Here is a 72,089-nt window from a genome sequence, read left to right as displayed (position 1 = left end):
AAGTCAAGCAGAGAAAGACAACTATCATATGATCTCCCTGATATGAGGAAGTGGTGATGCAACATGGGGGCTTAAGTGGGTAGGAGAAGAATTATGAAACAAGATGGGATTGGGAGGGAGACAAACCATAAGTGACTCTTAATCTCACAAAACAAACTGAGGGTTGCTGGGGGGAGGGAGATTGGGAGAAGGGGGGTGGAGTTATGGACATTGGGGAGGGTATGTGCTTTGGTGAGTGCTGTGAAGTGTGTAAACCTGGCAATTCACAGACCTGTACCCCTGGGGATAAAAATATATCATATGTTCATTAAATAAATAAATAAATAAAATGTTGTTCCATTAAAAAAAATATTTTTGAATGAATGGATGAATGGTATATTAAATTTGCTCTCACTTTCTCAAATTCTATGAAAGATTTTGATATCTGTATCAATTCTTAAAGAGAAGGCACACTTATATTAATTTAAAAATACATTTATCTTTTAAATAGGAAAAATAATTCAGACCACTATTACACAATTATTATGAGAAAATAAATGGTGTTATAATTATAAAATAAATATAGTGCTTATGAGAAAGGAAGGGCATCCTGATGGTTGGTAAATATCACTGGAGGTGATCATTCCTAGTAAGGTTGCCACTGGGTTTGGAAGACGCAGAAATCAACCATTTAGCTGCCATGCCCTATAACTAAGGTTTAGTCTACCCACTTGGCCTTTGCTCTTGGGACTGGTGGTGGGGTCACAGTTTCATAGTTTCATTTATAATGTTTGGTTACATTGTGTCAGGTTACCCCTTTGCTGCCCCTTTGACTAGACTGGGCCACTTTTGTCTTCACCCATAGACATTTTCAGGTGCTCCTTGCTTCAGCTTGAAGTCAATGATATAGAAACCAGTAACCCAGGAAATGCACTATCCAGTCAGTCGTTGGATGCTAAGGTTCTTGGCCAGTGAAATCCCTAGCCAGTAAATCATTTGCCTTCTACTTTCAGAGATTTTCTTCTGTTTTTTGTTTGTTTGTTTGTTTGTTTTTTAGTGTTTATTTTACACATAATGTCCATAGCTTTTAGTTTTACTTAGGGGGTGGAATGGACAAAAACATTTTTACTTTATACTTCTGGATACTGAGCTAATACATTTTTAATGATTTTCTCCTCAAAAAAGCCTTTATTTTCCATTTTTTAAAATGATATTGCAAATTTATCTAGAAAAGTTCCACAATTGAACCCTCTATTTTTTTTGTTTTTATACTGCCATGGAAAAGCAAAACATTTCCTTTCCAAAATCTGCAAATATAGTTTTGGCATGATATAAATTCTCTTTATTTTATTGAAAGCAGAATGCAAATAATAGATAAGAATGAACAAACCAAGCTATGGTATTTCTTTCTATCAGCACACTTAAAAATATTCAAATAAATGTTCCTGTATATTAAGTTTAAATTATGTTAAAAAAATGTACTAAATTAAATGAATAAAGTATCAGCTAAATTTTTTCTTAATGTGTTTCTAAGTTGTATTTCTTTATCTTAGCTCTTCTTGCTATTTAAAGCGGTAGTAGTTATCGTGACAGTTTTATTCCTAGTAAGGAAGTTTAAAGCCTTTAAAATGTTATTTTTGCATAACAAGCAAAATGGACATTTTAAAAATTTGATTATTTCATGTATGCCCACATATTTTCCTTTCTTAGAACTAATATAATTGGTGAATACTACTGTACATTTAAGTTGAGGTTCTTGAACCTCATAGCCGTTTTGAGGTTGAGGTTATCTCTTTTATCAGGTGAGAGTTCATTTTTTACCAGATAAGACTATAACTGCTATTGAATGTTATAGATGGAATAAAAATGTAAATGAGGATGTGAGGCCATGATTAAGTCATCCACACTGGCTGAGGATTAATGCCTATTTGATTACCATTACTTTATTTTATAAAGTTAATGGAGAAAATAAAGTTTGTGCTGAAAAGAAAATTTAGGGAAAGTTAGCATAATTGAATTATAATCCAAATGGCTGTATGCAACACTAGTGATGAGAATTCAGGTATACCATAAATGTTTAATAAGACAATGTGCAGGGATGCCTGGGTGGCTCAGTTGGTTAAGCAGCTGCCTTCGGCTCAGGTCATGATCCCAGCGTCCTGGGATCGAGTCCCACATCAGGCTCCTTGCCCTCCACAGGGAGCCTGCTTCTCCCTCTGACTCTGCCTTCCACTCTGTCTGCCTATGCTCGCTCTCACTCACTCTCTCTCTGACAAATAAATAAATAAAATCTTAAAAAAAAAAAAAAAACGACTTTCTAAAAAAAAAAAAAATAAGACAATGTGCATATTAGCATACACACCACTATGTATCTATGTATACATGTTTACATAAATGTGCATTTTTATGCTTTTAAACTACTCTCATGTTAATTTATAAAGCTTGTGTGTTGTGTCCTGAATTTTACTAATAAAATTCAGTAGTCTTAACAACTAAACCATTTTAATTTTCATTTCTTAAAAAGTTATATTTATTTTATTTTAGAAAGGAAGAGAGCTCGTGCACAGAGAGGGGAATGCAGAGGGAGAGAAAGTCTTAAGCAGAATATCTCAAAAGGCATGTCAAATTAAATGGGAAATACTTAATTTGTATTCTAATTGTTTTAGTTTTTAAATTTAAGTTATTTAATATTAAAGCAAACTAAAATTTTAATTCTTGTTTTTTTATTTTTTTTCAGTGTTCCAAAATTCATTGTTTAGGCACCACACCCAGAGCTCCATGCAAAACGTACCCTCCTTAATTCCCACCACCAGGCTCCCCAACCCCCCAAAGCCTTCACCCCTCCCTCTGAAACCTTCACCAGTGCTCCATGCAAAATGTACCCTCCTTAATACCCACCACCAGGCTCACCCAACCCCCCAACCCCCTAACCCCGACTCTGAAACCTTCAATTTGTTTCTCAGAGTCCACAATCTCTCATGGTTTGTCTCCCTCTCTGATTTCCCCCATCTCTCAATCCCCCTTCTCCTCTCCATCTCCCAGTGTCCTCTGTATTATTCCTTATGCCACAAATAAGCAAAACCATATGATAATTGACTCTGCTTGATTTATTTCACTCAACATAATCTCTTCCAGTCCCATTCATGTTGATACAAAAGTTGGGTATCCATCCTTTCTGATGGAGGCATAATACTCCATTATATATATGGACCATATCTTCTTTATCCATTCATCTGTTGAAAGATATCTTGGCTCTTTCTACAGTTTGGTGGCTGTGTCCACTGCTGTTATGAACGTTGGGGTACAGATGGTCCTTCTTTTCACTATATCTGTATCTTTGAGATAAGAAGAAAGAACGCAAGAGTGCCATAGAACAGAAATGTACAGAGACAAACTACAGAAACAAGGACTTCACAGGCAAAATGATGTCAATAAAAACGTATCTTTCAATAATTACTCTCAATGTGAAAGGCCTAAACACTCCCATAAAACAGCACAGGGTTGCAGATTGGATAAAATGAAAGTGCCCATCCATATGTTATCTAAAAGAGATCCATTTGGTACCTAAAGATACAGTCAGACTGAATGTGAAGAGATGGAGAAGAATCTTTCATGCCAATGGGCATCAAAAGAAAGCTGGGATAGTGATTCTCATGTCAGATAAATTAGATTTTAAACTAAAGACTGTAGACAGAGATAAAGAAGGACACTACATTATCCTTAAAGGGTCTATCCACGAAGAAGGTCTAACTATTGTAAATATTTATGCCGCCAATATGGGAGCAGCCAACTACATAACACAACTGTTAATCAAGATAAAGAGTCATATTGATATGAATATATTAATAGAGGGTATCTTAACATGCCACTCTCAGTAATAGATCATCCAAACAGAAAATCAATCAAGAAACAAGAGCATTGAATGACACATTGGACCAGATGGACCTCATAGATATAACAGAACATTCCACCCTAAAACAACAGAATACTCATTCTTCTTGAGTGCACATGGAACTTTCTCCAGAATAGACAACATACTGGGCCACAAATCAGTGCTGAACTGATACCAAAAGATTGATATTATTCCCTGCATATTCTCAGACCATAGTGCTTTGAAACTGGAACTCAACCACAAGAAAAAGTTCAGAAGGAATTCAAACACTTGGAAGCTAAAGACAACCCTGCTTAAGAATGTTTGGATCAACCAGGAAATCAAAGAAGAACTTAAACAATTCATGGAAACCAATGAGAATGAAGACACTTTTGTCTAAAACCTATGGTATATGGCAAAGGCAGTCCTAAGGGGGAAATATATAGCTATCCAAGTCTCCCTCAAAAAAACTGAAAACCCCAGAATATACCAACTTTCCTTACACCTTAAAGAACTGGACAATCAACAATAAATTAAGCCAACCCCACACACAAGAAAGGAAATAATCAAGATTAGAGCAGAAATCAATGAGATAGAAACTAGAGATACAGTAGAACATATCAATGAAATGAGAAGCTGGTTTTTTGAAAGAATCAATAAGATTGGTAAGCCATTGGCCAAACTAATTCAAAAGAAGAAAGGGGACCCAAATTAATAATTCCTTAGTTTTACTAACAACAGTTCAAGTGCTCAGTAGCTGCATGTGGTTCGCCTCTGCCATATTGGATGGCGTGGCTCTGGAATATTTCTCAACAAGCTTCCTATAGTACTTCTGATCAGACAGTCCATAAGATAACTGTTTTTTGTTTGTTTGTTTGTTTTAATTATGACCCAAAGTGAAGCCCTACACAGGTTGAATCTCCACACCCTGAGATCACAACCTGAACCAAAACCAAGAGTTGGATATTTAATTGACTGTGCCACCCAGCCACCCCTTCAATTATATGGGGTGGCTGGGTGGCACAGTCAGTTAAATATCCAACTCTTGGTTTTGGTTTTTCTAACCATATTTCACATGTTTGAAATATCTGTTTCAGAAAAATCTGTCTGTATGAGGCTTCTGTCAGTTTGACTACTTATCATTTATAAATAGCTGGAGAGATTTTAAATAATTTTTGAAGGCATAATTCGATAAATTAAAATATAGTTAATATGGGATATGTATAAACTTGCACAAAAACCAGTTATTTTATGGACTGCCTGAGCTGAAGTGCTATAGGAAGCTTGTTGAGAAATATTCCAGAGCCACACCATCCAGTATGGCAGATGCCAACCACATGCAGCTACTGAGCACTTAAAATGTTGTTAGTAAAACTGAGGAATTAAAATTTTAGTTTGCTTTAATAGTAAATAAATTAAATTTTAAAACTAAAACAATATAGAATACAAATCAATTTCTTCCTATGAAACTTTAGCATTCTATTTGAGATATTTTTTAACTATGGAATATACCCTGCAGTTCAAAATATTAGTATTATACAAAAGAATGTAAAAATATTTTGATAATAATTATTTTATTGACTACATGTTTAGATGGCAGTTTTGATGGATTAAGTATAATATATTACTAAAACAAATTTTATTACTTTTAACTTTTTTAGATATGGCTTTAAAAGTCTGCCTCTGATTCTTTGATCCCCTATCTGACTCATTCTTCTCTCCATTTCCAAGAGGAGGTAGCACTTGTTCATTTGTTTCACCCTCACCAGCATACTTTCCTTCACCTTTTCCAAATGTCCAACAATAAAAGAAACAATCAGTGACTCAAATAGAAGATTCTGCTCCAAAGTAAATAAAAAGAGTGCTAAGTACTTAGTATGTTGCTATTGATCTTGAGAATGCTCTTTTCTCTGTATTTACTGAAAGACTCTGAAAGGAAGTTTGTCTTTTCTTGGCCAGGACAGAATCAAATCTTCAGTGTCTTAAGTCAGAGCTGTATGAACTCTTCAGCTCTCTATCTCAAATCATTCAGGCTTATCTACTATTTTGACAAAAATCATTCTGATTGGACCTGCTCAGTTGGAGTTACCATATAGAATAGATCCTTAGAAAATAAATGTATGCCAGACACTCAGAAATATATCACATGACTATGAGGGGACATTCAAAGACTGTATGGCTTCAGTGCTATAATGCATGTCAATATATTGTCTTCAAGATGAACACCATATTTACATATCCACAGAAAAGACGCATACCTGCTGCATCTCTGAATTTCAGCAGCAAACCTACAATTTGTTTGGACTTACTACCCTGACACATTTCCCCAAAAAATTATAAGTTTGGAATAGGTCAAAGTTTCTATGGTAGCTATTCTGCCTTCAGTATTTGACTCAATGGGTCCAAGGATTCTTGAAGTGTCTATAGCAAGTCTATTTTGTACCTTGAAGCAAATCCATGTTGTGGTCTGCAGATATCTCCCTACCTTGTGATTAATAGCTAAAGGTTGGTGCTGGACCCTTGCAAAAACTGAATATTCATCCTTAACTCTCAAGACACCATGACATTTAGAGAAGCCCATCATGAATTGGATGCTATCAAACACAGCAAGCCACGGATGTGCATCAAATTAAAGCTTTGCATGAGATGGGCTGGAACAGAGGCAACTGTGGCCAGATGTGACATTCACAGAGAATTCTCACTGAGTTTTTGTTTTCTACTTATTTGGCAGCAGTATCTTGAATTGGTTGGCGTGAAGTTTTTCAGAGATTTTGGAGAATTGCAGCAGTTTCTGGGTGTGATTTTGAGAAACCATTGCTTTTGTACAGTGAGGGATTCAGTATCTGCTGCTTTGTCTTTTCAGCAGCTGCCCCCAGATGTTGGCAACACTCTTATTTTTTTGTGCTGAGCATGCCAAGATTCTGTAAACTGCAATTCCTTTAGTAAACTATTATTTGTATGGTTCTTTTCCCCCTTGGAATTATTGAATTGGCTTTAGTTCTATGATTGCACCCAAACTACTGAAAACAGACTGCTGTGTCACCTGATGGAGTTATTGGAGATGATACACGGCAGGTGTCTTTCTAGTATACAGCACACAGTAAAGCTGAGTAAGTTTTTGTTGGGTCTCCTTCATTACTTATTTATATTACACTTATTGTATGGTAGTCTACAGAAAATCGTAGTTGGGATCTTGAAATTAATGGACATAAAGCCATATCTTGAAACTTACTAGAGTCAGCTTTCTGAATTTTATTTTGTTGATAGATAACAATACTTTGAACATTTTTTACCTCTCAAATATAACATATATTAGTAAAAAATTAAAAATTTCAGGATAATGTCACATTCTTTATGACTTTATCAACTCTTTATAGCTGATATTAGCTGTGATTTCTTTCAAGATTAGAGTATACTCCAATTTCCCATAGCAAGTTTTTTATCATTTGCCTTTTTTTGATAGGCACTTTAAGTCTTAACTGAGGTTTAGGATATTTCAATACAATTCCAGAAAACATCTAATGTTGGTGATATGTTACCTAAAAGTACATCTCTTGTGTCAAGAAGTAAAACATAGGTGTGTTTTATTCATTTATAGACAAAAAGAGGCAATACTGTCCCTTTAACATGTTTATCATAATGTATGCATCTGAAGACATTACAAGATCTATTTCATGCTTTATTTGAAAGATACTGCCAATGCTAATGTTATGATAAGCATTAACTCTAAATTTTACCAGCAGTCTGGATGTCCTAATTGTGGCAACACTCCTAAGGAATCAAGATCTCTCTGTATCTGGGATAACAATAAGTGTATGTGAACTATGCATATTGAGACTTCCCTTTAATGTATCAATTTGATGCATCAGAGTTTAACGAACGACTAACATGTGACCAGTTGTGTGCTAAATGATCACAATGCTAAAATGAAAATGCAGAAGTGTGGGTGTTTCTCTGCAAGTGTGTTAGGAGCACATGTGTGCAGTAGGAGGATGCTGGACAAGTTCTTCTTATTCTTGAAGTAAGAACTATGCAGTGGATATAGAGTCATGCTTGTTGTTAGAACAAGAAAACGGAGGTAAGTCTCATCTCATAATTGTGTCAAGGAGGTGATAATGGGCACATTGGTCACATAACTTTATAATACTAGTTAATGTCAAACAGTCTAATGAAAGAAGCATCTTTGTATAAATAGCTGTTTAGTCAAGTTTTTTATTTTTCTTCTTCATCTTTTAATGTTGGTTTTCTGGGTGACTCCATTTTATAAATGCTTCCTTCCTTTGAGTACTGACATTTCTAATGTACTAAATTCTTCTTGTCAATATACATTCTTATCCCTTTAATATTTTGTAAGAATGGTGCTTCTGAATCCCAAATGCTTTAGTACAGGGCTCTTTAACCCTGGGATTTGGGGTTTATGAACACAAAGACAATTGGATTAAGATTATAAACACTCTACTCAGAATATTGCATATATTCAAAGCAAATTTTGCATAAGATTTTGGATATTTTTCAAACTTTACAAACATTTTCCATGAAGTATGAATCATTTTAAGTACACTATATAATTAAATCCCATAATATACTTACTTATCTAAAGAAACTAAGTTTCAGCTTTGATATCTCTGTGATAGATGACTGAACACAATGACTGTTGATAATTCTATTTCCTTCTGACCCTACGTAAAATGTTTCTATGTCTATTCTACATATTCAGTATGTAATATCTGGAAGTTAAATAGTTAATCTCTAGTTGCTGGTAATATTCCAGTCTTTTCTTCTGAGTTGGGCACTGTGTACCTTATCAGTAAAATCCTTATTGCTATTGATCAACTCAAACTGAATGGTTATTGATACATCTTTTAAAAATATAACTCTAAAATGAAACAGACTCCACCTTGAATTTACCTTAAGGCCAACTATATTTAAGCTAATATTAAACTGAGCAAGGCTTTAGAAAGGACCAAAACATGTTTGTGTTTCTGTGTGTACATGTAAGTAGAATTTTACCATAACTGCAGATGTAAGGAGTATTAACACTGAGCAGAAGTCTCTGAACAAATACAAAAACCACTTCAAATGTTTCTTGCAAGTCACACTAGAAGGCTCTACAGGGATTCTAGGAAATTTATGCATGTCATAGAGGAATGAATTTTATAATCACATTCACAGAGGGGGGCTGTTAGTATCTTTACTTATAAGAATGAATAACTGTTGCTCCTTTCTGTTTGTAGCTGTGACAGAGAAGGGATCTTGGTGATCCATCTCTCACTCTCTCACCACTTCATCATGAGAATATGGTTGAAAATGTGGTTTCTCCAGAGCTTCTATCACAGTGACATCAGCAACAAAAGGGTAAAAATCCCTTTTTCTTAAATCATTCCAACTTGTGCAGGTACAAAAGCTATTTTATTGATTTATCCTTACAACACAGGGAAGATGAAAGATGCACTCAAATCTAGAAATCTTTCAGCTCATGTGGGTTAAAAAGCCTAATTCCACTTACTCAAAGTAAGCTGTGTAGAAGAATGCGTATAGAGTGTTTAAGGCATTTTTTAGTAATGATATTAATATCATAGAAACACAATGACTGATAAACTATGTCCTTCTATATTCTAATAGAGAAATAAAGTTACTTTCCATAGACACTTCATCAAATTAAAAGTAACTTTGACCAATTCTTCTTAGGATACAAATTCATTACATTAATGTAGCCTAGAAAAAACACAAATTATTTGAGGGTTTTACAATTCATAGAATATATTACATAATGCATCCTTCCACTGATTGTTGTATTTTTTTTTAATTTTTTATTTTTTATAAACATATATTTTTATCCCCAGGGGTACAGGTCTGTGAATCACCAGGTTTACACACTTCACAGCACTCACCAAAGCACATACCCTCCCCAATGTCCATAATCCCACCCCCTTCTTCCAAACCCCCTCACCCCAGCAACCCTCTGTTTTGTGAGATTAAGAGTCACTTATGGTTTGTCTCCCTCCCAATCCCATCTTGTTTCATTTATTCTTCTCCTACCCACTTAAGCCTCCATGTTGCATCACCACTTCCTCATATCAGGGAGATCATATGACACTTGTCTTTCTCTGCTTGACTTATTTCGCTAAGCATGATACGCTCTAGTTCCATCCATGTTGTCGCAAATGGCAAGATTTCGTTTCTTTTGAAGGCTGCATAGTATTCCATTGTGTATATATACCACATCTTCTTGATCCATTCATCTGTTGATGGACATCTAGGTTCTTTCCATAGTTTGGCTATTGTGGACATTGCTGCTATAAACATTCGGGTGCATGTGCCCCTTTGGATCACTACATTTGTATCTTTAGGGTAAATACCCAATAGTGCAATTGCTGGGTCATAGGGCAGTTCTATTTTCAACATTCTGAGGAACCTCCATGCTGTTTTCCAGAGTGGCTGCACCAGCTTGCATTCCCACCAACAGTGTAGGAGGGTTCCCCTTTCTCTGCATCCTCGCCAGCATCTGTCATTTCCTGACTTGTTGATTTTAGCCATTCTGACTGGTGTGAGGTGATATCTCATTGTGGTTTTGATTTGTATTTCCCTGATGCCGAGTGATATGGAGCACTTTTTCATGTGTCTATTCGCCATCTGGATGTCTTCTTTGCAGAAATGTCTGTTCATGTCCTCTGCCCATTTCTTGATTGGATTATTTGTTCTTTGGATGTTGAGTTTGCTAAGTTCTTTATAGATTCTGGACACTAGTCCTTTATCTGATATGTCGTTTGCAAATATCTTCTCCCATTCTGGCAGTTGTCTTTTGATTTTGTTAACTGTTTCCTTTGCTGTGCAAAAGCTTTTGATCTTGATGAAATCCCAATAGTTCATTTTTGCCCTTGCTTCCCTTGCCTTTTGCGTTGTTCCTAGGAAGATGTTGCTGCGGCAGAGGTCGAAGAGGTTGCTACCCGTGTTCTCCTCAAGGATTTTTATGGATTCCTTTCGCACATTGAGGTCCTTCATCCATTTTGAGTCTATTTTTGTGTGTGGTGTAAGGAAATGGTCCAATTTCATTTTTCTGCATGTGGCTGTCCAATTTTCCCAGCACCATTTATTGAAGAGGCTGTCTTTTTTCCATTGGACATTCTTTCCTGCTTTGTCGAAGATTAGTTGACCATAGAGTTGAGGGTCTATTTCTGGGCTCTCTATTCTGTTCCATTGATCTATGTGTCTGTTTTTGTGCCAGTACCATGCTGTCTTGATGATGACAGCTTTGTAATAGAGCTTGAAGTCCGGAATTGTGATGCCACCAACGTTGGCTTTCTTTTTCAATATCCCTTTGGCTATTCGAGGTCTTTTCTGGTTCCATATAAATTTTAGCATTATTTGTTCCATTTCTTTGAAAAAGATGGATGGTACTTTGATAGGAATTGCATTAAATGTGTAGATTGCTTTAGGTAGCGTAGACATTTTCACAATATTTATTCTTCCAATCCAGGAGCATGGAACATTTTTCCATTTCTTTGTGTCTTCCTCAATTTCTTTCATGAGTACTTTATAGTTTTCTGAGTATAGATTCTGTGTCTCTTTGGTTAGGTTTATTCCTAGGTATCTTATGGTTTTGGATGCAATTGTAAATGGGATTGACTCCTTAATATCTCTTTCTTCTGTCTTGCTGTTGGTGTAGAGAAATGCAACTGATTTCTGTGCATTGATTTTATATCCTGACACTTTACTGAATTCCTGTATAAGTTCTAGCAGTTTTGGAGTGGAGTCTTTTGGGTTTTCCACATATAGTATCATATCATCTGCGAAGAGTGATAATTTGACTTCTTCTTTGCCGATTTGGATGCCTTTAATTTCCTTTTGTTGTCTGATTGCTGAGGCTAGGACCTCTAGTACTATGTTGAATAGCAGTGGTGATAATGGACATCCCTGCCGTGTTCCTGACCTTAGCGGAAAAGCTTTCAGTTTTTCTCCATTGAGAATGATATTTGCGGTGGGTTTTTCATAGATGGCTTTGATGATATTGAGGTATGTGCCCTCTATCCCTACACTTTGAAGAGTCTTGATCAGGAAGGGATGCTGTACTTTGTCAAATGCTTTTTCAGCATCTATTGAGAGTATCATATGGTTCTTGTTCTTTCTTTTATTGATGTGTTGTATCACATTGACTGATTTGCGGATGTTGAACCAACCTTGCAGCCCTGGAATAAATCCCACTTGGTCGTGGTGAATAATCTTTTTAATGTACTGTTGAATCCTATTGGCTAGTATTTTGTTGAGTATTTTCGCATCTGTGTTCATCAAGGATATTGGTCTATAGCTCTCTTTTTTGGTGGGATCCTTGTCTGGTTTTGGGATCAAGGTGATGCTGGCCTCATAAAATGAGTTTGGAAGTTTTCCTTCCATTTCTATTTTTTGGAACAGTTTCAGGAGAATAGGAATTAGTTCTTCTTTAAATGTTTGGTAAAATTCCCCCGGGAAGCCGTCTGGCCCTGGGCTTTTGTTTGTTTGGAGATTTTTAATGACTGTTTCGATCTCCTTACTGGTTATGGGTCTGTTCAGGCTTTCTATATCTTCCTGGTTCAGTTGTGGTAGTTTATATGTTTCTAGGAATGCATCCATTTCTTCCATATTGTCAAATTTATTGCCATAGAGTTGCTCATAGTATGTTCTTATAATAGTTTGTATTTCTTTGGTGTTAGTTGTGATCTCTCCTCTTTCATTCATGATTTTATTTATTTGGGTCCTTTCTCTTTTCTTTTTGATAAGTCGGGCCAGGGGTTTATCAATTTTATTAATTCTTTCAAAGAACCAGCTCCTAGTTTTGTTGATTTGTTCTATTGTTTTTTTGGTTTCTATTTCATTGATTTCTGCTCTGATCTTTATGATTTCTCTTCTCCTGCTGGGCTTAGGGTTTCTTTCTTGTTCTTTCTCCAGCTCCTTTAGTGTAGGGTTAGGTTGTGTACCTGAGACCTTTCTTGTTTCTTGAGAAAGGCTTGTACTGCTATATATTTTCCTCTCAGGACTGCCTTTGTTGTGTCCCAGAGATTTTGCCCCCAACGTGGGAGCAGCCAACTATATAAACCAATTAATAACAAAATCAAAGAAACACATCAACAATAATACAATAATAGTAGGGGACTTTAACACTCCCCTCACTGAAATGGACAGGTCATCCAAGCAAAAGATCAGTAAGGAAATAAAGGCCTTAAACGACACACTGGACCAGATGGACATCACAGATATATTCAGAATATTTCATCCCAAAGCAACAGAATACACATTCTTCTCTAGTGCACATGGAACATTCTCCAGAATAGATCACATCCTCGGTCCTAAATCAGGACTCAACCGGTATCAAAAGATTGGGATCATTCCCTGCATATTTTCAGACCACAATGCTCTAAAGCTAGAACTCAACCACAAAAAAAAGTTTGGAAAGAACCCAAATACATGGAGACTAAACAGCATCCTTCTAAGGAATGAATGGGTCAACTGGGAAATTAAAGAAGAATTGAAAAAAATCATGGAAACAAATGATAATGAAAATACAACGGTTCAAAATCTCTGATTGTTGTATTTTTCATTCATTCTTCCACTCATAATTATTTTCATTTTTCATTGCTCCCACATCTACTTCACTAGTGCTTCTTTTTATACCGCATTTTCTCCATCTTCCCCTTCTTAATTTTGTGGCCTTGGTTGAATATAACAAATATTTAATAATACTTACTTTGCTGGTTCTAAGCTAGGAAGATTGGCATTCAGAGATACATTACCTCTGCCTTTCCACTTTCTAATCCACTTCTCCACTTTACCCTTTTTTCTTCTTTAGTCTGTTGCTGTTGTTGCTATTGCATAGTTCACAAATGTGATAACAAAGAAGGGCAACACAACTAAGAATTTAAAATTAAACAAGTTTACCCCAAAGATACAGATGTAGTGAAAAGAAGGAGTACGTGCACCCCAATGTTCATAGCAGCAATGTCCACAATAGCCAGAATACAGAAGGAGCCAAGATGTCCTTCACTGGATGAATGGATAAAGTAGAGCTGTTCGTATTATAATGGACTATTACTCAGCCATCAGAAAGAATGAATACCTACTATTTGCATTGGAACTGGAGGGTATTATTTTAAGTGAAATAAGTCAATCAGAAAAACACAATTATCATATGTTTTTACTCATATGTGCAACATAAGGAATAATGCAGAGGGTAATAGGGAAAGGGAGGGAAAACTGACCGGGAAGAACTCAGAGAGGGAGAAAAACCATATGAGACTCTTGACTCTGGGAAATAAACTGAAGGTTGTGGAAAGGGAGTCTGGTATGGGGACATGAGGGCATGTGATGGGAGGAGCACTGGGTGTTATACTGAACTGATAGATCATTGACATTGTATCAAAAACCAATGACATACTATACTTGGCTAATTAAATTTAAATAAAATTAATAATTAAAAAATTTAACAAGTTTATACTGGATGTCATTTTTTTCACCATACCAGAGTTATGTATGTATGTATGTATTCAATACGAGGTAGAATAAACGGTATTATCCACTTGGTGATAAGCCTAATATTATGTTTTCCTAAGCGGATTACAAATTATTTCAACTGGAAAATAAGTGGTATTGTACTTTATGATATAGGTTCACAGGTGAATCTTAGAATAGAATAGAGATTAATAAATTATGAACTTTTTTGAGAATTTTTGTGTGACTAAATGATCCATTACTTGTACATGCAAGCAAATCAACAAACTCTTTCATATCTATCATTTTCATATTTTAATACAATATAAAATATTATTTTATGAGATAACAATGTATATATCTTTATATTATTATTGGAAATAAATATTAATTTCAATCAGTGACTATTTGCTGGATACCAGAGACCATGCTCAGCACTGAATATACAGCTACAAATAATACAGGCACAGTTCCTGCCCTCATGGAACTTACTTTTAAGTGGAAAAGGGAAACAATACATCCTTCTTATATTCCCATAACTCCTACAGATTATGACAAATTCTATGAAGGATTTATATCAGGCATGTATGAGAGAAAAAAGCCTGACTTTCTGTATAGTTCAGAATTGTCTTTCCTGATATCTCTCTTGAGATCTGAAGAGTGGACAGTGCAGTGGACTGAATGTTTGTGTCCCGCCAAATTTATATGTTGAAACCTAATCACCAAAGTTATGGTATTAGGAGGCAGAAAGTTTAAGGGGTATTTAGACCATGAAAGTGGAGCCCTGTATGGGTTTAATGCCTTATAATAAGGACCCCAGGGAGCTTTCTTACTCTCCTACTGCCATGTAAGACCTATCTACAGGAAGGACAGCAATTCTAAATGTATATAGGCAACAAGAAACAGAACCACACATGTTTGAAACATATGAAACAAAAGAGAAATTGAATTACACAGTTATTATCAAAGACTTCAACCCCTCTCTGTCAAAAATTGATAGAACAAACAAGAAAATCAGAAAAAAAATCAACAATATCAAATGACTCTATCCAATTGACATTTATAGAATATTCCACTAACCAAGAGCAGAATGCACATTTTCTTTCAATTTTCAAAGAAGTTCCATCAAGAGAGATAAAAAACTAGGCCATAAATAAAATATCTGGTAATATACAAGAATTGAAATCATACAGAATGTGTCCTCCAACCACAATGGAATCAAAGTGGAAATAAATAGGAAGATAATGTGAAAATCTCCAAATATTTGGAAACAATATATTTTTAATCTAGGATAAAATGAAAGTCTCAGGTGGGAGGTTGGGGGAACCAGGTGGTGGGTATTGGAGAGGGCACGGATTGCATAAAGCACTGGGTGTGGTGCAAAAACAATGAATACTGTTACACTGAAAATAAATTTTAAAAAATTTAAAAAATAAAAAAAAAATAAATGCATAAAAAAAAAGAAAGTCTCAGGAGATTTTTTTTTAATTTTGATTTTTTATTTCTTTTCAGTGTTCCAGAATTCATTGTTTATGCATCACACCCAGTGCTCCATGCAATAAGTACCTTCCATAATACCCACCACTAGGCTCCCCAAACTCCCTACACCCCTCCCCTCCAAAACCCTCAGGTTTTTTGTCCGAGTCCACAGTCTTTCATGGTTGTCTCCCTCTCCGATTTCCCCCAACTCATTTCTCTCCATCTCCTTTAAAAAAATACATTGTACTGAATGAAAAGGGCATACAAAATTTCAAACCATGTAGGACACAGCTAGTGCAATATTGAGAAATTTACACCACTAAATACATGCACAAGGAAAAGTCTCAAATTAATCTAAACTTCCTTCTCAAAAACCTAGAAAAATAAGAACAAAATAAAAAGGCATTATGGATACAAGACTTTTGTCATATATCTTTCTTTTTTTAAGATTTTATATATTTATTTATTTGACAGAGAGAGAGAGAGTATCACAATTAGGCAGAGTGGAACATGGGGGTGGGGGGGGTGGGGGGGAAAGCAGTCTCCCCACTGAGAAGAAAGCTGGATGTGGGTCTTGATCCCTGGACCCTGAGATCATGACCAGAGCCAAAGGCAGAAGCTTAACCCACTGAGCCACCCAGGCGCCCAAGACTTTTGTCATATATCTTATTTACAAATATATTCTCCTAGGTTTTGCTTTCTATTCACATAGTATCATTTATTTAGAGTTTTTAACTTTGATAAAGTCCCATTTTGCAATGAATGCAAAATAGTGGCAATAATCTCATTTACAAAAAAAAATTAAAAAAAAAAAAAAAGAAAGAAAGAAAGAAAAGAAAAGAGAAAAAAAAAGTCCTGAAATTCCATCCTAGGTGAAATTTATAGGAGCATTGAATGATTAAAGAAGAATATCAGTTCTTTTCAGGGCTACCGGTACACATTGATGAGATGTGGAGAAAAAAGAAAAATGAAGACACTAAGACTTCTGATGATTAAGACTGAATCTAAAAGATCAGCTCCTGATTGAGTTTCTCATGGCATACAAATTGTTATCTAAAAGCTGTCAACTGTGGTACATTACCATATAGAAAGCTAAGACAGTTTGGGATTTGGCAAGCAAAAAGAAAGTAAATATGATGCATTCCTAGAAATTAATCAGATTGTTATAAAAAGATCACAGATACATAATATTTTTTAATTTAATGTAGACTTTGTTTTTGCTATCTTTACTCTCAGTGGACAAGAGGCTTCAAATTTCTCCCTTATTACTTTGTTACTTTTGTTAGCAATGGTTTGCAAAAATTTATCTCTCCTTTTACTTTGCACACCGGTCAGTGAGAGCATCTTTCCACCTTTCAATATCACTCACCACTGTTGCCACACTGATGTGTGTGGAGTTAATATCTGTTTAAACCACAGTGTTAGGATCACACTTATCTCTGGATATTTGCGGGTATGATCTTGTCAATGTTCTTAAACCCTCTCCCCTGTTTTAATTCTTGGGATCAGAAGGCAGAATGTCCTTTCCTCATGAATAGAGGTTTCTTTCCTTTTTTTCCTTTTCTCTCTTTCTCAAGTATGAAGTATTTTCAAAAGTGTTAAAAAAAAATCCTCTTAGTGTCTAAAGTAAATTAATCATTTAAATACTATTCTTTACCTCATAGGTTAACAGCTGAAATTTTATTACAACACTCCTCATCTCTCCATTTAGTCCTGAAATTCTATCCAATAGTAAGGCTAGAAATGTACATTTTTAACCTAGTTTATATTTTCAGATGGGTTTTAGTGTGTTTAATGTTTTAGAAGATACATTTTATTATTTTTGAAATTGGCATGTAGTATGATTAAGAATCATGAGATTATGGTTAGAATAAAAATGCTCTATTTGTTCTATATAATGATTATTCATGTTATGTACTTGAAAAATAATCTATTCTAAAAAGCAATAAGTCTCACATTTTTGAGTCTGTTGGTCAGAATTCACTTAAATAGAAAAAGGTACAAAATAGACACTTAAATAAAAAATGTAGTTCACTTAAAGATACAAAATTAATGAGAAAATGCTAACTTACCTACATGATATAGAAATAAATGATTGCCTGAGGGAAATATTCAGAATGGGAGAAGTTTCAGGGTACACAGATAGAATTTTTCTCACTCAAAAACTCCTTGGGAGGATTAACTCTTTCCAGACTTGAATGAAGGTCAATATACATTAAGAACTTACACTCTTACAATAAACTTACACCCTTAAAATAGGTCAGTTAAAATCCCAAATGGAAATAAATACACATTTTTTACCTGAGATATGAATATAGCTGTCATCATTACAGTGGATAAAATTGTTAATGGATAATATCTCAATTTCCAACAACTTTTGTTTGTCACCAATAGCCTTTTCAGGTTTAGAGTGAGAGAGAGAAATAGAAAGAAAGGGGAGAGAAGGGGAAGAGATAGAGAAGAAAATAATTTAGTTAGCTGGGTAATTGAGCAGTTAGTCCATTTTTAATTTAACTTCCCCCAAAGTATTAAAGAAGTTTTTATTTCAAATTTTTGCTTTAAGCCAAGTACTATATGCTTAAGGGAAAAATTATGAAGGACTATTAAGTGGATAAGTATATAATATCATAATAGCCATTTTTGTCACATGATACAAGACTCAAAAGTTCAGTATTCTTTATAGGAATACTAATGGTTGTCTTCAGAAAAATTATTGCTAACTATACAGAAATGTGTCCCATTTACCTACTATTTTTTCCCCCTAACTAAACCCCAAACTGTCTTAGCTTACTATGTGGTAATGTGCTGCAATTGACAGCCTACTAAAGGTCAGTCCATGTGCCCTGAAATCTCACCCTTTGGCTGGCTTTGTAGTTTGATCTGTAATAATTGGAATGAGCTTCCATCTTTATTTTCCCTGTTTCTCCCCCCTCCCTTTTTTTTCCATCTCCTCTGTGTGTGCTGGTAGCCCTGAAATGAACTGGTAAGCTTCTCGGATCGCTGCTCCTTCTCTAAATCCTACCTGGTGTGGAAATCAAGAACTTTTTCTACAAACGGAATTGCTTCCAGGATTTTGCATTGGATGTACAAGACTTGGCATGCTGTATTCTGAAAATATATACTACTAACTATTTTTTAAAATTTTTATAAAACATATTCAATACTATGAATTTTCAGTAATTACACACAATATCACAATAAATTTGTGGTTTTTTATTATACTGACATTTATTTTTATGTTGATGTGATATGTGTTTGTGTCTTTGTATGTATGAGCCAATAGTTTCTGAATTTTTTCTTGAAGAGAATGTGAGGAGAACAATTTCATGGCAGCAATATGTTCATACCCTCTGGGTTTGTACAGGAACAGGATTTAGAAGAGAATTATAATGTATTGTTGATGGATTCTCCAGCAGAATATTGGTATTAGCATACATTCCAGATTCTTTATCATGACATTCTACTGTAGCTTTGAAAACTGATGTTCTCTCAAATCTCTTCAGAACGCACTATCCCTTCTGCCTGAAGAAACATATTTGCCTCTCTCTGTTTGGGCTGATATAATGCCGAGTTTCTCAAATTTGGCATTATTGACATTTTGGAATGGATAATTCTTTGTTGTGGGGAATAGCATGTACACTGCGGAATGTTTAGTAGCATTCCTGGCCTCTACTCAATAACACCGATAGCACCCCTCTCCCATTTGTGACAACCAGACATATCTCCAGACATTGTCAAGTGTACTCCAGGGGACAAAACTGCCCAGTTTAAAATCACTAGTGCAATGGAAAGAAGCCAGCCCTCAGTGTGAGTTAAAACTAGATTTAAATCTCTATTTTGCTGTGGATGCATTTTGAGCAAATTCCTTAACTTCTCTAGGCTTCAGTTAATAACAGATATGTCACATATTTGCTGCAAGGGTTAAAGAACAAGGTACAATATACATATATTATCTTGTCCACTACCTGAAATATAGCAGTACTCCTTAATTATTTCAGCACTGGGACAGAGGCCACTTTTCATAAAGGATCAATTCAGAGACACTTATATTTAAAAGCCTTATTTTACTCCAGACATTTTAGCATATAGTATATAATGTTCCTTATAATTCATATGAGCTCCTCACAGGGTTTAGTTGTTCTCTGTCTGAGCTTCCATAGCCTCTCAGTCCCAATTTTCATACCATTCCCCTCACTGACTAAATGTAAATTGCTGGGTTATGTTCCTATGTATAGGTCTACAGGATGACTTCCCAGAAGATAGAGAAGATTCTTATTTATCTGTGTTTTTCTTTCTGCTTGCTCCTCAGAGCTTGACCAGTAATACATGAAGGTATATATGAATAGGGCATTATCCATGGCATGTATTTCAGAGAGCCTTGCTAAGTGGCCTCTGTGGGGGCTGGCATTCACCAGCCCCTCAAAATGAGAGGCTCTGTTATGTTTCATATTCATAGTTTCAGAAAATAATAGGCCCCAAAGCAAAAATAATAATAATAATAATAATAAATTAAACAAATAAATAAATAAATAAAGGGAAATGACAATGAAAACAAGAACAATAAAATACATATTTTTGCTTTCAAGTGTTTTGAAGCTACCCTTTTTCACAACACTCCATTATTACATCTCTATGTCCTGTTTTCTCTGGACCCTTTATATCAGCCATATGATTTGCAATAATTCCTTTGCTATTACCCATTATGTTAGTTTGTTATTTTGTTTTGATTTGATGTCACTTGTGGTTATTAAGAATGACAGAATTACTAAGTAGCGATGTAAATGTAACAGACTGCAGAGAAAAAGACCTAAAGGGGGAAAGAAAGGCAGAAAGACACAGAAAGTATCTAGAGGGATAAATCAGAGATTTAAAAAAAGAAGAAGAAATGAAAAAAATAAGTATATCATTGTTCCAGTACCAGTTGTTGAAAATATATTATTATTGCCAATGAATTTTTTTTTACCTTTGTTTCAAACCAATTTATCATACAAATGCGGATCTGTTTGAGTTCTCCATTTCATCCTTACTTACCCTTATGCAGCTACCAGATTGCTTTTACTATTACAATATTAAAGTAAATGTCAAAATCAGTTTAGTGTATGTCCTCCAAATATGCGCTATATTTCCAAGTTGCTTTGACTGTTCTGAGTCCTTTGCATTTTCTTTAGCATTTTTAAAACTCTTGTCAATTTCTTTTTTTAAAAAGTCTCCTATGATTATAATTCATATTATATTGAACTAATCAATTAATTTGAGAAGTAATAACTGAAATGATTAAATCTTTCAATTATAAGCACAGTATATCCCTTATTTATTTAAATATTGCTTGATTTCTCTTAGGCTTCTTTTATACTTTTCAAAGTACAAAACTTGCACTTATTAAGTTCAAATTTCCCATGACTATTTTATGGTTTTTAACATGATAGAAAATGGAATTTCAAATAGTTCCAATTAATTGTGTTTTTTTAAATAGAAATACATTTTATTTTTGTTTACTGATGTTGTATCCTGAGATTTTGCTAAGTTCCTCATTTTCATAATTGTTTGGTTTTTAGGATTTTCTACTTAATTATGCCATCTTCAAATTGAGATAGTTTTAAATTCTTTATTCCTAATTATGCTTTCAATTAACCTTTATTCTTATTGCTCGGGATGATGATTAATACAACTGTTGAAGACAGACATCCTTGCCTTTCTCCCAATAATAAAGAAAATGTATTTAATATAAAGAGACAGGCTAATAAATCTGAATAAATGAATTTTGCTCAAAATGCGTAATTAAAAATGACGACAGATTACAGGAAAAGATTTACAAAATCTCTTATCCTTCAAAACTTTAATACCATCACTATATAAATAGCTGTACCTAATAAAAGAAAAAATGAACACTGAAATATAAAATCATATAAATATCAGAGGCAATCTTTCTTTTTATTACCTTTTTTCTTAAGAGAGGAAGAAACGGGAGGGGCAAAATGAGAGAGAGAGTGAAAATCTTAAGCAGGCTCCATGCCCACCCAGTGCCCCATGTGGGCGGGGCTCATCTCATAACCCAGAGATCATGACCTGAGCCAAAATCAAGTCAGACACTTAACCAGCTCTGTCACCCAGAAGCCCCAGAGAGGTAATTCTTAAAATAATAAATAAAACTTGGTTTAAAATATATATAAGAGCATATAATACAAGAGAGTGAGATAAATTCTGCTATTTATATTGATGAAGAAAAAAGAACACCAATGTGTATAACTGTCTTTAGAAATAGAGGCTTTCATATTCAAAGTTTTGGGTATATTATCCTTTAAAACATCTCTGTAGAAGGACTTAGAAATATATAAAAAAATCTATTAAAACAGTAAAGACTTTGGACCAGTAGTTAAAGTAGATCATAATGGTTTGAAATAAGATGATTTAACAAATATTTGTGAACAAGAGTGTCTAATGAAAGTTATCTTTGATAGCAATATGAAAAATATAAATGTCTAATCAAAAAGATTGTTAAGATGTGTAAGTGAAGAGGGATATTATATGGTCTTTGATGTTCAACATTGCAAGTTATTTTTATATTTTTAACAAATATGTAGTAACTTTCTTTAAAGTGAAGAAAGTCCGAGAACTTACTTAAACCCAGGTCAGATGTTGAAAGGTTTAAGATGTGGAGACAGGAGCTTAAATTTATTCTTCAAATTATGGATTCCACCCAACATTCTCCAATGACAGGCCTCCTCTTAGTTGACGACTCTCCTGTTCTTTTTGCTCAAGCCACAAACTCTGGACTCACCCTTAACATCTCTTTTTTTCCCCCTCATTTCTTACATTCAAATAAATCCCACTGTCTCCTTGTTGGAAAAATATGCAGTTTCTTAAAATGTCTTACTGGCTCTGCTGTTATTCCCATGGTCTAGCCTCTGTCCTTTCTTGCCTATAATAGTCTCCAATAATACTCTTTGCTTCCAACCCTGCCTTAGTCACAGATTGGTTTTCCAAAGTGATACTACTCCTCTATCCTAATCCTTGTATCACCTCCAATTTTATTTTACAATATCTCCCTTTGTCTTCACAATGGCTATAAAATCCTAAATGATTTTCGACTAACATTTTTTAGTCCTCTCTAGCTATTTTTCTTTTTGTTTTCTCAGGTCTTGTTATATTAATCTTCTTGAATACACAAATACTCTTACTGTAGAATTCTGATCAAACTGTTCTAAGATACATGCTTGGCTAAATCCCTCCTTTACTTCAAGTGTATGCTCAAATTGCATCTTTTCACAAAAGATTGATCACACAATTTAATAAGGCAACTCATGCCACCTCCTTCCACCATAATTAAAACTCCCAATCATCTTTAACTGGTCCACTGTTGTATTGTTTCTCTCTAAAATGAATTACTCTCTCCCATACTATATAATTGATTTATTTTCAGAGTTTAATATTTCCTGTTTATCTTCTGCTTGCCATGCTCCTCATGGGCATGAATCATTTTTTTTTTTCATTAATGTATCTCAGGTCCTAAATGACTATGTGGCACATGGTAAGGATGTGATAAATATTTACTGAATTAATGAATGAATGACCTCTTTATCTTTTTTTGATGACTTCATACTTAAGTATTCATAATTTATTATGTGCACAGTGCATTTTAGTTTTCAATTGCTGTATCTTTACTGTCTCATTTTAGCTTTTTTTTTTTACCTAGTTAACTTATTTTTCCCAAATTCACACAATTCTATTAATGCAGACTTTAACTATATTCATAATTATAATAAAAGTGATATACATAATCTACCAGAAGTTAACTTATACCAAAATCCCCATACTTTCTTGTGAGAGTTTTTCAGAATTCTTCTGGACCATAAGTAAGAAAGGACAGACTGAGGACACACAGAATCCAGCTTACAAGGAAAAGAAGTTTTGTCCTTGCTATCTGATTCAAATGAAAATCACATGTTTGTGTAAGTGTGTGATTGAAAGGATAACAAAAATGAATTTCAAATATAGTTATTAGTATTATATCTAAATAATGAGCCTTGGATGATAATTTATTTGAGCGGAGCTGGAACACTGGGGAGCTATTTATACACCAGTAATATTCTTAGAATCTGCCAATATACAGTAAATACTTGCATCCTTACATCTACCATGTAGTCTGGACTGTTTTGTATGTACTAATTTTTTTTCACATATGAATAGTTACACTCATACATACTAAAATCCTTACAAGATAGGAAAAGAAGCTGTTGAGGTCCTGAAATGAGGCAAAAATACAGAATAATTCTTAGAGTGGGCACTGTATGGGTATAGAGCTCATCTTTGTTGCAGCTAAGGGTGGATCATTGAATACCCCAGCATTTGGCCACTGTAAACCTGATCTAAATTAACATTACAGTTTAGATTGACTGACTAGGTCTAAGTAAGAGCAGGCATATTACATTATTTAATCATTTATGCTTTTTTAATATATTTTATTGTATTTTATTTTTTAGAATTGACATCTGAGGGCACTGACATCTGAGAATTGCACTGAGGGCAGTGCAAAGGATGTGGGATTAAGTAATCTCATGGGATTGGGTCCATGGTTTGAAGAAACAAAAAGATATCCTCAGTTAATTCAGTACCACTGATTCCCATTTCTTTTCCAATAAAGCTACTTCCAATTTTTCATCAACTTCCTAAAATGCAAATGTATTAGCCACTATAACCAGTTGACTTTAGTATTTTATACATTTTTTATGACTGTAAGCATAGTTTAGGATTTTAGCTTTACTTAGCTCCATGAACATAACTATTCCCACTCTAGAGACAGTATAGCTTTTAAGTGGACAATTTGTCTCCTCCTCTTAACATGGCCTATTCTTCTCCAGTTTTCTCCCACTTACTTATCTTATTATATTTTGAGTGTAGTCTGGTTTCTGTGTTTCTTCATTGTCTATTTCACCATAGCATCTTACATGTAATAACCCAGTGTGCAAAGAAAAATATTTTTCTATCTGCCACTTAGTACGCATCCTTGAAATCATAGACTCTACTTTCATTTTTGTGAACAGGAGAATGTCACTCACCTCAATCATCCCTGCACATACAAGCATACACATAAAAAAAAAAAAAATACATGAATCTAAGAAGGATTTTTTTTTTTTTTAAGTTTTTAAGGATTTTGATGTTTTTGGAAAATCCTGATTTACTGTTATCAGTAACAACCCCAGTGTTTATTTTTTTTTAATACAAATCAAGATTATTGTGGAAGAAAAGTAATTCATCAAGCTCAAAATATATTCATATGCTACTTGTTCAAGAAAGCATGCTTCATAGACCAAGTACTATATTGAATTCACTTATTTAATTTTTTAATTGATGACAAATTAAAATTAATTGAGATAGCAATTCTGGTACAAAAAGAAATATTTGAATATAGTAGTGGAAAATTAAAATTGACTTCATCTAATTACTTCAATTATAACTTATAATTATAATTTAATTATGATTTAATGATAACAGAATAATGCTCTCCATTTAAAATAAATGGAAAAAAATGTTATTTTTTTTCATGTAAGAACAGATTGGGATTCACTAGCATTACAGTATATAATAACAGATTTCTTAAGTTTTCTGTTTTGAAGCTTATTATTTGTAAGACAAAATATAATCATTTACATGCGCATATATATAGATAGAGAAATAAAATACAAAATACATATACATAAGTATACATGAATACATATTATCTCATAAATATAATATCTATTATTTTTTTTTAATTTTTTTTAAGATTTTATTTATTTATTTGTCTGGGATAGAGGAAAAGAGAGAGCGAGCGAGCACAGGCAGAGAGGCCTGGAGAGGCAGAGGGAGAAGTAGGCTCCCTGCTGAGCAAAGAGCCCAATGTGGGACTCCATCCCAGGACGCTGGGATCATGACCTGAGCCGAAGGCAGCCGCTTAACCAACTGAGCCACCCAGGCGTCCCCAATATCTATTATTTTTAAATAACTTGTGATTATTATAACCTTTTTAAAATAAGAGTAGTTTTATTTAGCAATTTTTGGTTACAAAATTTTACAGACTGATTTTCAACATTTGTGCAATAAATTATTTGGGGTGCCTGGGTGACTCACTTGATTGTGTCTGACTCTTGATTTTAGCTCACGTCATGATCTCAGGTGATAAGATCAAGCCCTGTCTGGGCTCCATGTTGGGTGTAGAGCCTGCTTAATATTCTCTCTCTCCCTCTCTCTATACTTCTTTCCCCATTACCACTGTAAATAAATAAATAGATAGATAAATCTAGTTTGTTGAAATATTTAGGAAAGGCTTTTAGAATATTAAAAGTGACTTAATATGTAACTTAATCGTGGTTAACACAATATGGCAATAAAAAACACAGCTGTATTAATTTTTAGTTAGAGGACCCACTGAAAGCAAAGTGTGTATTTTCTCCCTCCATCATTTAGAATCATTTAGAATACCCAGAAGGATAATCAGCCCTTTAGTTAAATTTAAAAGTTCCCCTGATGTGTGCAAAGAGTGCTCTGAAGCCAAGTTTTTCAACTGAAATTATCCATGCTTTATGACAATTTTCTGGTATTTTCTTCCATGATTGGAATCTAAACACTGAGTTGAATAATTATTGATATGAAAAATGAGGATGGCCTTTTTTAAGAAAATGTACAGGTGCTTTCAGACATGTCTTTACATTGACTTAAATTACCTACTAAATACCTTGTGGTAATTAGTGAAATTCTCAATAAAAATGAGTCTTAAAGATGGAAATACATTTTATTTTATTCAATCCTTATATGTCTTTTTTAAAATAGTGAAGTATGCTTGTCCAGGAAACATTCAAAAAAATATTCACATGATTGTTTTGTTTCACTGAATATTAGTTTTCTCTAATAAAGAAAGGTTTAGAAGGGATGGTCTATTATTGTCAAATTGGTGCCCATGAATGCAATGAGAGAAATGAATGAAGTTTCAAGAAAAAAAAAAATCTGTGCTATATGAAAGATTATACTATCCAAGTCTATAACAAAATAGCAAATGTTTTCATATAACTTGGTTTTCCATAACTGGTGATAAGTAAAAATATTTTGATTTTGCTTTATGTTTTCCAGCTCCTAACATAAGACAAAATTATAGAAATCAAGGTTAAAACACAAAAATCTTGTGATGCACCTGGGGGACTCAGTTGGTTATGCAGCCAACTCTTGATTTTGGCTCAGGTAATGATCTCAGTTTTGACTGAGCCCTGCTTTGGGTGTGCACTCTCTCTCTCTGTCTTCCTCTCCCTCTGGCCCTACTCCCTCATACTTTTTCTCTCTCTAAAATAAATAATCTTTAAAAACAAAACAAAACAACAAAGCAAAGACTTCATCCCTTAAACTTGATGTCAGAAGATGGAAATTTCTATGATAAAAAACAAGGTAGGAAAAAGGGTAGGCAGTGTTGAAGTGTCACTAGGATATTATTTAGAGTGCAGGAACTGATCACCAAGAAGTTGACACAGCTTCCTGTATGAAGATCGACCAGGAAGAAACTCAAGGGAAGAGTATTCCATACAAAGGGAAAAAAAAGCACAAATGTCCTGAGTGCAGAGTTTGTTAAATATTTTTATGGGGAAATCATGAGGAACAAAGTGTGGCTGGAAAGGAATAGTAGGTGGGTTCAAGTAGGGATGGGAAGTCAAACTGTGTAACGTATTATAGATCTTTCTGAGAAGAAATTAAATGGGTGATGATGGCAGGATTTGATACAAAAGTGTAACAGGATCTGTTCCTAATGTAGTGTTCTTAATATAAGAACATTCAGGATGTTGTACTGAAGAGAGACTGAATGAGACAATGGCAAAGGCTGGGAGATCAATAATAACAATATACATTTACTTGTTTTCCTTATATTTAGATAGTATATTGGAAAGCAAGATGGCAGTTGGTATTTAATTTTTAAATTTGTTAATTTCATTTGATTATCAGAAATGCATTAGACTTTCATTAATAAAGGTTTTGTTTAACAATGTTTTCTGTTTTATAGCTCTAAAATATAAATTCACACAAACTATTAGGAGGTGAAGACCCACAGAAAGAATTCAAAATTGCATGAAGCTTCAAATAACCAGAACATCAGAAAACTTGTGAAAAAGCACAGCATCTATTAACTTACACTTGGTAATATCTGTGTATATGGATATACCATAAATAAATGACTAATAAGGATAAAATTTCAAATCTGTGCATCTAAATTTGATTTCAGTGTATGTCAAAGGTTCAAACCCTTTTCATTTAGTAGAGCTCTACAAAGTCATTGCTAAATGTTAATTTGCATTGTAATTGTAGAGCTAAAAAGACTTTACTTCAATGATAAGGGTCAACGTATAATAATAATTTTAACTTGGAACAAGTTCAATGAATGTCAATATTTAACTAAATGGATAGGACCAAAGGTTGGTTAATTGAATAGTTATCCAATATTAGAAGAAAACTAAGCCCTACAATCAACCTGTCCTAGCGAAACAACTGATAAATGAATCTTCACCATAAAAATCAAACAGTGTCATGGCAGGCAAGATGCTAATTTGAGAACACAGTAAAGCCACAAAGACTTATTAAGCCCTCTATCAATAATATCAGAGATGTCAACTCTCAATGGATTACAAAACCGTGATCTATATCTGTGGAAGGATGTGGGTGATGTGTACGAGTGATAATCAAATTTAAGGAAGAATAGGTGTTCCTAATAATTGGGTGGACTGATAAACGAGCATTTTAGTCTATGCTTAAAATTTCATCCTTGACTTGTATATGTGAAGAAGAAAGCAAGACTCAAATATGGTAAATAACTTATCAAATGATTATTAATGAATAAATTTAAGCATCTATGTAAATATTGACTGAAATATAATTGACATTATGCACTTTCCAATTCACTAAGCTGTATCTCAGATAAGAATGACTGGGATAAGTTTAATGAAATTGCTGTGGGTGATAAGTTGAATAAAAATGCATCACTTATATAACAGCTTAGAATAAATATTTTTTTTCTTCAATTATGTAAGAGCAAAGACATGACTCAAAGGTTGATATTCATTTGGGAAAAAAAATACATCTGATTTGGATTAAGTCTGCTATTACCAAACAGGAAATTCATGCATTTAATAAGGACATTCAGCAATTACATAAACTATTTTTTGAAGATTTAATAATTTATTTGAGAGAGAGAGAGAGAGAACTAGAGAGAGTGGGGAGGGGGGGTTGGAGTGGGGAGTGCAGAAAGAGAGGAAGAGAGAGAATCCTAAGCAGGCTTCAGACTCAGCACAGAGCCTAAAGCAGGGCTCAGTCTCAGGACCCAGAGATCATGACCTGAGTCGAAACCAAGAGGTGGATGATTAACCTAACTTAGCCACACAGGCACCCCAACATAAACTTCTACATATGAAGTAGTGCGAAAGACAAAATCATATTTTTACTCAAATTTGATTTTGTTCACAACTGCATCTTATTTATCTTTTTAAGATAGTAAAGAGTTACTGGGAGAATATTCATTTTGATCATCTCATTTCTAATACTGCTATCTTTCTTTGGAAATTTCATCATTTTCTGTGCTCTTTTACATACTAAAGAAATCAATATACCTGACGAAGCATTTATTCATTTAAGATAAGTAAAATTATAGTTCATCATAACAAATAGGGCAACAAGAAATATTACTTGCAGTGATTTGGGAAAAAAATCTATGCAATCATAAACAAGCTTCTCCAAGGAAGGATAATATCAGATTTTTAGAACAAAGTACAACCAGGAAAAAGGTCGAGCAAAATTTTTTTTTTTTAACTACCTCATTATGCTGACTTTGGCCAAGGTCCCATGGACCTAGTTTAATGAAAGGATAATGACAGCTCATCCTTTCCTATTTTTTTCTCAGTCAACTCAGTATTGTTCAAAAATGCCTCTCTTTTTTGGAAATTCACATTACAGAGTCTTTTTTTTCTTTACATTTTAAAGTACAATCATCTCATTTACTTAGATTTGTTAACTATATGACTTCGGATGTTCCATCTGATCCTTAGTATAAGATAGGTAATAGTTCCTACAATATAAAGTTGGTAATGATTTTTAAAATTAATTAAAGTACACAAAACGTGTTTCTAGCACATTGTAGAGTTTGACAAATCTCATTTATTTGCATTATTATTGGTAATAAGGATAGTTCTTAGAATACTGGTTTAAATGATTTCTAGGTTGATGTGCGAGACACGAGAGTAGAAAAGGAGATGATTTAGAATTGGCTCCCCATCTTAAAGAAGCTTATATTCTGGGAGTAAACATTCCCATATAAATAACTTAAACACTGGGAAAAAACAATCAAGTAATTTTGAGTTTTGTTGGTTTACTCAGTAAAGTGTGTTAATATCTCAATTAACATACCCAGGGTTCTCTGATAATGCTTATTCAGTTTCCATTAAGACTGTCCCAGGAGCAACTCTGACAGTTTGTGTCTATACTGTGTTAGGTTCAAACAATAGTCTCATTTTTCAAGTGAGATATAGCATATTTTTTTACATCCTTATGTTTCTATTTTTACTTTTCATAACTGTTTTTGGTGAATATCCAATAATAAATATAGAGAGAATTAAATCTTTTAAGACCTAGATAGGAACAAAAGTCAAGTAATAAATAATGGGTGATGAAAATAGATGCATGAGGTAGGCAGGATATATTAAAATAATACATAGTCGGTTGGAAATAGAAACAGTTGTATAGATCACCTCCATGGTGCTGCTTTTGTCTGCAGATGCCTAATGAGGTAAGGTCAGGCCAAGAAAATTCAGGTTTGCTCCTAAAATATTGCTACCAGATTCAAATTCAACCCTCAAACTCTAGCACTATAATCTGTGGATATTACATTCCAATCAAAAGGCCTAAATGTAGTGGAAATCATGCATTAGTAAACATAAAAACAAAAACACAAACAATAAATACAGAGTGACTTCTGAAAATTACTTGTTTTTCAATCAAACTGTTTTGATGTGTTTGTCAGAATAAAAATTTTTAAAAAACATAAAATGCTATCTCAAATCATGTTATCTCAAATCATGAAATGAATTAATCTGATGGATAGACTGATTAAGTATTATCCATCTGGAGAGAAAAAAAGATTCTGCCAGTATCAACAATTCTGATTTTGAAATAGTTATTATTGAACTGTTCATTCTGATAGTAATTGACCAACATGTTCCATTGTTTCCAGAAACCACCCTCTATTATGAGAGAAAGACCATATCATCAGCCCCGTGTGACTAAGAAGATGCTCATTGTTTGGCTTCTTTCAGATGCAGGGTATATTTTCAGTTTATCTAAAAATATACTTATGTATACATTGAAACAAAGGATGGTTAGGGAGTATTTTTGTTTCACTCCATTCAGTTTGTTCTGTCAAATTCCCATGACTTCCAAACCATTTTTATTGTTGTTTAAGTGGTAATTAATTTCCCTGTTTAAAATTACAATTCTCATAATACAATATTTGAAAAATCCATAGAGGTATAAGTCTTCCATAGAGGTATAAGTCCTCTCTTATTCCTAACTCTTCCTGCTCATTCCACTTTTCCTCTCCCTCCTTCCTCCCTCTTCTCCTGTCTCTATTATCTCTCCCTTTCCTTCTCTTTGTGGAGCAAGTAACCATGTGTGGACATTCTAGGCAATAGTAATAATTGTAAAAAATTATTTTGGCAACAAGTAATATATTAATTTCATTAATAGTCACTGTGGAACCCGATGTATTGTTTCAAAGATACCTCAAACAGATGAGTAAAGAACTATCAGAAATGCAAGAATAGTTGCAGAGGGATAAATCTGAAGGCTTCTGCAGACCAGAAGCCTTTGGATATGTGAATGAGTTGACAAATTCTAAGTATTTTAATAAAAATAATATTGTGAAGTTGCTATAAAATGCTCACAGCTTTACAAAAAAAAAAAAAAAAAAAAAGGCATCTGATTGTTACAACATCCCTACTTCTAACAAAGAAAAATGATTCCTTCTAAATTTCATCCAGTGAAAATATCTGCCATTTGGAGCAGTACAAAATAAATGTCCATCCTCTTCTATTTGACAATAAAAAGTTAATCATATTCTTTAACCTTTAAGTCCTATTTTCAAGTAATTCCTTGATCACATTTAAGAGGGTGTAAAACATATATCCCTTTCAAAAGTAGTACATTTCTAGAAACTCCCTGTGTAAACCTTTCCATCAAGACATCAAGACATACTAGTGCCTTTCCAGGTTAACCACCATCCTGATATTAGTGATAATTATACCTTTTTTCTTTCTTTTTCTGAGCACCCATTACATACCTGCTTGATCAATACATCAATAGAGTTCACTTCAGCAAGATTTCTAAATACATATTGTATGTTTAAAAACATATATAGAACCATATTGTGCTTTACAACTCAAGATTTTATATTTTCTTTCTTTTTTTTTTTTTTAATTTGAGAGAGAGCACGTGTGTGTACGTAAATGGGGCTGGGGGTGCTGGGAAGAAGAAGAGGGATAGAAAGAATCCCAAGCAGGCTTCAAGCTCAGTGAAGAGCCCTATGCTGGACTTGATCTCAGGACCCTGGGATCATGACTGGAGCCAAAATCAAGAATTGGACCCAATCAACTGAACAACCCAGGTACCCCCTCAAGATTTTATTTCTAAGAATCAGGCAACTGATTGTGTATGGCTGCAGTTAACTTTTTTCCTTTACTTTGTAGTCTCTCCAATGAATGCTGCTACCACAATTCAGCTGTGCACTGATCATTTAGTCTACTATGAATAATGTTGCTCTAATCATTCTTGGATATAACTGGTGTAAAATTTAAGATACAATCCATAGAATAGAATTGCTGGAACTTAGGGTATTGGTATCTTGAAATCTACCATACAATGACAAATATTGACCATAATGATTATACCCTTTACACTTTCATCACAATATAGAACTGTCCCATCACATAGTATGTGAACCATAATTTGGTCATGTCATGGATATAGATATAGATATAGATATAGATATAGATATAGATATAGATGGCACAAATCTGGAGGCAACGAAATCATTTATTTTGGCTTCAACTTGAGTTTCAGCCATTATTTAATAATAATTTATAATTTTTATAAATATGGGGAAAATTGTCTCCAAAAAAGCCCTGATAAGGGGCACCTGAGTGACTCTGTCAGTTAAGCACCAGACTCTTGATTTGGTTCAGGTCATGATCTCAGGGTCATGAGATCCAGCCCCGCATGGGGCTCCTACGGCAGAGAGTCTGCAGGAGATTCTCTCTCTCCTTCTTCCTATCTCTCTTTGCCCCTCCTCCCACTTATGCATGTTTTTTTTTTCTCTCTCAAATAAGTCAATAAATATTTTTTAAAGCCCTGACAATTTACATTCAACCAGAGTGTTTATGAGAACAACTATTTGTCTCAGCCTTAAAATAACAAATATATTGATTGTATATTTTGGCAAAATGATAGGAGAGAAATTATATCTTAATTTTGCTCTAATATGCATTAACATTATAAGGCAGTGCTATGAACTATTATACACCAACAAGCTGGACAACCTAGAAGAAGTGGATAAATTACTAGAAACATACAATCTACCATGACTAAATCATAAAGGTATAGAAAATCTGAAAAAACTGATTACTAGTAAGGAGATTATGTCAGTAATAAAAAACCTTCCAGCAAACAAAAGTTTAGGACAAGATGGTTTCATTGGTGAATTATACCAATGAATAATTGGTCCTTCTCAAACTCTTCCATAAAAATAGAAAAAGCAAAAACTCTTCCAAACTCATTTTTTGAGGCTAGCATTACCCTGATACCAAAACCAGTCAAGGTTGCCACAAGAAAAGAAAATTATAGGCCAATGTCCCTGACGAGCATAGATGTAAAAATCCTCCACAAAGTATTAGCAAACCAAATTTAACAATACATCAAAAGGATCACACAGAATACTCTATTAGGATTAACTCTAGGGATGCAAGGCTGGTTAACACCTACAAATCAGTGAATGTGATTTACCACATTAACAAAATGAAGGATGAAAATCATTTCACTCTTAGGACACAAGTCTCCATGTATCCCTCGCACTCCTTGATATTTAGACATGCACACCAATTTGCTCAGATAGTAAAGGTAAAGAGTTCTCTGTTCTTTCACCAGAGACCATTTGCTTGCTTTCCAGAGTACTAAAAAGAATGTTCCTCTCCAGGAGGGAACAGTGGGAAGACTTGCCAGTAGCTCACTTGTATGTAACTTTGGAGCTTTCTTAAGCTCAGTGTTCCATTGTTGCCACACAAAACCACTCTGTGCAAGGGATCCACAGATCTGATTCTGGATCACTTCCATTGATTAGGAAAGGGAAACAAGGGGAACCAAGACACACATGAAGCTCATACTTCATGCTCTGCCATGAGTAATAAGGCCCTTTGTCTCTGATCCAGATATCTATGATTTCTCAGAAAATAAGACAGGCTATCTAGGTAGCTTTTAAGCAGGATACAATCTCAATCTCCTCAAGAAAAAATGAAAAACCTGACACTCTTTAACACTAGGCACAGAACAAGATTAAAATATGGTTGGGGGTGTGGGGAGTGGGGGAAGGAAGTAAGAAAAAAAGAAAGGCAAGAAACTAAAAATACCAGCAGATCCAGGTCACCTCTGTAGAGTTCTCCTCTGTAGAAACTTTATCACTCTAGTCCTTGATGCTTCAATAGCTATTTGGTGCCTTTAAACACATTACATTGGTATTATTATTTTACTTTTCTATTTCTTATAGACATTAATGATCTGCCAAAAGTTTCTCCATCCTATTTGATATCAAAAATCATTACAGATTAACTTAGTAATTTAGTAATAGAAAAGAAATTCCTTAACTTTATAAAAAATATTCATTGAAATCCTATAATATGCATCACCCTAAAAGTTTAGGGAAGAAAATAGTGAGGATCATTCTGAAAAAGAAGAGCAGACAGAGGGGGGAATTATCACATCAGATACAAGGTTTTATTATAAAGCTATATTATTTAAAACAATATGGTACTTATACAGCCTTTAACATATTGACCAATAAACAGAGAGAGAGAGCTCTGTGAAAACCATATATGGAAAACTGGAAGCTGCAAAGGTAACTTTGCAGATCAGTTGAGGAAGAAGGTAACCTTGCATTAGGTCTGAAATAATCATAAGAAAAATACAAGTAAACTCATAAATCACAAACAACTCCTAAATATACTTCACACATGTGTTTTCATCTTTAATGTGAAACAGAATATTAAAAATTTTGTTAAGAAATATCATCAATAGCCATCAGGGAGATTCAAATTAAAACCACATTGAGATATCACCTTACACCAGTTAGAATGGCCAAAATTAGCAAGACAGGAAACATGTGTTGGAGGGAATGTGGAGAAAGGGGAACCCTCTTACACTGTTGGTGGGAATGCAAGTTGGTGCAGCCACTTTGGAGAACATTGTGGAGATTCCTCAAGAAATTAAAAATAGAGCTTCCCTATGACCCTGCCATTGCACTACTGGGTATTTATCCCAAAGATACAGATGTCGTGAAAAGAAGGGCCATCTGTACCCCAATGTTTATAGCAGCAATGGCCACGGTCACCGAACTGTGGAAAGAACCAAGATGCCCGTCAATGGACGAATGGATAAGGAAGATATGGTCCATATACACGATGGAGTATTATGCCTCCATCAGAAAGGATGAATACCCAACTTTTGTAGCAACATGGACGGGACTGGAAGAGATTATACTGAGTGAAGTAAGTCAAGCAGAGACAGTCAATTATCATATGGTTCCACTTATTTGTGGCGCATAACAAATAGCATGGAGGACAAGGGGAGTTAAAAAGGAGAAGGGAGTTGAGGGAAATTGAAAGGAGAGATGAACCACGAGAGACTATGGACTCTGAAAAACAATCTGAGGGGTTTGAAGGGGCAAGGGATGGGAGGTTGGGGGAACCAGGTGGTGGGTATTAGAGAGGGCAAAGATTGCATGGAGCACTGGGTGTGGTGCAAAAAACAATGAATACTGTTACGCTGAAAATAAATTTTTAAAAAATGAAAAAAAAAGAAATATTTGGACCTTGAGGTAAAAAAGTATTGTTATTTTTTAAGCTATTTTTTTAAAAATGCAAATTTGATTTGACAAAAATTCAGACCTAAATTTTGGGTATTATTCTATACTAGTAATATATAGAGAACTTGTACAAACAAATGTAAAAATCATAAACAACCCAATAAAAACAGGTAAAGACATGCACATGATTTCAAAAAATAAAAATATCTAGGAAATAATTTTTATGAAAAGGTACTAAACTTGATTACTAGCCTGAGAAATCTTAATCAAGACCTCATGGCTATTATTTCAGGTATTATTTTGTCAAAAATTGAGGCTTGACAATGCAAACTTTTATTAAAAATTGAATTGATTGAGATTTTAACACTAAATGATATTTTCTTATTTATATATTAGTATATTTTTTATTTCTCTACAATGCAAGCAAAGATGAAATAGTGAATTTTGTCTGCTGTGTTCAATACTACATTTCAAATACTTAGAGTGCTTTGACACATGAATATAGAAATAGGTATCAAATAAACAACTATGAAATAACTGTTGAGTTCCAAATGTGAATGGTGATGAAACATATTTAGACTACTTATCTTTTTTCTTTCCTTTTCATTTTCTTAGTTTGACAGTTTAACTTCTGCTTTTAAAGATTTATCATTTTAACATTTCCTTCTATGACAATAGTATCAACAGTTGCCTTCATTTAGTTCAGTATTCAATTTACTTATGTATATTCCGTAGTCCTCTGTTACTAATGCTCCTTCAACCCACGAATACTACTTAAACAATAAATCCCAATCTGATTCATTTTGGAAGGCTTTATTTTGTGCCCATAAGATTTATTTCATTTTTTTAAAGAATAGTTCACAAATTCTGTATTTCCCAAGCTCTCTTTTTTCTGTCTGTTTGTTTTTTGTTTGTTTGGCTTTTTTTTTTTTTTTTTTTTTTACCCTACAGCATATTAGGCGGGAGCCAATTGGCTGTGATGCTTATAATAGTCTATAAATATAACACATAATTTTACCATGTGCCAAACAATTTTTAAAATATGGAAATATATTAATTCATTTAATTTTCACAACAGCCATATCAAGTAGTACTATTACAATCAGAAAACAAAACACTCATGGATCAGTAACTGACAAGTTGGATTCCCCATAGATAAAGACAAACACATTACTGCAAAATGATGCAACCATAAATTTTCTATTTACCCTACTGCTGTACTGTCTTTGATTCAGGAATGTATTCATAAACTGCTTCTGATTCCAGGCTTCTCTGTAAGGATTATTGGAACAATGTCATTTATTAGGCTTTTTATTTTAAATAAATAACTTCACGTGATCTTACAGATTTCATTGTATTGGCAGCTATTTGAATTATTTGTTTTCTTATGTGTGATGCCTCTGATGTGATGTAATGATTCTTTAAAAAAATTTTTTTTCATTATTATTAGCTAAAGATAGGAGGGGAAAAGCAGTAGAAATTATTCTGCCAAATTCAATGAGTATTCTTCTGAATTACAATTTTTCAGTCAATACTGGGAAATATCTTTCAATATATTATCCTATTGTATTCTTATACCTAGCAAAGATGTAACACTATTTGATTTCTTTTTTTGTTTTTATTTTTTTGTTTTTTAATATCCGGAATTTATTCTTTTGAACACTTGTCCTAAACAATCTGAGAGATAAAATGAGAAAGCCTAACTTCCTTCCTCAAGGAGCTTGTCAATTTAATTTCTTGAATATCAGGAAGCGGAATAGATAGCCCAAGTCTAGCTGTGATAAAGGCAAAATAGATGTGTCTGAGAGTGGGTTCCCATCCTATGTAAAGCGTTAATGTCCATAGCACAGTAACTAATTTCTACCTATGTTTGATTCTGAGATTTGAAAGGTGAAAAAGAATGTAATCATTTTGAAAGTAATCAACTGATGCCAGATTGTGTTGAAATAGTCTCCGTTTGCCCCCAATCCTCTCTCTCTATCCTATCCTTCTCCACTGTACACTATGCTTTAAGACTTTTATGGGTTTTATAAAGTATCTCCCCTGTTCTCTACTTTCAATTGGGTTCACATAAAGAAATACCAAGAGAATAATGAGGCAATATGGTCTTCGTTAGGAATGCGTCCATTATATATACATGAATGTATTCCTGGTGAGGCTGCTGTAAAAGATACTTATGATATTCATTTATTATTTTAAAAATGCATTAATGAGATTGGTCTGTGTGGCAGGTATTTATAGTCTTGAATAATGTTTTCCAAAGTACATGGCTGAATAAGACTAGGTATCACTATGAACATGTGAAGTTATCTTCTGCTAACTATAATGAGAATATCTTATGAAAGAAAGAGAATGGGATTTTAGCATTGTGAAATCCAATGCATATGTGGTTTTATGGACCCTAAAAATAATTTTAGAATTTTTACTCTTGAAATATTAGTGAGATTTAACTTGATATATTGGCATTTGTTTATTTAGCAGATTGATATAACAATGAAAGCATACATTATAGTCTATATGAGCTTATTTCAATACATTTACATACACTAAATTATGCAAATACTAAAATGATAGCTAATAAGAATATGTTTTATTAATTAGACAGTTCAGTTATTAAGGAAATACCCTATATTTTGTAAACTGGGAAATTTTGATTTTTTTTTTCCAGAATGCTTAAAAAAGATGTTGAATCTGAATATTTGAGCCTCTTAAGTTCTCAAAATTGTAGCGTTCATGGCATATCCTCTCAGGTCAAATTCAAAGAAGCTGATTCTATCTAGCCCTCTGAAAGAATACTACATTAATTAGCAGTGTCCTAATTAAGGCTGCTGGTGAGAAGGGTGAGCTAATTAAGTTATAGGAGCTTCTCTCTCTTTACCATAAGTGAAGATATATCATTTAAGTCTATTCTGGTTTAAATGTGGAAAAAAAATGTTAATGCTTCATATATTCTTTAAACTATTTTTACTTTGACGTTAGTTTTCTTATTTTATAGGATAACTAGATACAGAAAAAATGTGCATGTTCAAAATAATAAAAGAGCAAAAAGTGGTATTAACTTTCTAGTAAATACAGTACCATTCAAACTGTAATGATTTTCCTTTTTTTTTTTTTTTTTTCTTTCCTGATCTAAGGTAAACACATGTTCACTTGGTGAATCTGCAATACCTAATTCATGGAACATTCATGTTTTCAAATTAACTACTCGAAGAAGGACATTCATATCAATTCACATAAAGTTAATTTCTTTCTCAGAAAATGTTTACTATTTGGTGAACTATTTTCTACATGCTAAAGTTTGATTTAAGTTTACCTCAGGTTGTATGCAGAAAATCCCCATGGCACCTAAGTTATTCTCCTTTTTGCAATGCCATCACAATTTTCACAAAATCACTTGTCAACTTACGTTTTCCCCCAGCCCTGGCTGTTAAGTTTTCAAAGTTATGTGGTTTTCTATGGTTCTCCCAAAATTCTGCCTGCCTATCATAAAACTTCCAAATGGATATTTTTTGGAGGGGGTATGTGGGAAGTATTTTTTTTTTTTAATTTCGAATTCTGGAAACTAAGGATCACATTTATAAACAAACAACAAATAAAGACAAAATTTAATGTAAAGAAGAAACTAGGCTGACATCACAGGTTGAATTAATTTAGTGTAAAATTATTTCTGGTTGGAAATTGAAGACTCATTGTTTTGAAATGGATACATCAGAATTTTTATCTTAAAAGAATTTTGTGTATGCTTTAGTATTCAAGCAGATCACTACAGTGCAAGCAGTAGCTTGGCATGTATATTTTAAAAAGTTAAACAAACCTATGTAACCTAACCATATAAAATAAGATTAAAAGCTACATATATATTCTTAAAGTATCTGCCAAAGTGAATTAACCAAAAACAAGAAATGATAAAATAAAGCTGGGTTCTCTATTTCTTGAAAGGGAGCATGTTAGGTATCTGTAAGGAAAGCATATAAAAATGCTGGGGAAGTACTCCAAAACACATTACTAAGAGCTCCCAAATTTTATGAGCATATGTGAATTGAAGATGCAAACACAGATTGATAAAATGAGTAATAAAGTTGGTTTTGCTTGAGAATGTTTGGTTACTTTGGTGATGTGCTTACACAGCCCTCCTGGCATAACAGACAGAAAAATTAGTCAACAATCCACTTGTAAAAGGGTGTCTAAAACTGCTGGGGATAGGGAAGAGGGATCAAGGGATAAACCTGGGTCCTGTATCCCCAAAACAGAACAACACTCCTGCTTGACATGGAGCAGGGAAGGCAAGTGAGGGAAAAGACCTTTCAAAGGTGTAACCATGAAACAAACATAGTATGGATTTCTCAATCAAATTGTGTGTTGAAAACACTCACGTCTTAATTCTAGACTAAATTTTCCTTGGACTGGTGGTGCCTGAGTGTCTATTAAAAGAAAATCCAAATTCTCTCTGGAGGAACATAACTTCCTCCTAGGACTCATATACTGCTCCAAGACTTTTTCACAAAGAAACAGTAAAAAGTAATCAAGCACATAAGGAAAAAGTCACTGCTTCTTTTGGAATAGAACCAGAGGGATTGGGGAAGCAAAAGATCTATAGATCTGTAAACATAAAAACAAACAAACAAACAAAAAAAACAGAAAGAAAAAGTAAAATAACTATGCTTAATATGAATAAAGCAGTAAAAAGTCAAGCTTAAATATTGTCAAGAACAAGAAAAATGGAACAGCGACAGTCAATTTGTTGAAAAAGAAAACGTATCCAATTGAAAAAATGATAAGCTTTCATTTGCTATGAATTAAAAAGTAATTGAATGACTATAGGACACATTAGTTACTGCTGATGACAGAATTAAATTACCATAAAAGAGTTTGAAACTTAACTAGAACTAGAGACCTACGTTTTCAGAAAATATGAATGAAATATTGATATAAAAGGGAAGAGAATGCGTAATACACTTTTAATTGGTGTTCCAGATGGAGGAGAAAGAAGAATGAGGAATTTTATGAAAAATAGCTAATAAATGATAAAATGTGTTACTTAGAGGGAGAAAAGTTAACTTAAGGTTTAAAAACCACACATAAACATATTTTAAAATTGAAGAACCAAATAAAAAGGAGAAAATATTAGCAGCAGTCAAGGTAAAACAATTTTTAAAGAAACTTGAAATAAGCAGCTCGAGAACAAACCAAATATAATATTGGATGATATATCTTTAATGTATTGAGAAAAATAATTCCCTTGGTATTATATCACATATTTATATTACCTAATATTCATGTTTGATGGTGAGTATACAAATTGACAAAGCTTTGTGAAAACAGTATGTATACCTTTCTGTTGCATGAAACAAATTAAATGTGAGTTTTGAGATTCATTAAAGAATACCTAAATACATAGAAAGAGTACCATGTTATTAGATTGGAATAACCAATAATGTAGTAATTTTTTATTATCTACAAATTTATTCTTAGATTTCATTAACACCATCTAAAATCCCAAATATTTCATTGTTATGTGTGCAAACCTTAACAAGTTGGTTTTTAGGACACTCAAGAAAACCACAATTTGCTGATTGTGAAGTTTCTAATAAAGATAAATACATACAACAAATATATACACCATATGACACAATATAATCACTCTGCTGCCACATTTATAATAGAGTCTTTGCTAATTCTAAATCATGAAATTATATCTTATGTTTTCTCGCAGAAATTTAAGTTTTATATCTATGTTCATGGTCTATTTTGCTATAATTCTGTGTGTGGTTAACAGCATGAATCAACATTCACTTCTTTGCTTACAGATATTCAATAGTTTCAGCACCACACTGAAATATTTGATCTTCTCGCAGTGAATTCCCTTCCCCCAAACGAAAATCAATTAACTCTAACTGTGTATTTGTATTTATTTATTGGCTCCTTCTGTCCTACTTACTTATTACTTATGACTGTACTCCCACTTCCTTGATTACTGCAGTTTTATAGAAGATCTTGATGGTAGGTCAGGTTTTTTTTCTTCTCTTTCTTAATGCTTTTTGGCTACACTTGTTTCTTTGGATTTTTCTTAAAAACTTTAGAATCTGTCAATTTCTACAAAAGTTCTGTAAAAGTTTTCCTAATTACTTCTTGGATTCTTTTTAAAAATATGGGGAGAACTGTCATTTTAAGAGTATGGAGCTTTTCAATCCATAAAGAAGAAATATCATTTCATTTATTTTGTCCTTTAAAATTTAACTAATTAATTAATGTTATCTTTAAAATTTTAAACACGATATTTTATAGGTTTTAGCATGCAGGTGTTACATATATTTTGTTATATTTATCTTTATATATTTCATATTTGACCCTATTTAAAATGGTATTTTAAAATTTCAATTTCCATCACTGTTTATTTCTACTTTATAGAAATGCATTTTATCTTTACATATTGATTGAAAGACAGATAAATAGGACTTTCATCAAAATTGAAACTTTTGTCCTTCAAAGGCATTATTAAGAAACTGAAAAGAGAATCTACAGAATAGGATAAAATATTTGTCAACCATGTATCTGTCAAGGGAACTGTACCTGTAATATAGGAAGAACTCATACAACTGAATCATAAAAAGACAAACCAACAAAAAACAGCGAATGCAGGAATAAACTTTTCTCCAAAGAAGACATAAAAATGACCAGAAAGGGGTGCCTGGGTGGCTCATTGGGTTAAAGCCTCTGCCTTCTGCTCAGATCATGATCCCAGGATTCTGGGATGCAGCCTGGCATTGGGCTCTCTGCTCAGCAGGGAGCCTGCTTCATCCTCTCTCTCTGCTTGCTTCTCTGCCTACTTGTGATCGCCTTCTGCCAAATAAATAAATAAAATCTTTTTTAAAAAATGACCAGAAAGATTGTGAAAAGATGTTTAACATCATTAATCATAAGGGTAACACGATTCAAAATCACAGTAAGGTACCACTTCACATCCATCGGGATGGTCATCGTATAAACGAGTGTTGGCGAGGATGTGGAGAAAGCAGAACCTTCTTATACATGGGTGGGAATGTAAAATGGAACAACAACGCAGTATGGCAATTCCTCAAAATGTTAAACATAAAGTTGCCTTTTGACCAGTAAATCCACTCCTAGGAATTTACTCAAATGAAATAACAAGTTCCATACAAAAAGTCATACACAAATGATCATAGCTGCATAATTTCTAATAGCCAAGAGTGGAAAACAATCTAAATGTCTATCAACCGATGAATGGATGAACAAAGTGTAGTTTACCTATCTATACAATAGATATATTGTATGTATGGTATGATATAATATTCAACCATAAAAATAAATGAAGTACTGTTACATGCTAAAACAAGGATCAACCTTGACAACACTATGTTAAGTGAAATAAAACATACACAAAAGACCAGATACTGTATAATTCCTTTTATATGAAATGTACAGAATAAACTAAACTACCGAAACAAAAAATATATTAGTCATTGCTTAGGGCTGGGGTGAAGAATGCAGTAAGGGGCTGATAGCTAGTAAGTCCAGGGTTTCTTTCCAAGATGACGAAAACATCTTAAATCAATGATGGTGCTGGTTGCACAAATCTGTAAGTACACTGCAATGTTGTGTTATACACTTGAAGTGGGTGCCTTGTACCTACATGTGAGTTACATCTCAGTAAAGCTATTAGTAAAAATATGACATCTTAAGAGAAGCTAGCAAATACTCTCCTTTACTTTTCCACTATTTTATTTACTTACAGACCTATTTGTTTCAGGAATTTCCTTTAAAAGTTTTGCAGGATAATTTTCTTACATATTTTTAAAGCAAGGAATAATAAATAACTTTTGTTTCAAAATTCCCTTTTTCAGAGGAATTTTTAGGTTACTATCTGATATTATGCTTAAACCAGATATATCAATATTCCTTTTATAACAAGATTCTTGATTAAAATCACTATTTCCTATTGCCAATAAAAATACATACGTAATTTTTCTAACAATACAAAAACTAAAATTATAAAGAATGTTTGCCCTAAAATCTATTCATTTTGATAAAAGCCTCGCCTGGGGCACCTGGGTGGCTCAGTCAGTTATGCATCTGCCTTTGGCTCAGGTCATGATACCAAGGCCCTGGGACTGAATCCCACATTGCTCTCCTTGTTAAGCAGGGAGCCTGCTTCTTCCTCTGCCTACTGTTCCCCCTGCTTTGCTCTCTCCTTCTTTGTCTCTCTGACAAATAAATAAAATCTTTAAAAACAAACAAACAAACAAACAACAAACGAAAAACCCTAGCCTTCTTGAGTGATTAATGCCACTTTTTGGAAGTCAAACAATTAAAATACATTTTTTTAAATATTATGGTTCTCTACAGGGCTCCCTTTTCAAAGGATTTAATATGGACTAATCTGGATAATTGTTACTTTGAATCATAACATATGAAACACCTTTTTTTATTTTTTTTAAGATTTTATTTATTTATTTGACAGAGAGGGAGAGAAAGAGAGAGAGACAGATCCCAAGGAAGCAGAGAGGCAGGCAGAGAGAGAGGAGAGGCAGGTTCCGGGCCGATCAGACAGATGCATGTGGGGCTGGATCCCAGGACCCTGACTGAGATCATGACCTGAGCTGAAGGCAGAGGCTTAACCCACTGAGCCACCCAGGCAACCCTGAAACACCAATTTTATAAATAAGACTTAAGAAACCTATTTTGCATTTCTATTTGGTGCCTTTAATTATAAATGTGTTTTTCACAATGTACCTTAGTGTCACCAAACACTTGACGAATTTGGTCCCTTTAAATATTTATTTTTTTTCTAGGATGACTCAGCATCAAGAAAGAATTAACAATTGATGTATCATGGGATTTCTCTCACAAAATACTTATTGGAAGAATGCTTCTCTATGTATGTACTAGAAAGAATTATTCACATAATTCATTATTTTTCTTCCTGGAATCTGAAAGCTCATATTTGTGTTTGATTTATTTATTTACTTACTTATTTTATAGTATAATAATTTATTTACTATTAAGACACCTCATCCTCATTAGTATTTTCACCTTGAAGGAGAAAATGACTGCTCAAACCAGATAATTTTGCTTTAATGTTGAAAAGAGTTTTGACAAAGGGAAAGCTCCAACTGTATTCCAAAATTAGATTTGGGGTCGAGTTTCACCTTTACAATATTGCCCCTTTAGCCCCAGCGGAATAAATAACACTTGGCTGGACAGTCAATTCAAGCAACAAGTAATTTCTTTGATTTTAAAAATGATGTTCCCCAATGTGTCTTATGCTGCAAAGCAGTAGAAGCCATAGTTTATTTATTTTTTATTTTTTAAATATTTTATTTATTCCTTTGAGAGAGTGCCAGAGTGAGAGCAGCTGGAGAGGAACAAGCAGAGTCCTGCTGAGCAGGGAGCCCCTAAGGACTAAAGTGACCACATGGGACTCAATCCCAGAATCCTGAGACATGACCTGAGCCCAGGGCAAACACTTAATCAACTGAGCCACCCAAACACCCCTAAAGCTATTGTCTAGTTTATAATTGAGGTGAAATCTAAGTGTAAATGTGGGTGCTATGGTGTCATACTCACTATCAGATTTCAATGGAGGTGATCAGAAAGAAAGACAAGCTAAAATTCTAGTGAGAGTTTTACATGTTTATAAAGTGGAGCAACGGATAGATAGGCAGTATTTTAGCTTTCATACATTTTCAACTTCAAGTTCATTACAAGCAGAGGAATTCAGCTTAAGAAGGAAACGAACCATCTGACTAGAAGTTTGTCCAAAAAGGAATATCCAAGAGTGACAGGAATGACAACACCATTTGTAACATTACTACTATATTAGATAATTAACAACAAATACAATCACTAAAAAAAAATACTTGATTAAACAATCTAGTCTTTATGTAGATATCCTTAGTCCCTGAGAAATAGTAAAAGTAAATTGCATTTTAATATAACAAAAATAAATTTACTCAACATTAGATAATTACTCAATATTAGCTAATGCTCAATATTAGCTAATAGAGCAAAAGTATACATTTATATATTTCAGATATCAACTTATATTTATCTATACCTATATATTGCTGCTTACAAGAACTTATAAAATGAATGCTTTTGAGTAGCTAAGTGAAAGATATGTTGTTTTGATTTAAAAAAAAAACAAAGAAGAGTATGGACATATTTATTGGGTAACTTGAATTATATTATTAATAAGTGCAAAATATGAATGAATAGTAAAAATTTGCATTCAAGCTTTGCCAGGCTTTGAAATAGAAACATATTGATACAAGTGTAAATGGAAACATATTGGTCAAAGAATGATCAATAATTGAAGAGGATAGCAAATGTGAATATAGACAGCCATACAGACTTGAATTTTTGATACAAAAGATTATTTAATTATAGTAATTGAGGGCATAAATACTAAAACATGCTGCATTGGTTTTAAATTCATTTGTGACCTGGGCATGTGACTGAATTTCCTGTGACTCAGTTTCCTCAAACTTAAAGTGGCCATTGCACTAGAACTTATTTCATGATAAAGTTTGAGAATTCAGTAAGTTAGTATGGTAAAGCTCTTAGAATGATGACTGGGACCCCTCAAAAAAAGGCTATGTGTGTGTTATGTGTGGTTATTCTTGTTGAGACATAGAAAGCTGTGGCCAAAGAAGAGGAGGACTGAGTAAAATATCTCAGAAATAAAGCAGGTACATGCTGCAGTCAAAACCGTGGAGGGATTCTACTTCCAAGTAATGCAGAAAATTATTTTGCTCTTAAGGTAATTAAAGAATTAAAAGTTGATGCTTTTAGCTGTAACATATTTGATGATATCAGTTTTTATGTTAATAGCATGATTTAGGGTAAGAAAATAACACTTTTAGTTGGCTATTAAAGATTTTTTTTAGAGATTTTATTTATTTATTTGACAGACAGAGATCACAAGTAGGCAGAGAGGCAGGCAGAGAGAGAGGAGGAAGCAGGGTCCCCGCCAGGCAGAGAGCCCAATGTGGGGCTCTATCCCAGGACCCTGGGATCATGACCTGAGCCTAAGGCAGAGGCTTTAACTCACTGAGACACCCAGCTGCCTCGGCTATTAAAGATTTTGATGGATGATGTTTTTAGGTTATAACATGTATGTAAAGAGGGTAATAAAGAGAAATTACATGTGACCCAAAAGAATAATGGTTTCGTATGACGGAGGAAGAGTAATAATTTAGAAGTGCAGAGGAGACAATTGCAAACTCAGACCGACAGGAAAAAGGAACTCTACACATGAGAAAAGCTGCAGAGAAAAGCATCTCAAGACTAGAAGAGTTTCAGTTAATGTGTGAATAAAAATGTGGATGCCACTAAGTTTGTTAATAATGTAGCAGAATTTCATATGTCATATGGAAAAATTCAGGAGGATGGAGAATCAATTCAGGGAGGAACTAGAGGTAATAACACAGCAGATGTATTTCGAACAATGGCCATAATTGGATTGGCCATAATTGTATTGTCTTATGTGGAAGTTGCTGTACCTTTAGTTAACCATAATGATGCAAGTTTCACAAGTCCTCTGATGGAAGAGGTTTAGTATTCAGATATTGCCTCAATGGATTATACTACCTAGAGAATGTTTTCAATTGCAGATTCCAGGAGATATCCTGGGTGTCCTGAATTTGCAGGATCACATAAGATTTGAGGACTGGATTATACCAGATTCATAGAAAGTGCTGGTGGGATGAACTGAATGGCTAAATATATGACTACAGGCAGTAATATTCCCAAAGGGAAGAAATTTAATCATGAGTTAAATGGGTCCTGTGTTCTTGAGCATTTTCTTATATTCCCTTAATCATATTTTTGAACATTTTTTGAACATTATTTGTTCAAAAAATATGATTAAGGGAATATAAGAAAATGCTCAAGAACACAGGACCCATTTAACTCATAAATAAATTTCTTCCCTAATTTTTTTTTTTTTTTTTTTTTTGGTGTGCAGTTTTGTAAACATTCCCTTCCTTGGGTAGGTCTGAAGTAGAAAACAATGTTTACTTTAGTTTGACCTGCTATCATAAGATGATTTTCTTTTAAAAATGTGCTCTTTAGTTTTGGATAGGTGGGCTACAGTAAAATGCTTCACAAGGTATCAAACATACCAAAAATTTGAAATTTGTATTGTTGAATTAAAACCAATTATACTTAAATTATTAACAAATTCTTATATACTAACATAGGAAAAGTGCAACACCAAACTAATATATATAAATCTAAGAGTCAGAATATAAAAATGGAATTGCAAATTCTTATTTATTTTTCCAGTGACTATATTGTTTTACATCATTTTGTTGCTATTAATTTAGTTTTAAGTTTTTGGAGGGAAGGCCATTTTTGCAAAAGCTTCCACAAAGAAATTATTTCAAGTAAGTGTTTTTCTTCTATGACATAAGTTAGTCTATTGCAGGAAATAATAGTGACATTCAAGTTCTAAGTTTGTCTCCAATAGAAACATTAAAATCATTATATTTTTCTTACAAAGTCAACTTTGATTTAGTCACCTTAATGACAAATCTAAACCATGACCGCTGGGTTCTGGGAACAAATTTTAATCAGATTTTAAAAAAAGAGCTATCTTGTTATATGTAGAAAATGAATTAAATAAACTTAGGTACTTACTTCCATTTTAGGAAGTAGACTCCATTAAAAACACAATAGAAAATATAATTGAGAGTGCTGTTCTTTGTGATAGATACTTCCAATGTCCAAATTCCTATTAATGATAGCACTTAACTATGATACTCTGCACTGAAGACAATACAAAAGGTAAATTGTTTGCTTGAGATACCAATGTCTACCATTGCCATGAGTTGTCAATTATACGTTATATGACCTTAGATAAAAACATACTCTATTTCTTTTGACGATTGGAAGGATTATATGTTCCATGTTAAAAAGCTGCATGCTATTTTAAAAATATACAACAGCACTCCTACTGTTTTTGTTTGTTTGTTTGTTTTTTAAAGATTTTGATTTATTTGTTAGAGAGAGAGAGATACAGAGCACAAGCACAGGCAGGCAGAGTGGCAGGCTAGAGGCAGAGGGAGAAGCAGGCTCCCTGCCGAGCAAGGAGCCCGATGTGGGACTCGATTCCAGGACGCTGGGATCATGACCTGAGCCGAAGGCAGCCGCTTCACCAACTGAGCCATCCAGGTGTCCCACTCCTACTGTTTTTTAATATTCACATTACTGGTACTAGCATTGTAAATTAGCTTCAGAGTCTCTCTCTCTGCCTACTTGTGAGATCTCTCTCTGTCAAATAAATAAATGGATTTTTAAAAAAAAATACTATTCAATGCAGGGGTTTAAACTATAAAATATGCATGACTCAAACTAAAATAATGCACATAGTCTTTATGTAGAAAAATACAGAATGCATATGATAACATAAAATAAGATCTGAATAGGGAAATAGTCTATGCTTATTAATGAGAAAATATAACATAAATATATTATTTAAATTCTACCCCAAGATCTTCCAATTCAATAGAATTCCAATCAAAATTCTCGCTTTTTTACATTTGTTAAGTAACTCCTCAAATTCATACTATAATTCATGGTAGAGTAAATATGTATAAGCAAATTAAACTCTAAAACAGAAATGTATAGACAAAAATATACCTACTAAATATTTAAAAACATTGCAAGATGACTATGCCCATAAATGACAAAATTAAGAAAAATACATATTAAAATATGTTATTAATAATTTGAGAAAACAAGAATTTTGTGCACTGTAAGTAGTAGTGGAAATTATTTGCTATTTTATGGAAAACGAGCAGTTATTTAGTAGAAATAAATACGTGTATGACCCATAAACCAAACATTCCACTGATGTGCAGGCATCTCAAAAAAAAATTCACAAACATTTACAGGATTACATATTCAGGGATACTAATTATGTGAGTATATTTTAAAGATTTTATTTATTTATTTATTTAAGAGCGAGTGCATGCAAACATGAGTAGGGGGAGGGGCAGAGAGAAAGGGACAATTAAACTCCCCCCTGAGTGGGGAATCCGATGTGGGCCGTGATCCCAGAACCCTGGGTTCATGACATGGGCTGATGTCAGATGCTTAACCTATGAGCTACCCATGTGCCCCCATTATGTGTTGTTCTTAATGAAGTAAAGAGTGTAACCAACTGGTGTCATCATGAAAGAACTTGTGAGTGGTGTGTGATAGCTTCAAGGACAACATTCTAAGAACTTAGGAGTATTAATACTGAAACTGAGCATTCTTAATTTAACTCTGAAAATTTATGGCAATCTATTTCGTTATTAACATCACAGGAATGGATGTTAAAATACTCATATTTAGGGTGCCAACTGGATGGCACAGTTGGCAAAGTGCAGGACGCCTGGTGTCAGCTCAAATCATGATCTCAGGATCATGAGATCCAGCCCCAGGTTCAGCTCCATTCAGCGGGGAGTCTGCTTAAGATTTTCCCACTCCCTCATTCCTCCACCCAGTGCTTGTGAACACTAACATGCTCTCTCTCTCTCAAATAAATAAATAAATAAATAAATAAATAAATATTTTAAATATTCATTATTTAGAGTAATAATGTCTTTTTTTTAGTGAGTTATCTCTAGGGACAAAGAAAATTTAATTTATATATATGCTAATAAGCATATAACCATTTGTCCTCCCATTTGAAGATGCTGCATTCAAGATATCTGAAACTAAACTTAGACCAGTAATACCTGCAGTTTCACTGGAATTAGAAATCAAAGCTCTTTGCATTTATAGTATCTGTGACTTCTCTTAAAAATTGTCTGAGAGACTAATCCTCATATTATTGATCTACACAATAGGTCATTGCATTAATCTATTTCTTATTATAATTTATTTATATTTATATTATAATTATATATTTAACTATATATATATATAAGTTTAAAACAAACATGAAGATAAATTACAAATATTAGAGTATATTTCTTAAAAGTAAATTATATGTTTACATATAACTGGCACAAATATCAATAATAGTCCTGAATGTTTTAAAGATTATTTGGCAAGAACCGTAGCAGAAATTAGTCCAAATATAGTAGGTGCACTTGCCCCTGAAGGAAAAGGATAATAAAAATTTTATCAAAAGTATGTTATTCCATCAGTTTCCTAAAAGAACAGAATGTGTGAAAGATAAATTCTTCAGCAAAATAAAAAAGAACATCAAGTGGGCTCAGGTAGTTCTACAACTGAAGAGTTAAAGGTCTAAGTCCTTAAGGACACAACTGACCCATAGCCAACTAAATTCAGTATGTCCAGCCCTTTCATGGGTCTTAGGACTGTTAAAGCCATTGTTTATCCATTTCTTTAATAAGGGACTTTTGTTTTAGCTTTATCCACAGTCACTAAGTGACTGTTAACGGGACTTTACCTGGAATGGGCTGCAGATCTATTTTATTGGTTCTTAGATCTGCTCTGAATTGAGTTTAAAGTGTCCATTAACCTATTTAACAAGAATGTCTAAATGCAAAATCCATGTACTTTATGTGATGCACAAATATCGCTTTATAGGCCACATATAAACTCAGTGAAAAATACATGTTTGCATGATAATAAATCAAGATCATTTTGCTATCACTACCATTTCTAAAGTTACATTTTCATACCATTTAAATTAGGTTAAAAAGGAGAGAGTGGTGTTAACAATGCATTGGAAGAAACCAAAATCCACAAACACATGATTTTAATAATAACTGATGTTGTGGTAAAATGAAATTTTAGTATCATATGTAATAATAAGTTATATTTACAAACATTGTGTTTAGTAATGAAACATATTTAAAAGCTATATTAGAGGTATCATCAAAAAAAGAAATAAGGTATTAAAAACTCCATATTCAATGTTAATTATAGTCACATGTACATATGCCATCAAATGTGAAATGTTGAGGAAACAATAAAGCTCAATTTTTTACAGTTTTAAACCATATGACCTTAACAAATTAATATGTTTGTTGACAATTTAGGGGCACCTGGGTGGCTCAGTGGGTTAAGCATTGCCTTTGGCTCAGGTCATGGCCTCAGGGTCCTGGAATTGAGCTCTGCATTGAGCCCCAACTTCATTGAAAGTCTCCACCCAGCAGAGAGTGTGCTTCTCCCTCTCTTTCTCCTCTGTACTCTCTCTCTCTCTTTCTCTCAAATAAATAAATAAAATCTTCAAAAAAAAAAAAATGTTTGTTGACAATTTAAAGAAGGTACAAGTAGAGATTTTCTCTCAGGTGACAGTAACAGCAGGGCTAAGTACATAACATATTTGCATTAAATATTCCTGTGGAAATTCCATGATTAAAAACTTAAATACTCTATCTCCTTTGGCAGAGTATGTAACAGAGTACTTACTCGTCAGTCTAATGCAATAAATGAAAATGCCACAGACCACAGGAGAGTAAAATAATCTCTGCTAGTGATTATTTATTTATTTATAGAACTTCTGTAACTTTTCAGCTACCTGTTTGATATCACCCTAAGGATATCTCACCAAAATATCAATTTTGGAATGTTCCTCATAAAATCATAATTTCTTCCCAAAACATTTTAATATCCTACACTTTTCCAGAGTTTCCTATCTCAAGCAAGTATACTATCATACTATCCATAAAAAATCCATCACAAAGTATTATAGAAGACATTTAATAAATATTACTACGTTAATGCACACTTTCACTCTTTCTTTGCACATATACCAATGATTTTCTTTTTTGAATTTTTGTTATTTCTTCCCTGAACTAATGCAATAGCTTTCTGATTGGACTCCTACACATTTCTGGTCCTCTCCATCCTATACTCAGTAATTAAGACAGAGAATCATATTATCATGTTCAAGATCTCCAAACTAGAAATGTTTAATCAACACGAAATTCTGTATTTTTATATGGTATTTGAAATGTGCCACATTATAAAAATAATAAAATAAAATGATTAGAGGAAAATTGAAATGACTGTAAGATCAAATATGTAATATTAAAGTAATCTAAGCTAGAATCGAGAAATATTTGGAACTCAGGTTTTGAACTAAATGGCTCCTGCTATTTTGTAACCTTCAGTGATAACACTATCTATAAATGCTTTTCCTGGACAGATAATGAAAACCTAGTTCTCCAGAAAAGTTTAGAAGGTTAATTCTAAATGGAAATTATTTATAATCATAGGTCTATAGTAAATATTTCCTATGAAATATTTTAAATATTTCTCAAATTGTAGTCATACAATATGCTTTCACCTATTTATTAATATAAATTCTGATTATAAATTATTAATGTATGTCATCCTTCCATTTCTGCTTTAACAATTTTCAGCCTAAAAACAATGAAACAAAGCAATGCCATGGCTCATTGTTAAAATAATGCTGTATAATCAATATGTAAAATGTCATTTTTATAAGTCTCTCTTCCTGATTTTGGCAGATTTGAGAGATTGGAAAAATGTAGTATGTTGAAAAATAGTAACAATAAAAGTAACTATGCCCTCATGCCTGGAACCTGTGAATATTATCGTATGTAGCATAGTAGAACATTGTAGATGTGATTAAGATGAAGATCTTGAGATGGGGAGAGTGTCTTGGATTATCTGGGTTGTTCCTATGTGCAATCACATGTTTCCTTGTAAGAGGCAGTCAGAGGTGGATGATTTCACCACACAGAAAGTAGTTTGTCACTGAGGAAGAGATATCTGATGAAGACTGATGTGGCTACAAGTAAAGGATTGATGGAAGCCCCCACACGCTGGAAGAAGAGAGAAAAAGACTCTTCCCCAAAGACCTGTCGACACCTGAAATCAGCCCAGGGAGACTGAATTTGGACTTCTGACCTCTACAACAGAGAGAGAGAATAAATCCTGTTGTTTTAGGACAACAAGTTTGTGATAATTTACTACAGCAGCCATAGGGAAAAAATACATGTGATAGGCAAAGTAAATTGTTACCTTACTAGTTGATTTTCTTAACTTTTCTTGGCTTTTCAGTGGTATCAAAATGACTTAAAATCACATTTATCATTTATCATTTATCATGTATCTACTCCCCTCTAATGCATATCTTTTCATTATAAAATATCAATATTACACATTTGAATGCAAAACAAATATCAGACATTTAGTGTGTGAGTGTATCATGTTTCAATTATTCTTCCAAAACTGAAAGCTAATCATTGTAATTAGAATAACCTATTGGTAATATTAAAATAAAATATATTCTCCCTCTTCCTCTCCTTCTGTGATCTTTCTCGCTTTCTCCCAAATAAATAAGTAAAACATTAAGAAAATAAAAATAATAATAAAATATAAATAATTCCTGCATTAATCATAGAGCTGTCTTTATTTCATTTTAAAAAATTCTTTTCAGGGTGCCTGGGTGGCTCAGTGGGTTAAGCTGCTGCCTTCGGCTCAGGTCATGATCTCAGTGTCCTGGGATCGAGTCCTGCATCGGGCTTAGCAGGGAGCCTGCTTCCTCCCCTCTCTCTCTGCCTGCCTCTCTGCCTGCTTGTGATCTCTCTCTGTCAAATAAATAAATAAAATCTTAAAAAAAAAGAATTTATAAGGTAAAAAATATCCAAGAAAGAAGAGAAACCAAAAGAGGTGATCAAGGCATTTGGTGTTGTTTTTCTCCTTGGGTCATTTGATGATTCCCAGGGTTGAAAAGAAGAGAAGCTGAGCAGAGTCTTATTTATTTATTTATTTATTTTATTCCCAGAATGAAAGAACTGACAATAAAAATGTGTTTCAAATATGCTAACCTTGAGAAGGTCCTAGTGAATACTGCATGTTTTCAGGATTACACCTTTTGAAGAATGTTAGATTATATAGTGACTGAAGCTCAGGGCTGCATCATTCTTTTTTTTTTTTTAAGATTTATTTATTTGAAAGGGATAAAATGAGCGAGAGAGAAAACATAAGCAGTGGAAAGGGCAAAGGCAGAGGAAGAACCAGGGTCCCCACTGAGCAAGGAACTGGGCGCAGGGCTCTATCCCAGAACCCCAGGAACATGACCTGAGCTGAAGGGAGATGCTAAACCCATTGAGCCAACCAGGTGCACCAGGACTGGATCATTGTAATCTTGAAATTGATGAAGATGATCAAATTTAGTAGTGTGCCTCCTCCACTACCTGCCAGAAAGAAACGGGAACTGTTTAAGCCAGAAAATAATACAATTCAAAATCACACATATTATCTACACACTTTTTATATGTAATATTTAACATTATCTCAATAAACTAGAAATAGAAGGAAACTGTCTCATATTAGTAAGAGACACTTAAAAATACCTTAGAACTAACATCATATTTAATAATTAAAGACAAGATGGTTTCCTGAAATCAGGAAACTTTCATGGATGTCTGAAATGATCACATTTATTCAGCGTTGTGCAGAGTCCCTAACCAGCATGATAAGGCAAGAAACAACACAATCTATTCAGATTGACAAGTAAGATAAAAATCTATTAGATAAGAAACCAATCTATTCTAAGACATTACATAATTGTCTACACAGAAAATCCTAAAGAATTTGTTAAAATGTTACTAGCAGACACGAGAAAAAATGCTCAAGATCAGTCAGCATCAGGGAAATACAAATCAAAACCACAATGAGATATTACCTCACACCAGTCAGAACGGCTAAAATTATCAATTCAGGAAACAACAGATGTTGTCTATCAACTGGAGAGTGGAGGAACAATTTGTAGTAAATTTAAAAATGGGAGTATTTTTCATCAATAAGAGAACAAATTGCTAATTAATGCAAGAACATGAATAAGTATTATTGTAAGCACTGCATTAAATGAAAGTTTAGAGGAATGAAAGGCTACATAAAGTATAATTTCAAATATTGACATTACACGAAAGGGAAAATTACAGGGAAAGAGATTGAAGCTGAGATGCTGTGGAATACTCAAAGAAAGAAACATTAAGAAGCTTTCTACTAGAGTGGCAATATTCTATATTGTGACCATGGTGGTAGTTACATGACTAAGCACAATTGCTGAAATTCATCAAACACTAACTTTAACAGGTTTAATGTTACTGTATGTAATTTATGTCTCAATAAATACCCCTTAAATATATAAAGAAGATGTTGCTAGGGAAATTAAAAGGCAAGTCAAAACTTAAACGGAAATGTTTGGTAAGGAAGAAGCGAAATTTTCAATATTTGCAGATACATCATACATGATACTATGTACAGAAAACCCTGAAGACTCCACCTAAAAATTACTAGAACTGATGAATGAATTCAATAAGGTGTCAAGATACAAAATCAATGCACATAAATCTATTGCACTTTTCACTAATAATGAAGCAGCAGAAAGAGATATTAAGAAAACACTCCCATTTATATATGTCCCAAATTTAATTAAATATCTAGGAATATACTTACTGAAGAAAGTGAAAGACCTGTATTCTGAAAACTATAAAACATTTATGAAAGAAATTGAAAATGTTGCAAAGAAGTAGAAAGATATGTGATGCTCATAGATTGAAAGAACAAATATTTTTAAATGTATATACTATCTAAAGAAATCTACACACTTAATGCAACCCCTATCAAAGTATCAACAGCATTTATTACTGAACCAGAACAAATAATTTTAAAATTTGTATGGAATTACAGAAGACCCCAAATAGCCAAAGTATTCTTCATAAAGAAGAGCAAAGCAGGAGGAATCACAATTTGGACTTCAAGTTATATTATAAATCTGTAGTGATCAAAACAGTATGGTTCTGGCACAAAAATAGGCATATAGACCAATAAAACAGAACAGAAAACCTGTAGAAATAAATCTACAACTAACAGTCAATTAACTTTGGACAAAGCAAAAGAGAACATCCAAAGAGAAAAAAAAATTTCTTCAACAAATGGTATAAGGAAAACTGGACTGCTATATGTAAAAGAAAAAAAAAGTAACCATTTTCTTACTCTATACACAAATACAAATTTAAAATGGACTAACAACCTAAAGTGAAACCCAAAACCATAGTAATCCTAGAAAAAAACACATGCAGTAACTTCTTTGACATTGGTCCAATAATATGTCTTCTGAGATATGTCTTCTGAGGCAAAGGAAACAAAAGCAAAAAATAAACTGTTGGGACTACATCAAAATAAAAAGCATCTGCACAGCAAAAGAAACGATCAATAAAAATAAAGGCAATGGAATAGGAGAAAATATTTGCAAATGATATATCCTATGAAGGGTTAGTAACCAAAATACATACGGAATTAGAAAACTTAACACTCAAAAAAACAAATAATACAATCTCATGCCTGCCAGAATGGCTAAAACCAACAGCACAAGAAACAACAGATGTTGTTTAGGATGTGTAGGAAAAGGAACGTTTTTGCACTGTTGGGAATACAAACTGGTACAGCACTGTGAAGAATAGTATGGAGGGTCCTCAGAAACTTAAAAATAGGGGTGCCTGGGTGGCTCAGTGAGTTAAAGCCTCTGCCTTTGACTCAGGTCATGATCCCAGGGTCTCGGGATTGAGCACTGCATTGGACTCTCTGCTCAGTAGAGAGCCTGCTTCCCTTCCTCTCTCTCTGCCTGCCTCTTTGCCTTCTTGTGATCTCTGATAAATAAATAAATAAAATCTTAAAAAAAAAAGAAACTTAAAAATAGAACTACACTACAATCCAGCCATTGCACTACTGGGCATTGATCCAAAGAACACAAAAACATTAATTCAGGGGCACCTGGGTGGCTTAGTGGGTTAAAGCTTCTGCCTTCAGCTCAGGTCATGGTCCTGAAGTCCTGGGATCCAGCCTGCATTGAGCTCTCTACTCGGCAGTGAGCATTCTTTCTCCTCTCTCTGCCTGCATTTCTGCCTACTTGTGATCTCTGTCAAGTAAATAAATAAAATCTTTAAGAAAAAAAAAAAAAAACATTAATTCAAAGGGGTTCCTTCCCCCACCATGTTTATAGCAGTGTTATTTACAATAGCCAAACTATGGAAGCAGCCCAAGTGTCCATCGATGGATTAATGGATAAGGAAGTGGTATGTATCCAATGGACTATTTTATAAATAAAAAAATAAAAGAAAAAGAATGAAAAGCCATAAAAAGAATGAAATTTTGCCATTTACAATGACATGGATGAAGATGAGTGTATAATGCTTAGCAAAATAAGTCAGAGAAAGACAAATACCATATGATTCCACCCCATATATGGAATTTAAGAAACAAAACAAACAATCATGAGAAAAGAGAGAGAGAGGCAAACCAAGAAACAGACTCTTAAACTATAGAGAACAAACTTATAGTTACCAGAGAGGAGGTGGGTGGGGGATGAATTAAATAGGTGATGGGGATTGGGGGAGAAGTGCACTTGTGATAGCACTTGTGTTAGGAACTCATTCATCACTGGTGGGAATACAAAATGGTAGAGCCACTTGGGAGAAGATTTGGTAGCTTCTTGAAAGCTAAACAGAGTCTTACAACATAATTCAGCAATCACACTCCCAGATATTTACCCAAATAACCTGAAAATTTACACCCACACAAAAAACTGGCATGTGAATTTTTCTAACAGTTTTATTTGTGGTCACCAAAAACTTGAACTAAGATGCTTTTCAATAGATGGAAGATTCAATAATACTTAGTGATAAAAAGAAATAAGCTACCAAAAATGAAAAATAAATAGATGATTCTTAAAATGCATATTGCTTAGTGAAAGATGCCAGTCTATAAAGAATATATGATTGTAATTATATGGCATTCTGGGAGGAAAAAAAAAACAACATAGTAATGGCTGGAGATGTAGGGGAAAATTATATAATAATGCATATAACCAAAACCATGCTTTGTAACCCATTTTCTATTTCCTATTTATACTTTCCCAAAATGTGTACATTACTCACCAAAAGACATATACTATATATACTGGTATGTTCATAATAGCATTACTGTTAGAGTCAGTATCTAGAGAAAACATAGGTAAAAAATAAAACAATGTTCAACAATAGGAGAATGCTAAATAAAATGTGTTGTGTTTATAGAATAATTCCTTCAATGTACACCATAGAGTACAAAAGTAAACTAAAATTTGCTACATACACCTAATCGATGAATCCCATGAACATAATGTTGAATGACAAAAGCCAGATATAAAAGAACACATTCTATATGTTCTGTTTTTTTATTATGTTATGTCATCCATATGCTCCATTTATCAATTTTAGAGGGTCACAAGTAAGCTGCGAAGCCAAGTCCTAAAACAGGTTTACCACACTTATTTTAAAATACACGCAAGTCAAACATACCATGTTGGCAGTAACAAAGTCGAGTAATGTCAAAGAACATTCCATGTGGCGGATTCATTAAAGAGAGATGCAGAAAATTAAATCAAAATGTCTAGCTAATTATGAAGTTGTCAGTGTAAAGGTAAAAGAGGAATCATCTGTGGCAGCCAGATTTCTGCTTTGTGTAAATTGCAGATGAAATAATGGACAGGAAGAAAAAAAGTTTGGAGGATGAAGTTAGAAGCAAAATTTAATTTTAGAATATTAAGTTGGAGCTTCTAGGGAAATACTTAAGTGCATGTTAACACAAGTTCACTTCATCACAAAAATATTTTCATTGTAGACTGTTTATTTTTGTGAAAGGTATCTAGTGTTTTGCTTGGTTAATAAGAGATAGAAAACATATCCTTGATTCTCTCAGGCCAAATATTATTTGATTTGTTTTAACATTTTGTTTTCTCAATCTAAAAATGCATATAATTCATTGTATATATTAAATATTTTATATAAAAGTTCATTTTATGTCTACTCCATTATGTTATTTGATTAATTGAAAATGCAAACTAAAAATATTTTTAAATATTTTTAAAAGCTCTGGTTGATCTAAAAATGTATTAATTTGATGACACACACAATCCAAAAAATATACTTGTATATATGCTCTCTTAGTGACTATAATCAAAGCGTTATAGTACAGTTTGATTAAGCTGAAGTCGTTTTTTGCAAGAAAAACATGTCAAAATATATAGTAAGCTTAAAGTGTTCTAAGTCTGACCAATATTGACCCTTACTTTGGTAGAATAGCTAAATATTTTCTATTCAGCTCTACACACACTGGTTATTATGAAAGCATTTAAATATTCATTAGAGATAATATTTTGTTGGAGAACCTCCTTCTTTTCTTCCACTTGTCTTCATCCATGACGTTTAACTCATACTTATTATGGGTTCAGCTCTATCCTAGTCATTGTAATTAGAATGCTGCATAGTATTCCCTGCTCTTAAAAAATTTACAGATTAGAGCTACAAATAAGCACACTGCAAGAGTATCATCATGTAAAACATGTTATAATAGGTATATTCTTGGAAATAGGGGTAAACAGAGGTAGAAAAGCCAACATAATGTATATATCAGTATCTCAATGGTTCTTGAGGATGAGAGGAATTTGTAATAAAAATAGAAGAATGGAAGAGAGTTATTGGCACAGAGAGCAGCACATGTAGTCACCAGAAGAGAAGATAAAGAATGGCACATTTGGAGAGTAGTAAGAAAGTCACAATAAATTTAGCACAAAGTAATAGCGGCCTATAAAAGACTATAAGGATAAACATGGGTAAGTTTATAAAGGAATGCTTATATATATGGCACACTAAAATGTCTGGACTTTTTCCTGAGGGTAATGGAAGCTCTTAAATACTATTAGGCAGACAAGAGGAATGGGGATATTTGCATTTTAGAACCATTTTTATGTCTTCACTAAGAAGTATATATATTACGGGACAAAAGAAAAGCAGTAGTAAGAAGAATCTGGAATGGCTGTGGGAATCCAAGTCAAAAACAATAATGTTGCCACACAGGAGTAAGGGACAGGTGGTATGTAGAAAAGTGAATGCACTTAACAAATAATTAGAAGGTACCATCAGTGGAATTTGATAATTAATAGGCTGCCAACATGATAGTAGAGGAAGTTGTGAAGGGTGAGGCTTAGGTTTCCAGCTTGTGTAATTGTGGATGGAGATGGGAAGCATAAGAAAGTAAAAAAGATCTGGTGCATAGAAGATCAGTCTGCGACTTGTTAAGTTGAAATCTCTTGGGAATTGCTCAAATGTATTTCTTGAGTGGGTAGTTTAATATATGGCTTTACAATAAGACAAATATTGAATATGGATAAATATGTGAGAAAAATCAATGTACAGAACGTAGCTAAAAAAATGCATAGGAACATCACCCAGAAATGATGCCCAGAGTAAGAAGGGGCTTAAAGACTAAAAACAGGAAAACCAGCAGAAAAGTGCCAAGAAAAGGAAGACAATTGTGATAGTTTAACAATAGCAATATAGTCAATAAACATAAGGAGAGGGATAAGAAATATCTACTGGGTTAGAATTTGTAAGTTCTTTAGTAATTATGTCAGCATCAGTTTCAGCAAAATCATTCCGATAGAAATGAGCCTGCGGGGGGCATCCGGGTAGCTCAGTTGGTGTCTGCCTTTGGCTCATGTCATGATCTAGGAGTCCTGGGATCAAGCCCTGCATCAGGCTTCCTGCTCAGCAGAGACTGCTTCTTCCTCTGCCCCCTCTACCTGCTTGTGCTCTGTTTCTCGGTCTCTCTCTCAAATAAATAAATAAAATATTAAAAAAAATTAAAAAGAAGTCAACCTGCATTATTATGAGAACTAACTAAGAAGCAAGACATATGAAGGTAAATTTTAGACTCCACTGATATGAAGCTTACTAAAAGGGGAAGGAAATGGATAACAGTAAGTAGAGATTGACAGCCAGGGTTTTTTCTTAACATGTAAGATGACAACTTGCATTAATTTCACATGTAAAAATAAAGTAGAAAGTTCCCTGAATGAGTGAGACTTCTGGAAAGTTAGGATATCTCTTCTCTCAAAAGGCAACAGCAACCTGGAGAAAACTTTCAAAACACCCATTCCTGGAACTAAGTAACTGAACAAAAGCATGCAACATGCAACAAACTGAGGGGCATTTATTTAAAGAATACTCGGAACTTCCAATTTCCTGTTCTTCATGTAAGGACCTTCAAAGTCACCGCTCTGTCCCCAAAACAAGTAAAATGTTGAACAGACTCAAAAATCATCAACTCTTCTTGGACTTTGTGGGAGGGAAGGAGAGAGAGCAAACGACTGTTCCCAAGTTGGAGAGACAGGGAAATATGGAGAGTCATGGCCTGCAGAGTATTTCATGAATGGATTCTTAAGAATGTTAGCCCTATACAATGATGCACTATACCATTAAAATAGATTGAATTTATTGATTTGAGATATACATGATTTTGGACGTAAAAGGCTAGCCCACATAGTTGGAGATGACTCAAGAGTTTGAAATACTGACTGAAACTTTATCTTCAGTTGTGTTGGCTCAGATTCAATTAGGCTGAGACACTAAAAATGTCCCAGAATAATGAAAAAAAAAAAATCCCGAAGGTTTAGAGAGATGGGAATGCTGGAGTGTATTTATCATATGCTACTGCCAAAACCACCTGCTTGATAGACTCTCTAGCAGGTCAAGCATCTATGCGGTTCACTAAAACTTAACATGCACTAATGAGGGTCATAACGTGTCCTCATGAACTCTATTGTGGCTGGTTTGTAGACCACAAATGATGAAGAGAAATGACATCACTGAAATGGGTGAGATGATTTCCTTGAGTAAAATTACACCATGAACCATAGACACAAATATTAGTACTTAATAATAAGAGACAAAGTGAGATACCATAATAGACCGTAACAATTAAGTGGTACTCAAAATACGTTGTTTGACATCATCTTTGCAGTAGCCAATTAATGATGGATGAATAGCAATAAATATGAGATTAAAACCTAATTATTATTTGATATATATTATAGAAAAAATCTTTTGGTTGAGAGAAAATTTATTTGTATTGTCACAGTGGAAAGTAATTAAACTATTCAAAGTTCTGTGATCCCTTGATTTAGGAAGAGGCTAGATTTTCTCATGGAAAGACCCTACGACATTGAGAAATACAAACAATAATTACATTTCCAGGACTATCTCTAAAGGAACTGAGACCATTTATAAATATGACAGAGTACTAGAAAATGGGAATTATTCAGGACTTTTGAGGTTACATAGACATTAACTTTAATATAATGCAATTTTCTGAGGACCAGAAACAATACTCTGCCTATGGTAGCGAGAAGATAGAAGGAAATTTTGACACAAGGCCATCTCACAGTGGAATAGTAGGCTTGCAGTCTTACCCTGTAATTATTTTATCAGTTCTTAGATGAATAATTGGAACAAACATAACCTATACTATCTCAGAGGCTCAACTTTGGCAGGTATGCCTTACATTTTTTTTCCATAATCATAATAGGCATAATCCAAAATCCCAACATTGGATTCTGGATTGATGGATTGAGAGACACTTTATTTACTATATATTCTCTCCAAACTCAATTTACACCTACTGGGCAGGTGTGACCATTGCACCTGTTTCACTTAGAAAAGTGTCCAGGTGTGCTCAATATATGAAGATGTTCATCGTAGCTTTTAGACTATGAATAGTGCCATAAATTACTCTTACCAGGATAATGAACCAAATGAATACTTTATATTTTAGGGAACTGCTGAAATTAGTGCCACAATGAAAGGACTTGGAAGATGGAGAAATCACACCCCCATTTACCCCCATTTACCCCCCTTTACTTAGTATATTTCTTATGTAAAAGGAAGATGAAATCTAACACTAAGTTATGGTTTACAGTCTTAATCAGATGGCTCTTCCACTTGCAAATGCTTTTCCTGATATGTTATCTCACGTGGAACCAATTTTACCCAACACTTAGTTTGCAGCTATTGATCTGGCAAATGCTTCCTCTCTTTTATACAAATTTAAATGTATCACCACAAATTGTTTGCTATTATCTGGCTGGGTATGACAGTACAATTTCATGGTTTTGCCTCAGGACCATGCCAACTTCCTATTTCCACCCATGATCTCTCCAGTGGTATTTGATGTCTAATCTATGGATTTATGTCAGTCTTTAATAACGTAATTAAAAGCTTACTTCTATTTAGGTATTTATCTCATTGTGGGCCAATAACAAATAGTTTTCAAATCTGTCCAAGACCATGAGACTTTACTTTCAGTATCACTGTTGAAGTTTAACGAGATCTTAATGATAACCCATGGACAATCACAGGGGCCAATTAAATTCATGATGTTTGCTAATTATATCTAATTAAAACAAAACAAGAGAAAAATAACAAGTGTATAAGACTAATGTGTCTTACCAATGGTATGCATCTCAAATAATGGGAGAGAAATCCATTAATAATAGGTGTCATGCATGAATCTATAACCTTGGTGAAATTTCTCTCCAGAGGTCTTGACCCTCCAAAATAAAAGATTACTTTTTTATATCTTACACCGACTTTCACCAAAAAAATAGGAATAATTCTTAATGGGGCTTTTGCAATTTTAGAGGCAATATAAGTCATATGTAAATGTGTTTCTTTGGTTCACTAGTGAGATAAATATTAAGCTGCCATTTTGAGTAGGGCTCAGAGCAAGAGAAGCCTTTATAGCAATTTCAGTCTGCTATGAAAGCTATTCTGTTATTTTTGCCTCATGACCAAACAGATCTAAATATAATCTATGTACCCTTGACATGTAGAATATTGTATGGAGTCACCATAAAGCCTTAATAAGGGAATCACTTAACCAACTTCCAGAGTTTTGGAAAAAGGCCATACTTTTTCCTCTAGTTGTGAGAAATAGGTCTTATCTCATTACTAGAAGAGTAAATTATGAATATCATAGAATTGTATAAACTTCTGATTATTATTTAGATTCTATCTAATCCAACATGTCATAAAATCATTCAAGTGATAAGAGTAGCCCATCCTCAATTGAAAATGTACATACATGATCAGGATTGAATAGGTCTCTATGAAAAAAATGAACTCCAGATGTGGCTCAGGTTCTCAGTACACCTGACCTTGCTACATATCCTCCTTACCTCAATCTACAGCAATGGACCCACGGACAGTTTCCCAACACCAGTGGATTTAGGTAGGAAAAAAAAATGGTTTAGATCATGTTAATTGATATGCAGGCATCAATGGAAATGATTTGTGAAGCATTAACATTCTAACTGAAAGTCGTCCTAATATGTAGTAGTGAAAGGAAATGACTCCTTAGGTAGAACTCTGAGTACTGCATCTGATTGTCCTGTTTTAACTAAAATATTAATCACTGTGGCGCATGAGCAGTGTTCTGAAGTTTGACCAGGTGATTAGAATCTTAGAAAGACCAGGACTGGAAAACTTTTGACTTGAAGGTCCAGAAAAGAGGTATATGGATGGAATTCTCAAAGGGTACAGAGGATGTGAAGATATCTGTGGTTATTTGATGTTTACCAAAGAATATATACTGCAGAGTCAGCTCTTACTAATCAGATGAACAATGTTTTATGACCTATGGGTATCAGTCATTCTCTTTAGTTTGTTGTATGCACAATGCACACAGGACAAAGTGGGCATGCCATTAGCCATTGAGAGGCTAAGCATGAGCTCAGCAATGTGAAATTTTCCTTGCTAAGTCTGGTCTGACTACTGCAATTTCTGATGGGCAAATCTGCCAAAACTGAGATCATTTCTTGAACTCCACTGAAAGTGAATTTCTCTCCAATAAGAAAAAATGAAAATGAGAGAAAATAAAAATGCCAGAATGAGGTCAAATTTTTAGCTGGACCTTACTATGGTTGGTCTTTGATTTTTGCAAGATGCACTTAAGGTTATATAATTACGTGTCTTCCTGAAAAAGATTGTAAAATACATTTTAAGCATATCACTCAGGGTCAAATCAGTAAAATGGAAATTGCATGAGGCAAATGAAAGAATTTAATGTTAATAGTTTTGCTACACAGAAGAATTATAATCTAATAGTAAAAGATACAACATCCAGTTCAACCACTTAATCCTTGAATCCAAGCATTCTTGTTGCACTACAACATATTAGAAACATCTATCCAGTATGTAGTACTTAAACCAACAGAAAATTCTACCATAGTATTATACCAGTTCAAAGGCATAAGCACAGTGCTGCATATCTTTTGTTGTTGTGAAAGATTTCTTCAAGAGCAATGCTGAGTTGGGTACCATGAGTCTGGATAAAGCATTCCCTAAATCTACAGGTGATTTTATTAACATAATAATTTAAACTAAGAAGGTAAATCCACATTACAATGGAGGCAGATGATTGTCTACTCGAGGAAGGGGTCCAATGTCATTTTCCGCTTTCAGGTGATCGGTTGCTGGTGAAAGGGGCTTTTTCTCCACTGAGCTCTATTAAGAGACTATGTTCCATCAAAGACAGTAATTTTTTAATGGTGTGTTTAAGAAGAGGGAAATACTATCTTTTTAGGAGTTATTGAAAAATGCAGCATCTCTAAAAGTACTTCTTCAACCAATTCAACCAAATGTAGAAAGAAATAATAATAATAAAAAAGTTCATAGGTAGTCTAGATTAAAAGATATTTCACACTTAATTTAATGCAATGTAAGAGAGCTTATTTGAATTCTGAATCTAAGAAAGTAAAACATAAATGTGAACAATGACTAAACATGATAATATAAAGGACTTATGTTAATAGTATGATGATTTTTTAAGTTTTTATGTGATAAAACTAATAATTGGTTGAAAGATGCTAAATGAAATAAAATTGACATTGCAGCTGAGATTTAGATGGATGAGTCATCATATTATTCCCTCCACTTTTTAATATCTTTAAAATTTTCCATAATGAAAAATTTTTAAAGAATAAAAAATTAAGTCTCTTTGTTTCCTCACCTTTTTAAGTAAAAATTTTACCATTCTGACTTCTAGATATTTGAGGGAAAAATACCTTCTATAGAGTATATGTGCTGCTGAAGCGAGCACGGGAAAAATACTTTCTAATTTCCTTGTATGACCCAAGACACTAGTTGTATTAGTTTGAGAATTATCAGAGCAAATAATTTCTTTAAGATTTCGTTTCACTATTTCAGTTGAGACATGTTTAAAACCTCTAATAAAATATGGCAGAAAAAGAAACAAAGTGTCAGAAAGTACTAACAGTAATTTTTTTCTAGACAGAAACAGAATAAAATCCAGAAGGCTTCCTGGTAACCCTTGAGGGCTCTGCTATCAGATAGTCTAAGTAATAGTCATTCCATAGAAAGAACCCACTTCTTTTTTGCTTAATGAAATTATATTACATTGTTTATAGATTGTATCAGAATTACTGTAAAGGGTCATGAGTAGATTTTCCAGAATGGCATTTTAAATACAGAATGATTGATTCTTTGGTTCATTCTCCCAAACATTTTTATTGTTGACAAAAGCTTCTCGGAATATACTAAAAGCTACAGTTCAGTCACAAGAAAAAATACATGTGTGTATGTTTTCAGTTGTCTACATGTATTTCATATAAAAACTTGATCGATCTGACTAGGGTTTTTGTTTAAATTATTAATATATTCCATATTAATATCCTTCACAAGGAGAAATGAGAAACTACATTACATCATAATATTGCTCTGTAACTACTTCCCTGATATCATTTTTAAAATGTCTTTCTTAATTGACTTACTGTAAAAAAAAAAAAAAAAACAGTTTGGCAAATTGTGTTCCCTATGCCTTCATCAAAAGTACAGAGTATTCACCTTGCGCTTTGTCTTTACTTGAACATATCTCTCATTATTAAAAAAAAAAAAAATACATGGAGCTTTTTCTTCTTAGTTTTAAAACTGAGACTGCATTTGAAATTGATATGGAAAAAGTTCAGCTTACATAATCTGTACTTCATTAGATTAATTTATATGGATTTCCTGTTTTTGACTTTGCTTTAATAACAATGACCAATATTCTTAGGTTTATACAGTTTTGATTGGTTTAAGCATGCTCAGGAGATCCACCCACGAATTTGTGGGTAATAGAATTTGACTCAATTTTTGAGATCACACTTGTGTGAAAGGTTTTCCTATTTTTGTAAAATTATTTTTCCCGAGTAAGTAAGTAAATAAATAAATCAAAACTGTCTCGAACCCTCAAATGATTTTTCTTTCTCTCCTTGTTCTCCTTTGTATCCGGTTATATCTTTGATAATCCAATAGCAGGTTTAATAAAATATGATTGTGCTAGTAGAATACAACACAAAACTACTGAATTCATTTAAAAAAAAATCCGCTATTAACATAACTATTTTGTTTAACTGAATCAAACTGTGTAGTCAAAACGATTGCTCTGGTAGGCTTTTGTCCTTGTAACCTTATAACTAATACCTATTCTGCATTCCATACAGTGACTTCTCTTAGCAAATAATGTTTCACCTGCTGGGAATCTCATCTCAAGCTTAATCAGATTCTTTTGAATTTTGATTCAACATTGCCTTTTTAACATTCTGACATAAACTAAAATGCTAAATATTATTGAAAGTCAAAATTCTTTTAACATATCACAAGAAACTAAATATTGAGTCTTCCAGTATCTGTGCAAAATAAACCTTGAAAGTTCTGACAGGAAAAGTGAATCGATAAGTAGTGCATGGCCTCTCTGAAAAATTCTCCCAGTGTGGTCTGTTCCTTGTATTTGAAGCCCTGTCAGTTTTTATTTCTCAGTAGTATTATCTTCTGCTTAAATTTTTCTTATGTAAAAAGCAAAATAGTAAATTAAATAAAAAAAGATATTATGTTCAATAAAACTCAGTCAACTCTGAGATCTTGCAAAAAATAAGTATCAATCTTCAAAAATACAAGGTCAAATGTGCTGTTTTGCCCTGAAAAGCTACAAGATTACATCAAATATGTTACTTGTATCCTTCAACTCCTACCCAGAATAATAATAATGTATGTGAATTGCCACCTATTATAAAAAATGTCGTCAATACTTTCGTGCATCTGTTTCAGCAAAGCACCCAGACAACAACATTTTTTAAATTAGGTTTCTAATTTTAATTCCAATATGGTTAACTTAGAGTGTGATATTAGTTTCAGGTGTACAACATAAGATTCAACAATTCTATAAATTACTCAGTGCTCATCATGATAAATGCACTCTTAATCTTCTTCATCTATTTCAACCCCCACCTCCCTTTTGGTAACCATCAGTTTGTTTGTTGTAGTTGAGAATTTGTTTCTTGGTTTATCTCTCTTTCTCTTCCCCACTCCCTTTCTCATTTGTTTTGAATTTTAAATTCCACTTGAGTGAAATCGTATGGTATTTTCTTTCTCTGACCAGCTTACTTTTTTGGCATCACACTTTTTAGATCCATCCATGTTGTCACAAACAGCAAGACTCCAAACTTCTTTATGGCTTAATAATATATATATATATATATATATATATATATATATATATATATATACCACTTTTTTATTAGTTCATCTCCTTCTGTAGTTGGGCTATTGTAAATAATGCTGTGATAAACATAGGGGTGGATTGATCCCTTTGAATTAATTCTTTTGTATTTGGGGAGTAAATACCCAGGAGGGCAACTGAAGAATCATAGAGTAGTTCTATGTTTAACTTTTTGAGAAGCCTCCATACTGTTTTCCACATGGCTATACCAGTTTGCATTCCCACCAACAGTACATGAGGGTTCCTTTTTCTCTGCATCCTCACCAATTTGTGTTGCTTCAAATTGTGTTTTTTACTTTAGCCTTTCTGACAGGTGTGAAGTATTATCTCATTGTAGTTTTGATTTACATTTCCTTGACGATGAGTATCTCATGTGTCTGCTCGCTATCTGTATACCTTCTTGGAAGAGATCTCTGTTTATGTCTTCTTTCCATTTTTAATTAGATGACTTGGGGAAGAGGGTTGGTATTGACTTGTATCAGTTCTTTTTTTTTTTTTTTAGATTTTATTTGTTTATTTGACAGAGAGAGACAGAGAGGTCACAAGTAGGCAGATAGAGAGAGGGAGAAGCAGGCTCCCCGCCAAGGAGAGAGCCCGATGTGGGGCTCGATCCCAGGACCCTGGGATCATGACCTGGGCCGAAGGCAGAGGCTTAACCCACTGAGCCACCCAGGCACCCCGTATCAGTTCTTTATGTATTGTGGATACCAACCCTTTTTTGGATATGTCATTTACAAATATCTTCTCCTATTCAGTAGGTTGCCTTTTAATTTTGTTGATTGGATGATATTAATTTTTAAAGCATAATCACCATAAACTCTTTCAAACATGATAACTTTTTGTACTGTCTTTTAAAATCCTGTCAATATTATGAAGTGCATTAGTGCTAAAATTATAATAAATGTAAAAAGTCATAAACAAAATCATACAATGCAAAGTATAATAGAATTTTTAATAAATATAATGAATACTTTTGTGCATAATGATCCCATAAATTCCTTTTGGAGGAGGTGCTTTCTCAATAGACAGAATATTTAAGTTTTTTTTTTTTCTTTAAAAGATTTTATTTATTTATTTGACAGAGAGAGAGTGTGTGCACAAGTAGGGTAGGGGGTTCTGGAGAAGCAGGCTCCCTACTGAGCAGGGAGCCTTACACCTGGCTCCAACCCAGGACCCTGGGATCATGACCTGAGCCAAAGGCAGGCGTTTAATGCACTGAGCCACCCAGGTGCCCTATTTAAGTTTTGTTTTTTGGTTTTGGGGTTTGGGTTTTGGGTTTGGTTGTTTTGTTTTGTTTTGTTTTGTTTTTTTCACTATGAGCAAAAAAAAAAAAATTTAAACTAGGTCATAAGTTGAATGAAAACATAAGTATTATATTATTTCTTGAGCACTACTAGATAGGGGGAAATCAGTTCAGGAGAAGAAAACCAATTGTGAGATGCAAGATGCTAGCTGGACAGCCAGACTGAGTAATCAGCCAAACCTGGCTTACTTACCACCTTCGAAAGGTTCATGATGTAAGTATATGAACCAGAGTAATTACAGATCACTTTGAATAACAGACCTTCAAATTACTTGCAAAAGCTTGAATTAAGAGTAGAAGACCTTAAACTACTGCTTTAAATAAAATTTACCAAAAACACAATAAAAGCATTTATAGTACTATCTGACTAACTTTTTAAAAACAGGGTTAAACAGAAGTTGTTTAATCCTTATATTATTTCAAGTGACTTCAGCAAATATAAAGCAAAACCTCTCAATGGCTTGACAGTGTGACTATTGCTCTTTGGGAGGAGGTAGTCAGGGACACGGATACATACCTCTATCTCAGGTCTCTAAGGAAGGGAAAATATTGGGAAAGCTGAGCTCTAGACTCAGACTAGAAAGGGTGCATATCACTTCTATACACACCCCATTATCTACCCTCATGGCCACACTTATCTGCAAGGGAGGCTGGGGGCTATAATCTAGCATTTTAGCTTGGAAGAAGAGCAAATCTATTTAGTTATTATCCAGCAGTCTGTACTGCCCCACCAGAGCAGAACTTCCTATTTCTATGAAAAGGCTTGGTGAGACATGTGCAGACATAGAGAAGCAATTATGTTGAACAGAAGTCTGAATTCAAATATCGTTTCCTCCTATGCAGAGACGAAGTCTAAAGCACACATTAATTTTGTCCTGACCTGGTTTGTATGCTTATGAAATCAAATGATAATAAAATATAATTAAAAACTTAAAAACTTGACATTTTAACATTTTCAAATGAATGACTCCAAATCAATAACGTATGCTTTTCTGGAATATATTTCCATCTTGTTTTCCTGTCACATGTTAGAATCTCAAAGATAGGGCTGTATAATAAAATTTATATATATATATATATATATATATATATATATATATATATATATACATCACGCACATTATGAAGTGTAATAGATCATTTACCCCTTAGTGGTTTTTTTTTAACATAAATTAAAGGTTACAGCTGTGCTTAGAGCAGCAGTTTTTATTTTCTTCTCCCTCTCTTATCAAGGATATATACTACCTATGTTACCCTTGCTTTTATAGAGGGGAACTTATATGTTTGCTTGACTGCTAACTGTAATTCCAGTTCAAGGCTAACTGTAGTTCTACTTTAAATAATCATTTCATCCTGTAGTTTTAAATTTTAAAATTATACTTTCAGAAAAAAATAACAAAATTGAAAAAGTTGACTATTTCTGAATCAGTATTACCTTGGGCTAAAATATGACTGTAAGTCTCAATTAAGAGCCATGT

The 72,089-nt window shown here is 33.6% G+C and overlaps 1 long non-coding RNA gene across 1 annotated transcript; it reads left to right on the top strand.

Moving 5' to 3' along the window:
• Positions 1-19,313: 19,313 nt before the first annotated feature.
• Positions 19,314-44,852, top strand: LOC309848848. The gene is made up of 4 exons (XR_014303331.1): positions 19,314-19,594; positions 23,623-23,736; positions 31,020-31,108; positions 44,723-44,852. It is a non-coding gene; the product is annotated as an uncharacterized lncRNA (long non-coding RNA).
• The last annotated feature ends 27,237 nt before the right edge of the window (positions 44,853-72,089 follow it).

The sequence above is a fragment of the Mustela nivalis genome (genome assembly GCF_964662115.1).
Source record: "Mustela nivalis genome assembly, chromosome: 15".
NCBI lineage: Eukaryota > Metazoa > Chordata > Mammalia > Carnivora > Mustelidae > Mustela > Mustela nivalis.
This window is presented reverse-complemented; position numbering and strand designations above follow the sequence as displayed.